The following is a 72,089-nucleotide window of genomic DNA, read 5'->3' as shown; positions in this document are numbered from 1 at the left end:
ATCACTGTCGCATAGATTGACTGCACACAGGCGCTTGCGAATCTATATAGACCACTTGACGTCACAGACTGCTCTCTTCGGATTGGATGCGGGCTGACTGAATTTTGTCACGCGTGTTTGGATTGGTCAATGAACTGAATCCGTTTCAATCCTTCCCCTCCCTATAAATAAGCGCAGTTCAGCGCAATCACTCACCTGTTCTCGGAGCCTCAAGATGTGGACCGACGTTCAATCTTCCACCCTTGTGTCAACAATGATGTTCAGGACGGAGATACCCATGTATATCCGGTCCAAGTGGACTGCTGTCGATAGGACAGATACTAGTCTATGGATGAGAAGAGTTTACATAGAAAGACAAGGATGCCTCAAGAGGGTACTTGTGTATGGACCTGCAGTTAGTAGGAGTTTAAGAAGAAGAAGATGTGACAGATGCCGTCTATGTTAATATTAACATAAAACCAAAGGCCCTTTTCAGAAGCAGAATAACTAATTAGAGAGGTAATGAAAGTAGAAGTGATGAAGATAAAAGAAAAATGGAGCAAAGAGAGAAAGGAAGAAGAGAATAAGAAGAAGAAATTAGAGTTTGAAAGATTGAATAACAACTGGATGAAGATACAGGCCAAGTTCCGAGCCATGGGTCACCCGGACTGGATACCGGAAACAGAAAAGAAGAAGAAGAAAGGAATGATGGAAAAAATAAGAAGACGGCTACAGAAGTGGAGGAAAGAAAAGAAGAAGATGATGAAACCAAAGGCCCTTTTCAGGGCCACGCACATTTCTCGAAAAGAGATTGACTTTCCATTGCCTACCCCTTTTTATTTTTTATTTTTATTTTTATTTTTTAATTTTTTAATTTTAAAAAAAGAAACAAAAAAAAAAATCCCATGTTCAATTGCCTTTGTCCCTAGAATGGATATTATTGTTTTTTCTCCCATTGTTCAATTGCCTTTGTCCCTAGAATCGATAATGTTTTCCATTGTTCGAATGCCTTTGTCCCTAGAATGGATATTTCCTTTCTCCAATGTTAAATTCCCTTGTCCCCAGAGTGGATGTCTTTTTTTGCCCATGTTAAATTTCCATTGTCCCTAGAGTGACCCAGGGTGGTTAATGTTAAATTTCCATTGTCGCTAATCTTACCCAGGGGTGTTTTTAATGCTAATTCCCATTGTCGCTAATCTCACCCAATTCACTACTGTAGTTTTCAAATTCCGTGAGGAGTTCATAGTAATAGTTGTAGAACATGAACGGGTTCATCTCACATTTTTTTAACCGTGTAATGTAAAAAGTACTTTTGGTTGTTTAAGTACCCAAGGAGGTGTTTCGGAGATATACATTTTCTGAATTTTAGAAAGATCAGCTTTGGTACTGTCAAGGATGAGTGATATTCTAATGCCAAAGGACGGTATCTCGTTGGGTGTATTTTCGTATAGGGTTTTGTACATGGGTTGAAAAACAGCCGAGAAAGCAGGGTTCAGAGGGTTTGATCTTATTTGTGCGGAAAGCATTTCTCTACGATGTGATAAAGGTGGCTCATTCGCTTCAGGGAGGAGGCTTTCACACGGTGATGTCTTAAATGCTCCCAGAGCGAGTCGTATTCCTTGATGATGGATTGGATCAAGCATCTTCAAGTAGGGCTTCCTAGCTGAACCGTTAGGAACGCAACCATAGTCAATTTTGGAGCGAATAAACGTTCTATACAAAGTGAGGGTGTCTTTCCTATCGGCACCCAAGTGCGCTACTACTTTAAGTAGATCTAGAGAATTTAAGCATTTAGCTTTCAAGTTCTTTAGGTGTGGAATAAAAGTCAGTTTTCTGTCGAAGATAATAACTAAAACTTATATTTCCTCAACAACTGGAATAGGTGTTCCGTCCGGGGTGTGTTTAGGTTCATCATGATGTTTTCGTAACTAACAGAAAAGCATACACGCCGCTTTGGATTTCGAGAATTTGAAACCGTTAGTACTAGCTCAATTTTGAATCTTTGTTTATATTTTGCTGTAGTTGTCTTTCAATCGTATGCATGTGCTTTGATCGATAACATATTAGAACTTCATCAACGTATAACAAGCAATTCACACCAAGAGCCAAACAATTGGCGATGCCTGGGGCACACCCATCTCTTGCTCGTGCAAATCTGAGAGGATAGACCCCGGTCGTACCTTGAATTCTCTGTCTGAGAGAAAGTTTGATAATACAGAGGGCAGACAGTCTTTTGAACCCAGATCGTGCAGGTCATTTAGTATTCAGTACTTCCATGTCGCGTCATAGGCCTTTTCTAAATCAAAGAAAACCGCCACTAAATGTTCTTTCTTGCTAAATGCGTCGCGAATAAATGTTTCCAGTCTAACCAGATCATCATTGGTGCTCCGGCCGTATCAAAAGCTACTTTAGAAAGCAGATATTAACTTGTTAGTTTCCAAGTACCAAACAAGCCGAGAATTTATCATTCGTTCCATTGTTTTGCGCTATCTTTACCTGGTTTGGGAACTGGTATTACTATTGCTTCTTTCCAAATGTTTGGTACATTACCAGTAATCCATAAATCATTGACAATTTCAGAAGAACTGTTAATGATGGGTCTGGAAGGTGTTTCAAAAACTGGTAATGTATTTTGTCAGGCCCATTGGATGTATCGTGGGCCTTATTCAGAGATTCCATCAGCTCAAACAGTGAAAACGGTTGATTATAACTTTCTGAGTTATTCGATGTGAATTTCAACCGTGTCTTTTATTTTTGAGTTTTTAATCTTCGGAAGGCTTCTCAATAATTAGACGATGAGGAATGTTTAGAGAAATAATCAGCAAGTATATTAACTATGTCATGTTTGGAATTGAAATTCTTATTGTTTAGTTTGAGATGTCGAAAGGAATTGTGTTTTCCCTTTCCACTGATTTTGCAGATAGTGTCCCAAACTTTCTTTATTGAGGAACGAGAATTTAAAGTTGAAACATATTTTGTCCATGATGCTCTTTTACTTTCTTTAATCGTGCGGCGGGCTTTTTTCTGAACAATACGGTACCTAGCTAAATGTTCGGGTCTTGGACGATTATTAAATATATTCAGTGCTTCTCGGCGTTGTATAGTGGTCTCTTTACATTCTTTGGTGAACCACGGCTTTTGGGTTCTTTTACAGTTCGGTGAGGACTTGGGAATGGATTCTTCTGCAATCTCGATTAAAACAGAAGTAAAATATTTAAAAAGATTATTGTCGTTTAAAACGGTATCCCCGTTAAGCCTAGCTGTGCAAAGTGTTTCAAACTTCGGCCCAGTCGGCCTTCCTTAAGTTTCATTGCGGAATTGCTTCGTCAGTTGTAACGTCGGTGTTCTTAAGAGAGATTGGAAAGTGATCACTGCTGTGAAGGTCATCAGCGACTTTCCATTCATAGTCCAAAAGCTTCGATGGGGAACAAATTGTCAAATCGATACACGTGTATGTACCCTTTCCTGGGTTTTAAATATGTCGGTGATTTGGTGTTATATAGACACAAATCGTGTCTAGAAAGGAAGTCTTTTACTTTGTGGCTTCTGTCCCTTATGTGATTTGATCCCCATAAAATGTTATGAGCATTAAAATCCCGGAGTGAAACAAATGGTGCGGGAAGTTGTTGAAGAAAATTGTCTAATTCGTTTGGTACTATGTTGTTGTTTGGTGGTACGTAAATAGAACAAAGGGTAATCACTCGATGTAGAGTGACGCTTAGAGCAATGGCTTGCAGATTTGTGTTTCAAGGGATGACGCAATGAGGGGCCCTATTGTTCAAACAACAGAAACTCCTCCGGAGGCCCTGTCACCATTTTTAAAGTAGGTGTTAAAAAGGGAGTTATTTTTAAGTGTGATGTTGTCCGTATCTTTCAAGAATGTTTCCTGCAGTCATGCTACTGCAGGACCATGTTCATTTAGAAGCAGAAGAATATCATTGTAGTTGGCTTTAAGTCCTCGACAGGTCCAATATATGATGGTTTTCTTCATTATAAATTTAAATTAAAGATTGGGGAGCTAGGTTAGACCTTTCGCAGAGGCAATCTATGTGGTTATTTCTCTGGAGGAAGTACGGGGGTGAGTTATTTGTTGTTAGGTCTGGAGCTACCTTACGCGCATGGAGCAGTTTCTTCTGCATCGACGCTCTCAATGTCTCCAAACCTGTTATAGAGTTTGATAGGGTCATCTGGCCTCTTTTGCTGCCTATTTACTTGAGATTTTTTCTTATTTTTTGGTGATTTCGGTGGTGGGTTATTATTGAAGGTTGTTTGGGGAGTGTTTGAGCTTGATGTTGAATTGGGTAAATCTGTCTGTGTTAGAGCGTCCTTCGTTGTTTTGGGATTGTTCTTCACTACAGTGTACATGTTTTCTGGCTTCTGGATAGAGAGTGTTAGATGTGTATTTTACCCTCTGTATTTCCTTCTCCTGTTTCCAGGTACCACAATCCCTGGAAATGGCGTGGTGCTCATTTCCACAGTTGACACAATGTGAAGTTGCTCTACAATCAGATTCCTGATGAGAATGGTCTCCGCATCGGCTACATATTTGTTTTTTGTTTTCTTGTTTTTGATCTTCGTGATGGCCATATTTCTGACACTTATAGCACCGAAGGGGGTCCGGTATGTAGATCTCGAACTTCACTTGCAAGAAGCCAACCTTGACCACTCTGGGTACTGTTAGTTTGTTTTAGGTGAGTACAATGGTGTTTGTGTCCTGCAGATTGTTATTACGTTTGATACGTATTCTAGGGACTGAAGTGACACATTCGTTTTTCATCCCTTCAGTGATATCTGTGTCGTTGACTCCAGCCAGGTTACGACAGCGAATCACGCCTTTGGACGTATTGAGTGTGGTGTGAGCGAATGAGGTCACTGGGATATCGAAGAAAGTTTTCCTTTCCCTGATATTTTCTGTTTGACCTCGTCGTTCACACCAACAAGAAGGCAACCCGATTTCAACTTCTTGATAAGTTTTGGTGCGCCAGTCGATCCTGTGATTGTTTTTTCGATGACAGACGGATATGGTACGGCAAGCGGTTTTGTGGTATCTTTAGGCTGTATGATCATGAAGCGTGGAAATGACTCCACGCTACATGGTTCGTCATCTGATTCAGATCCAGTTTTGGTACGTTTGTTTTGTTTTTGGTTTTAATTTCCATGTTGGTTTATTTAAACTTCGGTACCCGTTCTCCCCGCCCACCATGGAGCCCAACAAGGGGACACTTTTCAAGTGCCAGGAATACACAGATGATATATTCAGTTGGTAAAATTACCTATGTTTGGCCCATGAAGCCACCACCTTCTAGGGTCGGTAAAATTACCTCCTGATTGACCCGTTAAGCCAACGCCTTCTAAGAATTCTTCTAAGACTTGGGAAAAGGGAAGTTAAAGGAACAGACTATAGGGGCAACAGTTGTATCAATAGAGATACAAAAGATACAAGGAGAAAGATAAAGAAGGTGAGCGAGTAAATAAAGACTTCTTAGGGCTCGGCGTGACCAGCCGATATGTCGGACCGGGCTCATCCCGACCACCCGTCTAGAAGAAGTAGAGACGAAAGTAGTGTATTGCATCGGAAAGCCTCTGCTCAACTACCAGGATCGTTTCCACCCCCGACACTGGACGCAACCCACGGCAAACAGGTTGTCCCTACTTAGTCGCCTATTACGACACGTAACGAGGCACGTCGGGCCAATTCTACAACCCCGGACCCACAGGGATCTCTTCGGCATGATGCCTCAGCGCTACACATCACTATAAACTGCCAAACTGCCACACTGTATACATTGTATCTATATGACTGATTTTTTAAAAGCAAGCTACGTTAGAATAACAATCACATACACACACACGCACACACGCACACACACACACACTATCAAGTTGGGGAAAATGATATCGGACTTTCCACTCCAGAGGCAGTTGTACGCCAAAGTGTGGAATTGTGCAATCAGATTTTGCAGATAAGATATCTGCGGTTTGTTTTTTATCAATGTTTCTCATGAGTAAGCCTCGATATACGAGCCCACGTCAGTACAGTCTCGCTGCTAGACGAGTAAATTGCAGGTTATCTCAAGAGTTAAACAGGCTTCCTTTTGTCAACTTTTTCTCTCATTAGGGAGTTCGTTGAATCTACTTGGGTCGTGACGCCCTTCGATTATACTTGCGTCGTGATGCCCCTCGATTCTACATGGGTCGTGACGCCCCTCGATTATATTTGGGTCGTGATGGAGTCCATCTTAATTACCAGGGAAAGCGGTGGATGTATACGGGGATTTTATCATCAGTTGGACGCAGTTTTGACGTGTTCCAGGTGTCACCTTAAAAGTTGGAGTCTAGAAGTTAAGGAAGACGAAAGAGTAGCAGTTTTTGTAATTTGTGTTCTTTTATTGTACGTGCTCGAAAATAAAGTGAGGACAATCGAAACCAAGAGACAAGACGCTTGTATTTATAGCTTAAGATCAGCACAGAGTCTCCCGTCCGATCAGAAGAGAGCGGTGCGTGACGTCGCATGCAGTGTATATTGGCTCGGAAATGAATTGATGCGGCATGGCTGAAACGAAGAAGACTCTGGATTGGGGTGCGCCTGCGGAGGAGACGAGAAGTGATGGCATGATAGCTACTAAAACAGTCACGGTCATGCTTTCAGTAAGGAATGCTTTTAGTTGGGATTTAGTCGATTTTTATCCTTTTTGCAGGAATATGTACCTGCAGCAGTACCATCACTGCCTTCTCATTCCCTACCTTTGGTAGAGGATTTTATACAGAGATACAACAAAGAATTAGAGAAATTTTTACAACAGATAAAAGAAGCAGAACAAGACTTTGTCATTCAACAACAGCAGCAAGTAGAGGAAAGAAGAAAACGAGAAGAAAAGAGATAGTGCGTAGGACAGCAGAATGACAGTGAAAGTCAAACATTGACTTCTTTGGACCATCACACAACCATTCGTATTATGCTTATTCATCAATTCGACAGTCGACCCTTGGAAAGAGCATAATAGACTGTCTGCAAAAATATAAAAATACGTTACCTTAATAATTCGCTTATCTTCAGTATAAAGAGAAAAGATTTCCACGATAGAATAAACTTCGACCAGAAACTCTGACTGATAATGATGAATTCAGCATATCTTCCGTGTCATGGACCCACTGCGGAGTCCATCATGTTCAGTGAATTCTGATACGATGCTGTGCGTTATGATCAGAGTTTTGCCGTACTGTGACATGGTGCAGCAGACCTTACCGCTCTACTATCGAGAGCGATGCCGTTCCTTTATCTTTCTGTGGATCTCACCCATAGACTCACAATTCCAGAGTACGCAGACTTTCCGTTGACGGACTTACCTGACAGACATTTTCAAAACGAAAGTCAAATGTAAACCGATTGCTTATCGTTAGCTATGGAAAAAATATTAATACCTGTTAACTTTGTTACCTATTTTCTAATTCACAATTCTTATACTGCTTCTTGAAATCTAGTGGGGCGTGCAAAATGTTAATTTCCTCATCGAAAACATAACAACGTTCAAGCCTATGTCATCAACACAAATGTCATTCTTTGCCCAGGAACCTTTTGAGTAGCCGTCACTTTTCCCAGAACCACATTGTGAAATTTGATGCTTATGGATTTTCTCCCCTGGAAGATACCATCATCGACTTCATGGGAAGTTATGCATCCATTCAATAATGTGAGATAACAAGAATCAGATTCTATTGTAAGTAGGCACTATTGATTTTTTGTTCTGCAGCCTAGCATTGAATTCTTCATCGGCGATTCGGCCTAGCGTGTTTCGGTTGGTTGATTTGTTTGGGTGGCTAGCATTGCTTCCAGGTTATATTTGCTCTCGATAATCTGCTCCTGCCTTAGCAGGGCATTCATTCGCTATATGCTAGGCATTTTGAGCGTTAGGGTGGTGCGTGGGCTATGGTGGTCTATGATACACTACCTATCTGTAAATGGAAAATTGCTGCTGATAGTTATTGCATGGAACAGCCATTTCTGGCTACCATGTTGTGTGCTACTATGTATGATATGGTACCTAGCCTTTTACCAATTGTACGTTTATGACAGTCGTTGTTGATCTCTCTATCTCTCTCTCTCTCTCTCTCTCTCTCTCTCTCTCTCTCAGCGCTATGATATAGATGAGTTTGTGACATTGCGTCATCAGGTACTAGGAGGGATTTTGATAGGCAGCTCTCTAAACATCTCCCTAAATAGCTTTGTAACCTTTGGGTCTATGCGTCGCAGCTTATCTGTCTGATGTCCTCTTCCACAGTGATTTCATATGCTGTGAGTTACGATAGTGCCTGCCACGCACTTTGTGTGATATCAAAAACCCATTGGAGACTCTGTAGTTGGACGTGTACCGACCAATATGTACTGAAGCATTTCTCATATATAGTTATATCAGTCTCCATTACTCATTTTGGCTTTGCTTGTCAATGCGGCTGCCTTTCACCTGTATGAGGATTTGTTTCACTTTCATTAAATTCAAGAAAAGTTTTGTATTACGCTAGTGCAATTTTTGGTTTCTCTGTTTCATCTCTCACTGTAAATATCTGTATTTTGTAGTCACATTTGGTTAGTGAGGGTTCTTGAAATGTGCCATCCAATATGTCCATTTTCGGCAAGAAGGTTTTTCTCAGACTTAGGGTTTCAACGCATTTTATTTACTATATTCCCCTTTTCCTTTTGTCCCTTATGCTTCTATGCCAAAATTGTCATAGAGGTACTAAAGTGCAGATCAATAACGATACTGTATTGTAATGTATATCTATATCACGTGTCTTAATTTTCATGATGATCGATTTGTAAAAGTCATTAAATAAATAGCATATAAAATATTAATTTTCTTTACGATCAAAGGTTAGTACTTTAAGATGAGGTAAGTTTTAAATAGTGCGTGTTTTTAAGGTAGTGCAGCTATACTAATCATAGTAAAAATATTGATATGATCTGACTTCAGATCAATGGTTATCTGGAAAACCCAGGATAAACTTGTTTCTGGTTGGCTGGCTTTTAAAATACGTATCCTTGTTGACAAGATTTGATAGTTCTAGAATGAATATTTCAATCCTCGTCCGTTTTAGTTAATGCATATTAGTTTTCTATATAAGAGATGATATGCTGAAAATTTGCTCTTCCTAGCATTAACATTAATCTTAGAAGACATTTAGTTGTGTTCAATTGAGAGGATTTATTTATTTATTTCAACTATTTATTAGAATTTGTAAGTGCTTTGACTTTATGGATCTGGTGGCCGTATTGGAATTACTACGAATTCGTTAAATACATTTGGATTCTATCAATGACATAAATCAAGACTATTGGAATATCAGTACAATATGGTGAACCTTATTCGGATTATCACTGGATACTTTTGGACTGGCGATTTAGGATTTCATTATATTTAAATTTTCAATTTATGTTGTAGGGAAATAAACTATATTTTGAATTTTACAAAACGTTTTTGTTTTCGCTTTCTGTGTTCAAGTTAAAGACTATATAGTTGTTACAGCATGGATACTCCTTCTCACGCGGGTACCTGCCAATTTGCCTGAGAGCATCAGGCTCTTAGTTGCTCCCCTCAGACTATATGATAGTACAAAGCCCAAAAACAACATGGTTATCAAGTTCTGTTGTTTCACTCATTTCTCGAAATTCGCACCGTGGAGGACGCTGTGTGAAATTGCATCACAGCACGTTCAATTATTTTTCACAGAGGTTTTGAGTTTTTATAATGTTCATGCGTTCGGCCTTTTCTCTGTGTGATAGCTCAAAAAGACTGGGGCCTTGTTTACTTTCGGTGCCGTCCCTGCAACGGTGTTTTCCGGAAATTAATTCAGTGTTCATGGCAAAGACGTATATTCGTCCATAATCTTGACGTTAAACTCATCACTAAACATACCTTGAATATTTGTACAATCAAATTTCTTCCATTATGCTGGAAACCTAGCAACGTTACCAGTCATGAACTTCATTCAATGCGCTTTTCTTTACAGTAATATTTTGGCAGACATTGACCGACTGTACTCTTTTATCAGACGACCTTTCTGCTATATTTACTACTTCAGTGAAACAAAATACATATTTCTTTTTGTTGTAGTGGCAAAAATGTAGTTTTGACTTCTCAGATTTTTTAAATATAAAAGAAGGTTTCTTAAATAACTTCATTGTGAGCGTTTTATTTATAGTTAGTGTCAGAGTTCCATCGCAAGGAGCGCTGCTATTGTTACCAAGAAACCTCTAGGAGCTAATGTTGTTGCCTTGTTTGGGAGTCTGGTGATACGAAATCGAGAAACGAAACTATCATGTTCCGACTTTTAGGAAATGACACTAAAATTCTGGTTCTTTTTTAAATTATAAATTTATAGGCGTATGATAACACAAATGAGAAACAATACTAATAGCATATTTTCTGAAACTTTTGGCATACTGTTACATATACGGACACTTTCACAAACACACGAACCCTATTTTTATTCCCTTGAGAGTTCAGGCATCTAGCAGTTTTTCGTCAATCTAATTCTGTTGTTACCAAGATATGCATTAAATATTTTGCGTTTGAGTAATAATGATAATCGGCCTAAATAATGATTATTACTGTATGATCAGTCAGTGTAACTCTACATTATGGCCACCAAGTAAGCGCCGCTGCTTTCCGGCGAGTTGTTGTCCAATTTTGGATATTATCCCTACGGTTACCAACTCAAGAGGTCATGTTTGAATGTTATGAATAACGTTAATTTGTTATGTATATTTAATGTATTTTGCGTGCCTGACCCGTGTCTGTTATTGATGGTAGAATAAACATGGACAACCTGACTTGTGTTATTTATAAAAAGTTGTTTACTGATATATTAATTCATTGTCTAGCCCTATTAGCAAACTTTGAATGTTCTGGAATCGACGTTTGACCCACATCCTGGTCATTTTATTGTATCCTAGGTTTTTATATTAGGTAAATATAGAATTTTTTTAAAAAATCTCATTTCTCCTTTAAGTTCAGAATATATATTTATTTACTGTTGTGTTCAGTTATATAAATTGAGAGGAATCATTTATCTAAAATATTCAATGGATTTATAAAGTGTTCGTTGATATTTTGGGCTAAATCTCAATTTCGAGATTACTTGTGAATTCATTCAGACACATTCTATTGAAGACTACTGGTACCTCAGCACATTCAATATTATAATTCATTTAGAACACTCTCTTCCTTCAGACTTGTGATAGAACGTTTAGGATTATCTGGGATTTAATTCGCAATACTGTAAGTTTCTCTTCACAGTTCAGTGTAATTAAGAGAAATAAATTTACACTTTAAAAAAAGTTGGTGTTTTCGCTTTTTTTTTTGGTTATTTAGTTTAAAACCATATAATTGTAACTAATTCCAAACATGAGTAATTTTCATGACTTCCTAAGCTCAATCTAATATTTCTCTTGATTATAATTTAAAACGAATTTTTTTTTCTCGTAAAATGGTGTGTTTACATACGTTTTTGCAGAGCGTACATTTGATTATGCATATTGGAAGACTTCTGTTGTCAAATCTTCAGTTCTGGAGATGTGTAGTTTTGAACGTTATTAATCTCTTTGTTTTCGGAGGCAAGTAAATCTTGCATGTACTCCTCAATCCCAAAATACATAAATACAAGTGATCGGTTTTGAAAAGCAGCGGAACGTATAACACTTAAATTACACAAAATTTTAGAAACTAGAGACTTTGATTATGCTGTAATTCTTGGTCATTCACATTCTGTACACGAGGTGGATCCGACTGCAATTAACTGGTAAGGGTTCGGTTATAATTGTTCAAACTTTCGATAGACTTAGAAGAGTACGTAAACTCTCTGTCTAAACCTTCAATAAAATCACTAAAATCGAAAAACACTTACTCGACACCAGAATAGGTGATGTGTTTATAGAAACCAACACAAAGGCGGAAGGTCAAGATGAAAAAAAAAAGCATGACATAATGTTTCGCATGGCAATATTGCTTCTAATTGCAAATATGACCGATACATTGCCAGGGAAGAAGGACGTCAATTTTATTGAGAAGTAAAATCAGTACAATATGGTTAGAAGCATGAAGTAGCTCAGAAAAGGAATGCTTAAAAGGAAAGTCAGACTAAGAAAGACATGGGTTGCTGAGCCGCAATGTTTTACCTGCAAACAAAGTCATCAGCATAGGCGAATCAAGTAAAACGATCTTTTAAACCTCGAACAAAAGATTCTGAAAGTGTTCACGCCACCTCTTCTAGAGAGTCCAGGTTTTTTTTAGACGTATCATTAATGCAGAAATAGCAATAAACGTATATTGTTTTGTTGTGGAGATGAATCACATATTTGCATCTGCTCCAGTTTCATTAGCGGATTAATCTAGGATTTATTACCCTCAACAAGTATCTGTATTTTTATTTTGTACTGCAAACTATCATTTTACTATTCTTTTTAAGTTCTATCTTCTTACCCATTCAACGTATTACCCAACCAGCTACCTTCCTACATATCACATCTGTCTACGTGGTCCGAGTCTCGGGTTCTTGCTTATGTGAGAAATCTTGCTAGCAATGTCCTATAGGTCTGTGGTTTTTACCAGGGTTTTTCCCGGTTTGTCCTCCAACATTTCATCCTCCACCAGTTATGAATAGTCTATTTTGTGCTAAATAATGGCGTTAAGCCCACGACAACAACAACAACAACAGCCTTCCACAACGAAGCCGTAGATGAAGTGCTAGAAACCAAAACAAACAAACAAACAAACAAGCAAAGAAACACATGTACCTACCTACCTACCTTATTAACTAGTGTGGTAGGAGATACTGATCAGCTAAGTATTAAGTTCGTTTGACGAGTAACTAGTTGCCATTAAATAGGTAGGCCTGAACAGATATACTGTAAAAGAGATGGGCTGATATCGTTATATTAAAATAATCAGTTTGGATATGCAAATATATTGAAAGGAAGTGCTGAGAAATAAATTCTGAATCAGTTACACATTTATTTTTATGTGTGTGTCGGACCTCCGATTACATTAATAAAACTGCTGCTTGGGTCAAACAGCACGGAGTTGACGTCATTAGCCAGGGAGATACAGAGGTTGTATTCGGTAGGCTACCTCCCCCATGTAAACCAACATTTCTGGTGCCTGAAATAAAATCACCACCTCAGAGTGATGGAAACTCGTGCAGACCTCTTTTGGGCTGTCACCTGAAACATAATAGGCTCATTATCACTGCAACATCTCAGTAGAAAGTTAAAAATGTTCATGATGCTTTTGACGAATAACTTTATCAAATTATTACTTGCAAGTAAAGGATTTCTTCATGTTCACCACTAACCACGAGACAAAAATAATTTAGGCACGATATTTCTCTCTCTCTCTCTCTCTCTCTCTCTCTCTCTCTCTTACGCCTGATTGATAGCAACCCATCCTTACTGTCATAAATGTATTATAGAATCCGCTGATTATAAATGAGTTTTCGATAGCGTAAAAAGCAAACCTCACTTTCGTTCAATGAAAATCCGGACAGATGATTCAATCAGGTTAGATAGATAGATAGATAGATAGATAGATAGATATAGGCTAAGGACTGCTCAGATAAAGTCAGCTAAGGCAGGGTAAGGTCAGTGGTGAGTAAAATCATTAAATCTTTTTTTTTTTCTTCTAAATACATCAATTTCGATATCAATAATATTTCAGACAATTTATATTATAATTTTAAGGAAAATAACTTGGCATATCTTCTACAGTGCTACTGGATACGTACGTGTAACTGTCAAAGCATGTTGAGCATTGTAGGTGACATCATAGATATCGAAAACATCTCCTCCAAGACCATCCTTCAAGCATACCTTGAACATGGGCAGACCTTTATAGTGAAAATGGACGCGGACTCCTCCTCGTGGATAGCTCCAATAAAATGATCCATTATGGCATCCGGCGGTAGCATTCACATCAATTGTTGTTTGTTCATCATGTCCTCTGGGTAGAGATGACGACAAAATGTAATAAACGTTTGTCACGTTTGCGTACATCAGAGTTAAACTGCACGAATACTTGAAAAGTAAATAGCAATAAAGCTAGCATGATGTTTAATTCATCTGCCTGTCTTAAACATGGCTCAAAATCAGTTGGAAGGATCATAACCGGTTTTGGTAATTATTAGGGTATTATTTTATGTATTTAGCCCTGTTTGAGCCGCATTGAACATACTGTGATGTACTTCCAATGAATTCGAGAGGTAGATCAGTCAGAAAATTATGTTTAATAAATCTCTACTCCTTTTACTTAGGACATTTCTTTTATCAGTTATGTTTTCCATAGGAAGCAAATTATTTTGACATTACGACATATTCAACGACAATGCCCATATGAAGCTCTACATGAACGTCCACTTAACGGCCATCTTGAAAATGGTACATGAGGGCTACACTAACTTTACGTTAAAAATGTCCATAGGATTAACATTAGATAGCACATTTGAGTGTGTGTGTGTGTGTGTGGGGGGGAGTAACACTGTGGGGATCTAATACGCACACCTATTGATCAACACATTCTTGTTGGCTAGCACCCATACCTACTGAGTAGCTCTCTCACCTACTGATAATCAAAAACAAATACTTACCAACGCAGTTGTACTAATTATCGCATACACATACTGACCAACACAGTCTTACTGACCAACACTCACACCATTTGACCAAATCCCACACACACGAACCAGCACACATCCTTACTGGCCAGCACATATGCTTACTGACCAAACATGACGACCTTTGACCAAAACTAATAGCCCTACTAACAATGCGAAACTGACCGGGAATTTAGTTGAGACAATCCATAACATTATATTAAAAAGGGTAGAACTAGAAGTAATGCAAAAATTACGGCACTATAAGGAATTTATCAGAGTCTATCAGCACCCCCACAAATAAACCATTATCTGAAAATGAGGGAAACTAAATGATTTACTAAACTGTCACCAACTTCAGCAGAAGCAATAAAACCCTTAAATACTACATGATGGGCCTGAAATAAAAGTAACGATTAAAAAGATGAAACTGTAACGGAATTACCAACGACTACATGATGCCAAAACAATATATGAAAATGGCAAAGACTGGAAGTCGTAATATATTTCCTAACCTGATAAAGACCGTAGCAAGGACTAAAACACGATTCGAGAAAAAAAGATATTGTTAAAGAAATGTAAGAAATAAAAGAAACAAATTAAAACTAATTCAAAGAAGAGCAAATATGCATTTTAAAAAAAATAGAAAAATTAAAACTTTCGTCATATAAAAAGTACAAAAATAAAATGACAATGATGATGATGATGAAGGTGATGATTATTTGCTGCGGGTATAGTTTTTGGTTGGTCATGAAAATATTTATTATTCCGAATTCCGAATTCTAATTACAAATAATTACAAACAAGTCATCAAATTACACTGCAGTTATTTTAATAAAACGGTAATTGGTCCAAGTGCATTGTGCGTTTAGTTTTCTCTTACACGGTTCAAAATTTACTTTTACTGAATCGTGCATTAAGTGGTGCAATAATAATAATAATAATAATAAGAAGAAGAAGAAGAAGAAGAAGAAGCGACTGCTGACACAGTTTGAACATTACGCCAGAAACGGACGGTATCGTACAATAACTGTTAGAACCAAGCATTTATATGTGAAACTATTTGATAAAACTAATCAGTTAAGTGATAGATACTTTATAAATGAAAGCAATATATGAATTAGTAATGTGACTGATATGACAGCTTTGGTCCACATCTTGGATCAAAAATTTGAGTTTTAATATATTTTTCATTTGATTATTTTGACGACAGTTTGTATATAAAATTGCGACCTCATATTGAGGGCAGCAATTATATGAAGCTAATCAAGAAAATAATGAGGAGTATTGGCGATTACGGTTTTTTTCTTTCTTTTAAAATATATAAACCTTGTTTTGGTTATCATTATGGTTCTTTATATACCTTATTTTTAGTTTTTGTAAAATTCAAGTTTATTATTCTTTAAAAGAAGGAATAAATCGAATTTCATAAACTATGTTTTCTGACATTAAAGACTAACTACTCAGAAGATGGGTAATAAATCATTTGATTCAGATATCTAGAAAAAAATATAACAAAATACAAGCAGTGTTTTGTGTATCAAACTTAATTAGGTACATACTTTTGAGGTAATCCTAATGAAGTGGACAGGTGCTCGCTGTGGCGCTCTCTACTTGGGAGATAAGCAGCCATTGAAAGCAATGTGCTCTCCTCTCTGCAAATCTTACTAATCACGATTAGCACTAAACACATCCAAACATATCACTATTACTTACCCGTTTGGAATAATTCGGCAAGGGTTATCAAACAAATCACACCCTACCCATCCAAGGAGTACGGCTAATAAACAAGTCAGGTGTAATAGAGTATGCATCTTCGAATGTCGATTCTACAGCCAAATGTACATATAATCTCCAGTCCTGTTCTTTGTTCTGGTTATTACCCCACGATTATCTTATCTTGACCTTGTGTACAGTATGCATACCATTTGTAGACCACAATATCTCTACAACCCCAAAAAAGCAAGCGATGATTCTTAGTCAGTAAAACGCAGTATCACAAGAAACAATGAACACTACACAAGTCTTCATATGACAGCGGCAAAAGTAAAACCTCTGTAGCATTCATTTTGTTTCATTGTAAAAATGTGAGTTTTGAATTTAGATGTGTTAGGTACGTCAAAAATGGTAATTTCTTACCACATGCAATTTTAATGGATACATTATTTGTAAGTTCATGAAGACGAACAATAAAATAACAATTTTAATGGATACATTATTTGTAAGTCCATGAAGACGAACAATAAAATAACAATTTTAATGGATACATTATTTGTAACTTCATGAAGACGAACCATAAAATAACAATTTTAATGGATACATTATTTGTAAGTCCATGAAGACGAACAATAAAATAACATACTGAAGCCTATCAATTTTAACTAACAAATGCGTGACAAAACTAGTCGAATTTTATGTTGATAAATTGTTATAATTTAATGCATATTTCGAAATCACCAATTTCATGTAAACAAAGAGGGATAGAGGTGTTGATTAAATATTTTAATCTGATTAAAGATTCACGGTGTAAAACATGCTAAATTATTCGACCTCGAAAATTTACTCTCTCTCTCTCTCTCTCTCTCTCTCTCTCTCTCTCCGACAGAGATACATCTTCCATACGACCGTGTACAGTAGGCAGCGTCTGACGTCATTAATCAATATAGCACTTCTTAACGCCCATCCGTGGTATACCAGTTAAACTTAAATGAAGGCGCAGCAGTAGGTTACCATAATTTGGAATACAATAAAGCAATGAAAACAACTCTTACTTTTTCTACTTCACTGGGGGTACCCGAGTGGCCGAATGGTCTAAAGCTCTCACCGTTACGGATCACTGACATATTTGTCTGCTGGGGTTCGAGTCTCAGGCTCGACTAAAATGGGTACGTGAGAAAGCTTGCCAGTAGCTTCTCGTGGGTCGGTGGTTCTTCCCGAGGTTTTCCAGGGTTCTTCATCCACCATTTATACTGGCCGCCATGTATAGCCTCCTTTGTGCTGACAAAATGGCGTTAAACACGCCAACAACTACAAGTACAACCTGCTTCACTATTGTCAATACATTTTGTTATGCTCTGTCTACTTTACTATTCACCTACTCAGCTGCCTATGCACCGTACCTTTATAATCTCATGTAGTTATAGCCATGTAGGTAACTTACGTACCTTACCTTTATAATCTCACGTGGTTAGTGCCATGTAGGTAACCTATGTACCTTTATAATCTAAAGTAGTTAGAGCCATTTAGGTAAACCTACGTACCTTACTTTTATAATCTCCCGTAATTAGAGCAATGTAGTTAACCTATGTACCTTACCTTTATAATCTCACGTAGTTAGAGCCATGTAGGTAAACTATGTACCTTTATAATCTCACGTAGTTAGAGACATGTAGTTAACCTATATACCTTTATAATCTCAGGTAGTTTGAGCCATGTAGGTACCCTATGCACCTTTATAATCTCACGTAGTTAGAGCCATGTAGGTAACCTATGTACTTTACCTTTATAATCTCACGTAGTTAGAGCCATGTAGGTACCCTATGTACCTTTATAATCTCACGTAGTTAGAGTCATGTAGGTAACCTATGTACCTTACCTTTAAGATCTCACGTAGTTAGAGCCATGTAGGTATCCTATGTACCTTACCTTTGTAATCTCACGTAGTTTGAGCCATGTAGGTACCCTATGTACCTTTATAATCTCACGTAGTTAGAGCCATGTAGATAAGCGATGTACCTGACCTTTATAATCTCACGTAGTTATAGCCATGTAGGTACCCTATGTACCTTTATAAGCTCACGTAGTTAGAGCCATGTAGATAAGCGATGTACCTGACCTTTATAATCTCAGGTAGTTATAGCCATGTAGGTACCCTATGTACCTTTATAATTTCACATAGAGCCATGCAGGTAAACATTTATAATCTCACTTAGAAAGAGCCTTGTAGGTAACCTATGTACCTTTATAATTTCACGTAGTTAGAGCCATGCAGGTAACGAGCTCATTAATGAACTGTCTGCTGATCGATCGACTGATCGAGAGAGAGAGAGAGAGAGAGTTTAAATGAGAACTTAACAAATATGAAATCCTTCCGCGTGAAACATGAAACCATGTCGCCTTTCAATATATTTGTTTTTATTTATGCGTCTATTCTATGCAGGGAGCCCCGAGTGGCCGAGTGGTCTAAAACGCTCTCCGTTACGGATCACTGCCATCTCACCTCTGTCTGCGTGGGTTCGAGTCTCGGATTCGGCCAATGTGGGTATGTGGAAAAGCTTGCCAGTAGCTTCTCGTGGGTCGGTGGTTCTTTCCGTGGATTTCCCGGGTTCTTCCTCCACCATTAATACTGGCCGCCATGTATAGCCTATCGTGTGCTGAAAAATGGCGTTAAACCCTACAACGATAACAACAAGAACTATTCTATGCAGTCAACTTCTGTTGTAAGGTACGGGTTAGACGCAATATTTCTCATTGTTACGAAGGAGACACAATGGTATGAATACGATAGGATACCTCACCCATATAATGCAAAATATTTGGTGCTTCAAATAAAATTACCTCCTCGGCATTGTACAATATTGTGCTGAGCTCCTTTTGACTGTCACTTAAAAGAAACGGTAATATTAGCTAGAGCAATTTGCTTGATGATTACCTATGCAGCTCGTGTGATAACATACTTGTAATTTTGATCACAGACACTGGGCCCTTCTTTGCAATACAATTGTGCACTGAAAAGTCACGAATGTTTAATAATATAAGCCGTGCGAGTTTTGTAAAAGAAACTTAAATAGCCTGGCTAGATTAGATCAATTCTTTTTACTTGACAAGATTAGAAACCTACGGTGTGATGAGGTGTATCTGTAGGAGAAGAGCGACGGCCGAAGCTATCACGTAACTTTTGACCCCCGCAGGTTTATCTGCAAGGTAATGAAATCAAACCAGTTTGTTTTGTTGTTTTATATTTGTGGTTAGCGGTGGTTAGGAGTGATCATTTACAGTCAATAAACATATCGGCAAATAGGATCCGACTTGCTATTTTACTGTTAATGTTTCAGGTATTGTAGTGCCTGTAAGGATTCAATTCTTAATAGACAATAGTCACACTGATGTCAGATGGTCTCAAAGAAAATTAGTGGAAGATTTTCATCCTGATTATATTGTTAATCTATCGGGATCGTGTCCAGAGTAAACCAGTAAAAGCGTGCAAAGTAAAGCAAAACCCTGTATCGGTTGGTTGTTGAAGGCTGATTGTAACATGATTAAAACATGTTGTAATGCAGGGTGCTCTTGAGTAAAAAACCTCTCGTTTAAATTAGATGCATCAGAATTAAAATATCCTCCCTAATACGCACATTTATTTTGTCTCTCCGTTCTTCTTTGAAGACAAAAATGGCGTATGTAGCCTACAATGAGCCATATACAGTGAGCAGGTGAATCCAAAACCAGCATGAAGTGAAGTTATACTTCTTGTTTCTGTAATTGGCTACGACCACGGTATATATTTCAAAGGGAAAGAGATAACTAGTACAGCTGAATATATATTTCAATTCAGCATTTTGTACTTGCAAGTGCATAACGGTCATACCATCCTTTCCAAACCTATAGTGTCAAAATTCACTTTCTTTGTATTGTAAATCACCTGTTTGGCAAGTATTTGTGAAAATAATACAGAGAGAAATATAAAAGAGCAAATATAAAATAAAAATTTTCATTTTGCTTATCAAGCAGTGGCATAAAACAAAGCACGAAAATGGTGTCCTTGCTCCCATCACACATTATCCACACCTTAAGTAATCAGAGCTGTGCACAAAACTAAAAGAAACTGAGTGTCCAAAATTAGAAATTATAATATATGTACAAAAATTAGTCTGTCAACTATATCTGTTTTACTAACCCATCTGGGCTCATTTTACGTGCATTTTTAAACAACACACACCCTGTCCTTCCTAGAACTGCAGCAAACAAAAAAGATTAGATCTGTTGAATAATACAACTCCCATTCTTCGTTATGGTCAAGAATGTGTTTAAAAGATCTGTGTCATTAACCTTGGTATTGTCTTGTTGCTGTCTTATCGTGTCCTCGTTTAGTACATAATCTATGACACTTGTCCGCTAGATAACCTCTCACCATGTGTAATTGAGAGAACATGTATAACGGAGAAAGGAGAAAAATTTGCTTCACTGACTCTTGAATGGGTTCCATTGTTTGAACTTTATTCTAACATATCCATTGGAATTGGCTTTTAAAAATATAACACATAAAAGTGGTGAAGTTTCCACATAATTTTATTTTCTTGCTGGTTAGTTTAACTAAAAACAATTACAATATTCACGACGCCTTGAGCATGCTAATTTGTGCAATACCTCTAAATATAAACTCTTATTCGAATTGATAGATATAGCAAATATCCCCAAACAACTACATGCAATTTACATACTAGAGAGACTGCTCAGCATTTGGACATTTGTCTATTGAGTATCCAACATCTATATGAAACATTTACGGGGTCTCTTTGCAGCAGAACAAATACATTTCCAAATGTCTATATTAACAGTACAAAGCAAGATGCAATTTCTTTGATTAAACGTTGTTTGCCACTCTCGTGGAACTTTCAGGCGAGAAAGTGTTATCAACATATTAACAAACAGAACTTATGACATCATGTTTATTTCTGTTTGATTCAAGGTAATTATGGACAAATTTCATGCTTATTTATTCTGGGTATATGAATTCTACACGATAGGCGACCTCCCCCATCTCGTACATGTATCGTGAAGCCTCAAAAAAGATGACGACCTTGTAATGGGGGACTCTTGTGCATATCTCAGTTGAGCTGTCACCTGAAAAAGGCTGTATTTTATTATTATATTAATCTATAAATTATGCTTGTAACTTTAACTTTGGCTGTTTCAAAAATCTAAATGATTTCTCATACTTAGTTGTTCGCTGAGGAAAATGGACATAAAATATAGCTCAGAGAGTTTGTGAAGTCGAACGAGCCACTGTGCACTAATTTTGTATATACCGACATCGGATTGTGTATCTACCGACATCTGATGTGTATCTACCAACATCTGATTGTGTATCTACCAACATCTGATGTGTATATACCGACATTTGATGTGTATATACCGATATTTGATGTGTACCTACCGACATCTGATTGTGTATCTATCAACATCTGATGTGTATCTACCGACATCTGATCGCGTATCTGATCTGATCGACATCTGATAGGCAAGAATAAACAATTTCGGTGCAGTCAGAAACAACACACCTAATGCATACGACAATAATGTAACCGCATTTTCCTCTAAACTTCTCAGTTGACTGATTACAGTATGCATCTCCAGAATAAAATATCATTTCAGAAAGTAATATATCTACAGTGAAATAGTTTCAAACACGACCGATTAAGCTCATTTTGGACAGTTCCTGTCAGCTTCTCTGTTAAGGTGGAGATGAAGAAACTGCAACATGATAAATGAATTAGTAGCGACTTCTTACTTTTAGAATAAATACCGCTCGAATTAGCCGACACATCGTTCTGATCATTATTAAAGGCTGTCTGGCTGTATTAATTTTAGTAAAATAGGTAAAGACAATATAAAAGAAATAACTAAACATACAAATATGTTGTTTAGCACCTCTGAATAGTTGCAACGTTATTTTAAAATACGCACGTATAAAGGTATGGTATGACAATCGACATGTCAGAGGTTACGTTGTACAGTGTAAATAGATGCCCTCCAACATAGTCCGTTAAGCACGCCCGAAAGAAGGGTGTGTCTTTGTGCCTAAAATGGAATCGAATATTCCCCTGTGGGTAGTTCCACCAGAATGAGATATATGGACTGAATTTGGGTTTTACCAGATTTCTCCAATTCCAGAGCTCAATAGGAGAATACGTGTATTAAAATCACATCTTTTATAATTCCATTTTCGCAATCGATAAGAATTAATTGGTAAAATTGTTATGAACATAATTACAATTTGAACCAGTACTTAACGATACTCACATATCTATGTAAAGAAAATGGATATTGACACACCTTTCTATGTATCAAAACATATTGTTGGTAGAAAGTTCAACATCTAGTAACCACCTGCAAAGTTTCTATGTACCCGTACTCTCTCGTCTACAGATTTTACAGCCATCGTTTCCGTGTGATTTACGATAAGATCATGGACCACCAGAACTATCGATGCTTTTAACTAAGAAAACATTTCAGCATCTACAACATGCATATGATGTAATGTAGTACACACCATGAAGACAGTACAAGATGAGTACACGGCGAAAGAAGACCACCGAAACAAAAAAAAAGATGAATAAATGATTACAAAGCAATGTCATTTAACCTGGAAAATGTTAAGTATAAATATTATTCCTGAAAATACAAGTTTTTACATAAATGTCGACAGAAGTTAAAAGTTACGAACATCTAACAAGCACAAATTCTACAAAGGACATGAATCCATCTCACCGGAACAACAGCAACAACGATATAATAATAATAATAATAATAATAATAATAATAATAGCTGGTTATAAGACTGATTGTTTGACTGATATTATTGTATTCCTCTATTTTCTGAAGATTTTAAGACAAAGTATTGAATTGGCATTGTAATACATAGAATCACAATTAATAGTGGATTCGTTACTTATGAAGTCCTTTGAATTACTTCTAATAGGAAACTAATAAATAAATTAGTGTCATTCCTAAACTAGAGAGATTAAAATATGTTTCTGCTTTTAAAATATGACGTCAGAGAATATATATATATATATATATATATATATATATATATATATATATATATATATATATATATATATATATATATATATATATATATATATATATATATATATATATATATATATATATATATATATATAAGTGTGTGTGTGTGTGCGTGTTTCAACATTTGGAAATATAACTGCAAAATAAAAATATTATCCTAATCGCTTTGCAGTCCAGTACAAGTATTTCTTTCCTTTTATTATGTGTAAGTTCTCTATTCAATCGAATATAAAATATCCATTATCGTAATGAAATACTTAGTAGATAGTCCCATCACATTAATCCATGCCTCAGGTTCCAAACGTTCTGAGATGTCATTTAAACCACCAAAGAGCATAACCAGTATACCATTATCGATCTGATCACATAAATCACGGTAAATCACTGGAGGCATATACGAAAATAGACTTTTCATCAAGTGATTTCTGTCGTCTAAGGTTAAGGCACAATTCAGCGAAAAGTGCAAAATACGGTCATGACTCATTTTGCCACATAGGGGACACAGTCCAGGTCTTGTTTGCATTCCTCCAATACGAATTAATGTCCCATATTCTAGTTTTCTGCTTGCGTCTGTGCAAACGACTTTTCCATAGATGTGCATTTTAAGTCCATGATTAATTTATAAAAATCTACGTAATCCCCCTGATTGATTTCTGATATTCATTGAATGTTGTCTCTCTTAAAATACCCGTATTCGTGTCCCAATTAAGTTGTACCATGTTATTTCGTCTGGACATTTTCCAGTGAAAATAAAGTCGTTGAGATAGTTTTAGAAATCATACTTTCTGAGTACAGTATTTATATCCCATGTAAAATAATTGTAGCCATGTTTTGGGTCAAAAATGAAATTTCCAACAGCACAGAGGAAAAACATTTTAGCAGTTAAGTTTGCGATGTTCTACACATGAGACCAAAAATACGAATTTTTGCTTATCTATGTGAGCTTCCATTGAAATCACCCGCAAGCATGATGTCATAGATCCAACTGACGATCTTTGAGTGAAACCTTGTACTCTCCTGGCGAAATATCGTGGCATTTTCTCTGATGATTCAATGCTTTGATATGACATATTAATCCAGAGTTCGGAGCCATACAAAGCAGACGGCAATATAAATCTTTCCCAGACTTTCACAGAAACTGCAGGTTTCATTCCATTTGCATTTAATTCATTAGAGTATAGTATGTTAACACCACCATTCTTCCTAAGTGCAATCCACTCACCCCAAACTTCCGTGTTATCACAATTCTCATCTTAGGTCAACTTATATTTTTCGCTGAAAATGTCACATATCCTTGCGACTCTCATTCAAATTATTTGCTTTATTAACATGTACACATTTACTAATTTAAGCTTTATTGCAGCGAAATAGAAATTAATAATACGAGTTAATATGTTCTAAAGTAAATCTTTACACGTTGCGCATATTTCCTAACCAGCGTTCGTCAATCGACTTCGTTCCACATAGACCCTTGGTTATGTTAGACTAGCCGGTATATTCTCTATTGCTGTGCTACCTGGTCTGATGCCGTTCACAAAAACTGATCCAATCGGAATTCTTGCTATAGATACATATGATGACTAAGGTAATAATCGCAGCAGCATTTGCAGGCAACGACACATGTCGCATGCAAGTTGATCCGTTAATATCTTTGCAGACAAGTATTTCTTGTAAGTGTGGTCTAAGGTTGACATTGCCCGGGGTGGGAGTGGGAGACAAGCGCCCCAATCCTCCAAAAAATGCTCCATATGGCTTGCGTCTCTGACTGCCTCTGTCAACTAAAATCCAGCTCCAGGCCTTCGCGAGTGGCTTAGATTTGAAACCCGGCAGACCATGTTTTCTACTAACAGGAGAAGGGGTGAAGGCGGCCCACTGGCGCCTTAAAACCAGTTACTTCGGGTAGATGGGACTCGTAAACCTTGGATGGTAGCTCATCTAGGAGAAGAAAAACTCCGATTCCAAACCTCTGCTGCCTTGTGGCTATACCCACTCATGGGAAAGGCTAAGGGAGTAAACCCCGACAGAAAATCCGGAGATGGAGTCCCTAAGGTGGTCTGACATTGACTTCAATGTCATTCCGGCAACTCCTGCGACGCCGTTGGTGCCAAGCTGTATCGGCATTCGTCGTTCCCTTGGGCACACCAGCTGCGTGGACAGGGGGGATCTGCTGCATGGACAACAGCTGATTCTCCATACCACCCTGCCCAGGCTTCATAGCTCCACTGGAGACGACACTCCAGCGTCGTCGTACGGCGTCGGCACAACACGAGAAGTAGCAGTTTACCGGTTCTAAATCAAAGCTCGATTGGCGTAGAGCTTGGTGCCAGGGGTTACTTCTGACGGTGGGAGAGATCACCAGGTCTCACTGGACAGCTACCGCCTGCCTCAAGCTGGGCAGCTCCCAGTCAGTAAGGTGCTGCCCGCCATGGCCTGCCTGCTTCACTGGGTGCGTGGAGCTTAGAGAACCATCTCGACAAGTGGGCCACAAAACTCCGCACCAGGAAAGACTAAAAGAAGAAATAAGAAGACTCCAACTCTTCGTTTTGCAACCTGGAACATCAGGACCATGTGTCCTGGATTGACCGCTGACCTACAGCAGATCGACGATGCACGGAAGACTGTCGTCATTGACAGAGAACTCTCCCGACTGAACATTGACATTGCCTGCCTCCAGGAGACCCGACTGGTTGACAGCGGCACCATCAGGGAAGCCAATTACACGTTCTTTTGGCAGGGGAAGCCCTCGGATGAACCTAGGCATCATGGTGTAGGCTTTGCCGTAAAGAACACGCTAATCGCCTTCATTGAACCTCCATCATCAGGTACTGAGAGAATCCTTGCCCTCCGGCTGTCAACATCCTTAGGCCCGGTCAACATCTTCAGCGTGTACGCCCCAACCCTCTGCTCCACCTACGAGGAGAAAGACAAGTTTTATGAGGCTCTGGATCAGGCAATATCCAGTATCCCCAACAATGAAAGCCTTTACTTACTAGGAGACTTCAATGCTAGAGTGGGAACTGACCATGAGGCCTGGTCCACCTGTCTCGGCTTTTACGGAAAGGGCAAGATCAACGAGAATGGTCAGCGACTGCTGAAGATGTGCTGCTCCCACAGCCTATGTGTGACCAACACTTTCTTCAAATGCAAGGAGATCCACCAGGTGTCGTGGAGACACCCATGTTCACGCCACTGGCACCAGCTAGACCTCGTCATCACCAGGCGTGCAGAACTGGCCAGTGTCCTCCTCACCCGCAGCTACCACAATGCCGATTGTGACAGGGACCATTCCCTCGTGGCCAGCAAGGTGCGAATATTACCCAAAAAGCTGCACCACGCCAAGAAGAAGGCTCACCCACGCATCAACACCTGCTGTGCAAGCAGCCCAGAGAAAACACAGCAGTACATCAGCAAACTGAAGGAAGCCCTCACCAAAGTGACACCTGATGACACCATTGACTCCAAGTGGTCCCATATCCGTGTACAATTCAGCCATCACAGCTTACGAGAAGAGGGAACGAAAGAATGTCGACTGGTATGAGGCAAACTGGGAGGAGATGGAGCCCGTGACTGAGGCAAAGAGGAAAGCCCTCCTGGCATACAAGGCTGCACCTAGCCCCAGAACGCTACAATCCCTCAGTATTGCAAGGAACAACGCCCAGAAGACTGCCCGCCGCTGTGCCAACACCTACTGGCTGAACCTTTGCAACAGTATACAGACAGCTGCTGACACCGGGGATACAAGAGGAATGTATGAGGGTATCAAAAAGGCGACAGGCCCCCATAGCTACAAGACCGCCCCCCTCAAGTCCAAGATGGGCGAAGTCATCACAGACAAGGGGAAACAACTGCAGCGATGGGTTGAGCACTATCTCGAGCTATATGCAACCCAGAACAATGTCACTGAAACTGCCCTGGACGCCATTCCAGACCTGCCTGTCATGGAGGAGCTAGACACGCAGCCCACCCTGGAAGAGCTCGGAAAAGCCATCGATTGCCTTGCCCGTGGGAAGGCTCCTGGAAGCGACGACATTCCGCCTGAAGTCCTCAAGAGCTGAAAACCAGCACCGCTCCAGCCCCTACAAACACTCCTCTGCCTTTGCTGGGAACAGGGATACATCCCACAGGACATGCGTGACGCCAACATCGTCACTTTGTACTAAAACAAAGGAGACCGTAGCGACTGCAACAACTATCGGGGCATCTCCCTTCTCAGCATCGTTGGAAAGGCTTTCGCCCATGTTGCCTTGGCGCGCTTGCAAATCCTAGCCTCCCGCGTCTACCCAGAGTCTCAGTGTGGATTTCGAGCCGGCAGGTCAACTGTAGACATGATCTTCTCACTACGTCAGCTGCAGGAGAAGTGTCGCGAGCAGCAGATGCCCCTCTACATTGCCTTCATAGACCTGACGAAGGCGTTTGACCTGGTTAGTCGGAGTGGACTCTTCAGACTCCTGCAGAAGATCGGCAACCCCCCACGTCTGCTTGCTGTCATCATGTCGTTCCACGAGAACATGCACAGCACAGTGTTCTTCAATGGCGCAACATCTGAAGCATTCCCAGTCATCAGCGGAGTCAAACAAGGCTGTGTCCTTGCACCGACGCTCTTTGCCATCTTCTTCTCCATGCTTCTCCAGTACGCATTCAAGGACTGCAGCGAGGGAGTGTACATCCATACCAGGGCTGACGGCAAGCTGTTCATCGCCCGTCTCCGTGCTAAGACTAAAGTCACAGAGGTACTCATCCGTGAATTGCTCTTCGCCGACGGAGCAGCCTTGACATCACACACGGAAGATGGACTTCAGCAGCTGGTATGCTGCCTCTCCCATGCTTGTAAGGAATTTGGACTGACCATCAGTTTGAAGAAAACGAACGTCATGGCGCAGGACGCAGACTCCCCTCCCTCTGCCACCATCGATGGGTACAACTCAGAAGTTGTTGAGAACTTCACATACCTCGGGTCTAACATCTCCAGCTCACTCTCCATTGATTCTGAGGTGAACGGCAGGATTGCCAAGGCAACTGCAGTGATGGCCAGACTTAACCAGAGAGTCTGGAACAACCCCAACCTCACAGAGAAGACCAAACCGCGTGTCTACCAAGCCTGCGTACTCAGCTCACTTCTCTACAGCAGCGAAACATGGACAACCTATGCAAGACACGAGAGGAAACTCAACAGCTTCCAACAGCGGCGCATTCTGCACATCCAGTGGCAGGACAAAGTACTCAACACAGAGGTTCTAGAACGCGCCAACATGAACAGCATGTTCTCCATTCTCAGCGAGAGGCGCCTTCGCTGGCTTGGCCATGTCAAAAGAATGGACCCAGGTCGCATTCCCAAGGACCTGTTATATGGGGAGTTAGCAGAAGGTGCACGACCAACTGGACGACCACATCTGCGCTACAAAGATGTTTGCAAGAAGGATATGAAGACGGCAAACATCAATGTCAACGACTGGGAGAGCTGTGCAAACAGCCGTTCCAGTGGCGCCTAGCTGTCAGGCAGGGAGTTCAAAACGCAGAGGAAGAGAGAAGAATAAAACAAGCTGAATAAAGAGCTAGAAAGAAGGATAGACAAAAGCTTACTTTGGAGCTACGACATCGTCTCCCGTAGACGGACGGATGCCAAGATTTCTTGTAAGTCAAAGTCGCCATGTGTAATATCTAAACGAGCTTTTTCATGACGCAGTTGATATAATTTGTCTCCAACTAAATGCATCATCAGTAAGAGTGATTTATAGTGCATATTTTGTTTGTTGTCTTCTCTGCAAACTTTTGTTATGTATACTGTAAATCTGTGCTTACCTGTGATATGTTATACTTTTGGTGAATTCGGGTCACAGTCGCATGAGTGTTCCTGTAGTTCAGAAGTCCCTATTAAAACCTAATTGTGTGAATTGATTGTGTGACTCCTGATGCAGTATTTATGATTGGAGACGGGTAAATTTAACAATGGAATAAACGAGTGGGGACTGTTCCGTCATTGGCAGGCGCCGTTTAATGTTGCTACGGTGGTAAATATGGTGTAGAGTTACAGGCGAAATGTGGCTTCAAATCATGATACGACTGGTCTAAGGTGGCGTAGTAAAATAGTTCCCTGTATTAGGTGGTTGAGTTGTATAGTTTTATTGCGTGCAATACTGGCGGTACGTTACGGAAAGTTAATGAGAAACAATGCCGTTGTGCGGTTGACAGGAGTTGGGAAGTTGCGAGATCTGTGGTCATGTATTAATTAGAGTTAAATTATTTATACTTTGGAGGCGTTTTTATTTCCAGTTTACAACAGTAGTTGTATGGAAGTCTTTGGAATGAGGGGATACTTATGACTTCTAGCGCGATTCGCACCAGAGTTCGACATCGCTCGGTCAAGAAACCCCGTTGGCTTGGTACAATATATAGGTCAAGAATCTCTTATTTACTCTACTTTATTTGTAGCAATTTCATCCTGTGAAAAACATTTACACGCAATGTGTGTTGAGGTAGCATTGCATAGAAGGAACAAAAAAAACCTAATTTCCTTTTTTTCTTTGAACTTATAGCTTAGTGATACATTCCTACTCTGCGTGGCTAGAACTTATTTCCTAATCAAATATTTGATCTTGAATTATAAAGAATGTTTCGTAAAATCGCAATACTACTGCAAACTAATATGTGTTATCTCAACATTGAATAAGTGTACTAGGATGAAATTACAAACAGTTTAATGGCTACGTAGCTACATTGTGACCTGTAGTACCACGATGTATGAATCTAGATAAACTAGCTCCTTGATACACCTTGCATTTATTTGTTGGTTTTTATTTAGTCAATGTTCTAGTTCCTTAGTTTTCGTTTCATTATCTTTCATATCTCGCTGTTCTTTCGTTTTGAACTTTTTATTCTATGTCTAATATAATAGATGTGACTTTACAGCCCTTTTTCATCATGTTTTTTTTTTTTAAAATAAAAATATGTCAATTAATTCCCTTACCAATTAGCACTGAAACAGTTTTGGTATGTTTGGTACAAGATTTAAACTTGAAATATTCGGTGTTGCAAGGTTTTGAATGACAAACTATTTGACAGAGAATGAAAGTCGGTAAGCATGAGGTGTATTGTAGCCAAGGTCGACTCAAGCCATTCAGACTAGTGTTCCGCCAAAGCTATATTACTCTGCCGTTGAAATAGTAACACCGCATTTTCGTTCTCAATTCGTAATCCTTTGACTCGTCTTAAAATAATGCGTCATGTAACGCATACAAGTTTTTGTTTCCTTCCGTTTGTTTTAGTAATTTTAATGAAACAGAAAATAAATAACGTGTTTAAGCACATGTCTAAGTAAATTTTTATTATTGTAATTGACATTAAATTTAGGCATCACGTCATTGTTGCAACAATAAACTTATGCTATGAAAATCCTGAACTTAAAGATGATTAATTGTTTTATGAATTGGTCTCTCTCTTCACCTAATGTATACCTCATTGTATGGACGCTTTTGAATGAGAGTTTCTTTGTACGAACTGGTTCAGATCGGTACCTTTAGAGCAGCAGTAGAGGGGGCGAACAGACCACTTGTCTGAAACCTAATTTGCTTAAAGTATAAGCTTCTTCCGAAATAAAAAAAATAAGGTCACTACTAACCTGACCGAGAGTTGTGTTTACATACCAGAGGTCCCGCCCCCTCTGCTGCTATCAATTAAAAAATTATCATATTAATAATGCCGCCAGCCAAGGAATCTCACACTGCTAGATTAGCTCGAGAAAGACTAGAAGCAATCAAAACATTTCTTCCTGTTCGTGATTCTGTTAGACAAAAATTGCAAGAACGTCAAGAAGCCCAAGTCGAATTTGCAGAAGGCACAGAACAGTTATTTAAACCGGTTACAAAAATTACTGAAAGAGTTGCAGAGGCTACTGAAGGTTTACTTCCATCAGTAAAACAAACCGCTGCGCAAACTGAAAAAATAGCGGCGAGAACTAAGAAAACAAAAAAGATTTTACGAGATCTTCCAACTGATATAGCTACAGCTCAACCTCCACCCGATGAAGAAATACTTGAAGGTATTGACAAAATTCGTACTGAAATAGGTGATATGAAAGATCGTGTATCAGAAACGGAGCAAAGGGCTTGGGCTGACATGACCGATAAATTTAACTACAGCAGTATTGATCAGATAAGAGGAGCTAAAAACGTAAGTGAACTAGCTAGTTTTGCTGTGAGAAGTTATGATAAGCGTGATAGCGTTTTAAAATCCGAGTATGCCAATGATCCGGTGAGCCGTGAGAATTGGTACAAGTGGATATATCGTATACATTATGGAGTTGATCGAGTTAGAAGTAATGATACTAAATATATTGAATTTATTGACACAATAAATGAATATTTTGCACTAATACAACAACGACGATCTTCACCGCGGCGACTAACTCCTCAGCGACAATCTCCACCGCAGCGACGATCTGCTCAGCCACAATCTCCACCACAGCAGCAAACTACTCAACCGCAATCTCCAGAAGAAGAGTTTCATGATGATGCACCTGGAGTAACGGGAAGTGGTCTTATTGCCTGTCCTAACAGTGTTCTTTCTGACGTAGAACGACTAGAAATACTGATTGGAGGAAAACGTGCAGGAAACAATTCTTCAAAAATTGTTAATGAAATATCTGATATTTGTCGAAGATTATTTCAAGGCGGTATTATGGATCGCAGCATTTATCGCTCACTTATTGATGAAATCGCTGATGATTATCACAGCGACTAAACAATTGATTAATCAGTATATAAAAATGATTATACACACTGCTCAACGTGGACCGATCATGGTCAGGGTAGTAAACTCACGACGGCCAAATTACAAAACAATTTAAGGAGATGGACTTGGTGATGTTGTTCAGGGTCTATTTAGAAGGATGGCTCCAAAAGCAATACAGATTGCAAAACAATTAGGAATGAAGGCTATTAAGGCTGTTCGTGATAAAATTCCTGGCGCTATTGGTGATCTTGCCAGTAAAGCGTTCTCGACTGTCAAGGACAGACTAGCTCGATTAGTACGAAGAAAACAGCAGCAACCAATGAAACTGGTCAGCACTGAAGTTATGCCCGCAAATGTCAGTAAAATAATAAATCAAGCCGCAAATCAAAAACTAGCGGAATTATCTGAAGAAGCAGAAAAAATGTAGCTTCAAGTTTAGTAGCAAGAAGCGGTCTTCGTGTCCTTGGCAAGTCAAGGCGACCATGATTTAGATCATGGCAATTATAATAAAATGTTCAAACGTGTATCCGATCCAGCGTTTGATATAGACGCACCCGTTCTCAAAGACGAATCAATACGCGATTATCAATTTTATTCTTATGACGCACGACAACCAAATCAACGTGGTCGAATCGAATTACAAGTTAAGGATACAAGTAGATATTTCTTACCCGCCGAAGCGTTTATTGAAGTAGAAGGTGAAATTATAAAAGCATATGATACTGAGTACGGAGGTGATGTTAGAATCGGTTTTGTTAACAACGGTATTATAGCGTTGTTTGACAGTGCCATATACATGACTGATGGAAGAAATATTGAATCGATTCAAAAAGACGTTGATGTTGCCACAGCGATAATAGGTCTAGCAAGATATTCAGATGATTATACAAGATCAGCAGGTCCGACAATGATGTTCGCCAAAGACACTTCTGATCACTCAGATCACAGAGAGTATAGTATAAGACGACCAAGAAATTTTGCCAATAACGCTGATGCTGATGTGTGGCCAGTTGTTCATGATTCTAATCCAGAGTTCAACTTAGGATTTTCATCACGGCGATCGATGTTAAAAGGTAATCGTAGAAATTTCTCATGCGCAATTCCATTATCCCATATCTTTGGATTTTGCAGAAATGTTAGAAAAGTTATCTTCGGGGCTAGACATACAATTACACTGGTAAGAAAGGGTGATGATAACGATGTACTCTGGAGACCTGCTGGTGATGCTGGTAAAATAATATTGACAACACTTTAATTGTGGATGCCAGTAATGACTCCATCAATTGCTGAGGAACAAAAATTACTCTCTTTTATGGATTCAGGCGGTAAATCATTATTATCATGGCTGACAGTGACCACAGACAGTATCCAAAGTTCTGTTAATGGCTTATTTACATGGCATATAGCTTCACAGCAAGGTGTTTCCGCACCACGATATATATTTGTTGCTTTTCACGATTTTACGAATGAGTTTACAAACACGTAGCCACGTGATATTTGATAAACTTGGGGTTAATGAGGTTTCTTTGCGGATAAATGGACATCAAGAACCAGCTGAAGATATATTGTTAAATTTTGATCAAAATCACGTAGCGCGTGCATATCATTGTTTGATGTCTTTTATGGGACGTGATCAAATATAGATACTGGTCTGCGAATATCACAACTAGATTTTACAACATTATATCCGATTTATTATTTTTCGTTGGAACATCTTGATTTATCTAGACAATCTGTCGTTGATATTCACTTTCGAGCTCAGGTAACGCAACTTCCTGTTGCCGTAGCTGGTCCACCACTTGTTCATGGTGCTTACAGAGCAGTTGTTGTTATATTTAGCGACAAATCAATGTTGCTTGAAGGTATTAGTGGACGAATGAGGGTTATTGATGCACCAGTGGAAAATCTTTAATCATGTTATTTAAAAACACGAGTATTATCATAAAATGCCATATTATCACGTTAATGTCAGTCCGACTCCTGGTCAGATTAAAAACCTTCAATCAAATTCAGCAAAAAACTGCGGAATGAAATTATCACTAAAGCGAGATCAGATCACGGGTGGTCAAAATAAATTATCATTATCAGAACGTCAACTTAAACATTTCAACGGCGCAAAACAATCAAAAACAGGAGTCAAACTTAATCTCTCTGCGGGTGCGGTTAAAGACTCAATTAAAACAGGCGGTATTTTTCCACTTCTCGCGGCTATTCCAGCATTAATTGCCGCAGCGGCACCTGCCGTAGCAAAAGCAGCCACATTAGGTGCTGTTGGAACCGCTGCTGGAATGGCTCTAAAGAAAGCAACAGGGCGAGGATTAAAAAAAAAGAGGGACCGGATTAAGATTGCCGGGATCTCGCTGAGGAAGAGGTCTGAGGCTTCCAGGATCACTTCGTTAATTATTCCAGCATCAAATTTTGATTTACTTGATGCTGCTAAACAACTAAAAATAAAAAACTTCAGAGGTGTTTTTATGCGAGATCAATTTCCGGACCGACCAAAAAGTGCTGAAACAGGTATTATTAATCTCGATGATAATTCAGGACCTGGCACTCATTGGACCGCATACGCAATTGATCCACGTGGAATCGTTTATTTTGATTCGTACGGGTTAGCTCCACCTCGTGAGTTTATCAAGTATGTCGCACCACTTCACGCAGCGGTTTGGTATTCAACGCTACCAACACAAACAATGACGGATCCACCAATATGCGGAAGTGAAGTAATTAATGTACTCGACGCTATATCAAAGTCCTTCTCGGAACCTCATAAAGTCGTGCATGATTATACAAGTAACCGCTTCGTTTTGAACAGATCTTAAATTATAATGGTTGATATTTACGGAAGATCTTCTTCTACCAGTAAGAAAAAAAAATCCGACATTGATTTGTCATAGTACGCGACTAAAGATGAACTCGCCGATATTATGAACCTGGCTGGAGTTGAACCAGATGAGGTTGTTATTTTTCAGGACCGATACGGAAAACTAAAAACTAGCAATATCAAATGGAATGATATAATTCGACGAGTACTCGGTGCGGTCACGGATAACATTCCTGTGTTTACTGACGGCGGTAGAATCAGGGATTCAAGTTTATCGCTTAAAACCATCAGAGATGAATTGCAAAAAGTGTTGCTAATCGTGTAAGAATCACCGGCGACAAAATGACAGGTGAACTCAGTATGAACGGAAACAAAATAGTAGTTTTAAGGGATCCAACATCCGACGAAGATGCCTCGACGAAAAAATACGTCGACGTCAACTACAATACCGTTGACGGTAAAATATCCACGTTGCGGGCCGAGCACAGAACCGTAGATGGTAAATTATCCACGTTGCGGGCAGAGCATGATGTGCACGTAGGCGCTTTTGGAAGATTTCGAAGAAAATTTCAAAAAACCGATGAATCCATAGATAAATTCTTCGGCACTCCGCACGCCGTTGACATAAAACTTTCTGATATCAAAACTAACCTAGACACAACTATAAAAACATTAGAAGATGTCGTAAGTGGAATTCCTGATATCTTTAACAAAATTAGTCTGATTAAAATTTCAGACGGAATAACTCCCGGGCATATTACCAATATCGTATGCACGGTGTCATCTGGATTCGCAACATGGTCACACCAAAATAAAACTATCAAATATACCGCAACAGTCACTGGCGTGCACAGGCTGTCTGTGTTTAGTGCTGCAAAATTCGAGATTTTCACAACGTACCCATGGCGTCATTCCACCGACAAGTTTTCTGGAGTTGTGTCTATCATATTAAATAGCGGAAACGAAGAAATATTTATTCTCGAAGCAGCTGATAAGAAATTAACCGCAGCATCTTTCTGGTGGTGTCTAGAATTTGTAGCTGAAACACCTCAATTGGTTACTGTATAAAATATAATGAGTACCTCAGCATCGTACAGGTACAATCAAGCACGTGAATGGCAAACGAACTTAAAAAATCGAGTCGAACAATATACGGTAAAAATAAAGAAATATCGACGACGACTAGTTATCGTTGACGTAATCGTTTATTCAGTATCCGATGCTGTTGTGTCCACCGGCGTATTATTATCAACGATAACAATGATGGCGCCAGTAGCCGTAACAATCTGTATTTCAGCTACAACATTAATTGCAGGTGTGCTAAATATCATTGCAAAAAAGATAAATACTTGCACGAATAAAAAATTATCCGCTTACATGATAAAGTTGCACACGGCGACGGTAGCATACTCAAAGTTATCTTCGTTGTTATCAACAGGTCTTAATGATGGAATTATATCTGATTTTGAGTTTACAGAAATGATTAAAATATACAACTGTGCTGGTATTAAAACACAAATATATTAAATAATGACATCACTAGAGCTACTCCAGCAGATCGTGACAAACACAACTCCGCTGAAAACAGCGATGATCTCAGTAAGTTCGATTAATCCTGAATTTAACGTCAGTTTTCCAACTGCAATTCCAGTAAAAGAAATCGCACTTGCACAATTACGAGTATATCACAGTTGGCCAAATATCAGATCGAAATCATTTAATGGTACACCAGCAAATAATTCGCTTGTATTTGCTAATAAAAATAAAGATGATGGAACACCTGACTGGAACGTTGTTGGAATATGAACTGGCAGTTATGAGATTGAAGAGATCAATGAAGAATTTGCGCGTAGAATAAAATCAATAACGGGGAAAGAAGCAAAAATATCAATTAACGTTCATGAGCCAACTTTATCAGCAACGATTGAGATACATTCACCTGATTACGCCGTTGATATTTATCAATCATCGATAAGATCAGTACTAGGTTGGCCTGAAATCCCGCCAAAATATAATGGACCACCAGAACCACGTCGGGATGATTTATAATAAATGAAAAGAAATTTATGACAACTCTTAAATACCGAAATTTGTATCCGTGGAATGGAACCAGTGAATATAAAGTTTATACTTTCAGTGGTGAAATAAGATATTTGGAGGTTTATGAAATGTATTCCGGCCCTATCAATTCTGAGGTCAAACAATCAATCGATAATATACAAAATTTGTTTTTGTCGTTATCGCAACATTATAATGATGATATAAAACAACAGATCATTGAGTCAACAAAACATCTAAATCAGTTGGAATCAGATTATAATTATGTTAATGAAACTTTCATTAGGGAAGTACTTAATCATGCAGGATTAGAGAGAGCTGCTCGTGTTCTTCCTTTCCCCCGCACTAGAAAGCCATTTATCAATTATTACAGAATAACAGAAAAAGAATATGAAGAAAAAGCTTTTAAAAAAATGAACTAAAAAAATTATTGATACATCATCATCATCATCATCATCATCATCAGTCTCATGACCTAATGTGGTCGTTGAGGCACTGTGCTGCTGAACATCTGACCAGTTCCCTCCACTTGTCTCGATCATGTGCCAATACCTGTGTCTCCGCAAAACTTTTCCTGGTCCATTCTGTGATGTTGTCAGTCCACTTTTTTCTCTGTCTACCTCTCCTTCTGGCACCCTGGACGCTGCCCTGCAGGACTGTTGTGGATAGACTGTTGGCTCTAGTGACATGGCCATACCATTTCAGTTTTCTCTTTTTGACGGTGGTGAGGAGGTCCTCATATTGGCCCACTTCGCGCCTGATGGTGTTACGCACTTCTTCATTTGTGATGTGGTCCATGTAAGAGATGCCAAGGATGGTTCTGTAGCATCTCATTTCAAGTGACTGGATTCTTCGTTGTAATTCTGCTGTCAGGGTCCATGCCTCACATGAGTACAAAAAGACTGAGATGACTAGAGCTCGCAATAATCTGATTTTAGTTTTCAGACAGATATTCTTGTCTCTCCAGATGGGTCTTAGCTTTGACATAGCTGCCATTGTTTGTGCTGCTCTTGACAAAATTTCTGCTCTTGATCCCTCCTCAGTGATTATGGAACCAAGATATTTGAACTGGCTCACTGTTTCCAATTCATGTCCTCTGACTTCAATCTTGGCTGAGATTTTTTTGCCACTATTTGTCATCAGTTTTGTCTTCTCAGCCCTTATCTCCATGTCAAATCTGGAAGATGTTTCATCCAGGTTCCTCACTAAGGTGGCTCGCTCGTTTTCACTGCCTGCCAGTCCATCATTGTCGTCTGCAAAGCGGAGGTTGGTGATGTTTCGCCCTCCAATGCTGACTGTCCCACAGTGGTTTTCCAGGGCTTCGCTCATGATGCGCTCTAAGTTTATGTTGAAAAGCGTGGGTGACAGGAAACAGCCTTGACGCACTCCCACTGTTGTCTGGAACCAGTCCCCCACAGCACCTTGGGCAATTACTGTACTGGTAGCTTTGGCGTATTGCTGCTTGATGGTATTGATTAACTTTTGACCCATGTTATACTTCTTCATTATGGCCCACAATGCCTCATGCCACACTCTGTCAAAGGCCTTTTTGAAATCGAGGAACACATGATAGATGTCTTGTTGGTGTTGCGAGTACTTTTCGCACAGAACCCTGAGATTGAATATTTGTTCTGTTGTGCTTCTTCCACTCCGGAACCCGGCCTGTTCTTCTGCGATTATTTCTTCTGCTTGTGGTTTCAGTCTGTTCAAGATGATCTTCAGCATTACCTTACTAGCATGGCTGGTCAAACTGATAGTTCCGTAATTTTGGCATAGCTGGACATTGCCTTTTTTGGGAAGTGTTATAATCAGTGACTGGGTCCATTGTGTTGGCCATTCACCTGTCTGCCAGATCTTGTTGCAGATTTTTGTTAGTAGCTCTTTCACTGATTCTCCCCCATTCTTGATAAGTTCAGCTGGGATGTTGTCTACTCCAGCTGCCTTCCCATTCTTCAGTGCTCTTATTGCTGACTCACCTCTTCTTTGAGAATGGGGAAGTCATCATCATTTGTGGAATTTGGAACTTCAAGCACCTCTGGGTCTCCTGTGGACTGATGGTTGTAGAGTTCTTTGCAATGCTCAGTCCATCTTTCTGCAATGTCACTCGCTTCTGTGAGGCATTTTCCATTTTTGCCTTGAATGCTACTGACTATTGGTTGTTTCTATCTGGTGAGGTCTTTCACAATTTGGAATGCCTTTTTGCTGTTATTCTTCATCAGACTGTTCTCCATTTCTGTGCACTTTTGTCCAATCCAATTTTCTTTTGCTTTGCTCAAGTTTTTTTCTGATATTCCTGTTTATTTCTCGGTACTTCAATGCCCCTGTTGTGTGTCTGGTGTTTTTTAGTTGTCTTCGGGCATCACACAACTTCAGAATCTCTTCTGTAACCCAGGGTTTCTTCGTCGGTCGATGGAGGCCAATGATGTCCTTGGCAGTTGCTGTCATGACTGTGCTGAAGGTGTTTGTCATCTCATTGACATCACCATCCATCACAAGGAGTGGAGCAAATTATCCTCAAATTGTGGCTTGGAATGACTTGCATATGTTAGGGTCCTTCAGTTGTTCAAGGTTGAATTTGAGCCTGATGTTCTTTGGCTTGTTAATTTTCTTCAGCCTCACTCGGAAGTTCATAATCACGAGGTATAACTAATTTTTCAGTTCTGCACACAGATAAAACGTATTTCTGCTTAATAAGTCAGATTTAGAAAGTTAGTTATTTTTCGGGATAACATATGTACCTGAAAAACGTTCTGGCTACTTGCTATTTGTTTTACTATATCAGAAGACATATGCCACACTGCAGACATCGTAGCGAACCAGGAAAACAGAAATAAATATATTATTTGTGCTAAATACAGTCACTCTGATATAAGGGAGATAATTGATACTATTCCTGTAAGACTTTTCAGTTCTGAATACAGATAAAACGCACAGGTCAGATTTAAAAAGTTAGTTATTTTTCGGGATAATATATGTACCGGAAAAACGTTCTGGCTACTTGTTATTAACGCAGCACTATAACACGACTATCGATACATGGACCAAACTGCCACACTGTAGACATCGTAGCGAAACAGGAAAACCGAACGAATTTATTAAAAAAAATATATTGTTTGTCACTGATATAAGGGAGATAACTGATACTATTTCTGTAAGACAACGGAAAATGACCGATACTCTTCCTGTAAGACAACGGAAAATAACTGATATTCTTCCCGTTAGCTAGCTCTGGACAAATCAAAATTAAATAAGTGCGGTTTACATCCAAATAACTCCCAAGTACATTGAAATCAATGGTTAATTGACATACATGAATACATCGCAAATTGGAAACAGATGTACTGTCCATTTCATTTAAAGTTGGAGGGTATAACAACTTTCCGCTTACCATCTTAAACACGGTCAAAGGGAAGTAACTCAATTACATGAGTATGCTCAACGGAGTTATCCCCCTTTTTCAGGTAAGTAGTCTGTTCATATACTATAGACCCAAATATTAAATAAATATAATTCGAGGTAATTTGACGATTTATCTCCATCATTGACTTTTACACAATTGCGGCAGAGTTATCTGTATGTAACACCAATGGAATATAAGAGAACGAAATCCAGTTTCCAAACCGGTATGAAAATGATGATTTCGTTCTCTTATCTGCAACATATTTTACCATATGCGAGTTAATATCAAAATATTTTCCAACCGCGTTCATTGACTGAAATATCATCTCGTCGCCGGTCTCTACATTGACAGATTTAATAGCTCTCTTTGCAACTGTTTTTTCATATTTACCTGTCCCTCCCCGTGCAGAGTTCTCGCTTTGTGTGATAGGCTGAAGATTGATAAATTATTATTAAGTTTGATTCCGTTAATATGATCGATCACAAGACCGTCTTTAATCACCCCAAAGAAACATTCGAATACGAAACGATGACAATAATATCTTTTATTCCCAGCATTAAACTGGAGATAACCAGTATTACTAATAATACCAACTGGTCTCTTCAACCTGCAATTTCTGATCACACCATTACGATTTGATTCATATTTCGTTATTACAGGATGTTTCACAAACTCCGTCATATTTTGCTCCATTTATATAATAATAGTATTTGTTTAAATCATAATTTGCCTGAAAACTTATTTTTTTTATCATAATATCTTTTAAGTTCCCTGTATCGCTTACCACCACAACGAGCACATAATTGTGTTTTTTTCCTCGCACTCCAGCACCACATCGCAGACACGGTATTGGTCCTAAACTACCATTACGAACAGATTGTGAATGTTGTCCGCAGAATTCGTTTTTACAGGATTTATTACAGCGAGTCAATGAACCGATCATCAACCATTTGCATTGAGATATTATATATAATAATTTTCATTTAAATACTTGTTTGAAATATAATATGAGAGACTTCGATAGATCGTCCCGAATCAAGCCCTGGAGCACAGATAAATTTAATCTCGACAGAATATCTCCCGACCTACCGATGCGAGATCTGGTTGATCCAAAAAATAAAAGCTTGATTAATAAAATTCACGGCGCCAAGAAAGAATTTCACACAGATGGTGCATCTCATGTATGGTCAACGTTCAAGATTATACGCAACGGTGTCATCGACGCTACGATGAATGACGAACGAGCAGCAACTGTCATTAACTACATTGATAATCACAAATATCTTTTCAGAATAAAATTTGTCGTGTTAACAGAAACAGGTAATTGGATTATCCGTGACAAATATGATCCTGTACACAAGGGTGAAAAAACTGTCGTACTAAGTAAAGATTCCAAACCAGGTCTATTGACTGTTATTGACAAACCTTATTATGAGCGAGCGTATCCTGTGACCGCGGTTATTTATGGAATCTATCTGATAAATGAAAAACCCAACGTTGATAAACTGGCGCCGATGACATTTTCAAAAATAAACTGTGTGGCTGAACGAGTAATAGAACATTTTACAGTTTCGACTCGTGGAAACGGCTTAACGGATAAAAGACGTAAAATAATAAAATATGTGGGGAGAAATGGTTAATGATAACGGGGCGTCAATCAAAGATGTGGTTGAGTTAGGGAAAAAGCTAAAGTTCCCAATAACCGTAGCGACGATAACAGGAGAAATATTATTTGAATCAAAATATAAATCAAAAGGTACTTCGATCGAAATTATTGATCATAACGCACACGCGTGGACCAGCGCAGTAGCAGTGTTTCCACAAAATCGAACTGTTAAAATTTACCGCGGAGATATGTTTGATTTTATTAACGAAATGAGTAAGACGATCTTGTGTCAGTATGGTTATTTCAGAGTTCTAACGACGAATCAGATGGAAGTATTTGTACCGAAGAAAAAATCAAGTTCGATCAGTTTGTACGACCTAATGGCGTTATTTATCGAAAAGATCTTCTCCACGAGAAAATGAAAAATCTTGCACTGCAATATACTGATGATACTGACGAACTATTGAACATCTGTTTTACTGTTCCGTCAGTTGCGGCTCATTTTGCTAGAAAGAAAAATTCGTGGAAACCAACTAGATTTGATTTTCTCAATGACATAATATCCAGTTGTGCCGAATACGGACACGGTGGATTATGGAATACGAAATACGATCACAGAGATGTTATTTCGGTTGATATGGTCGCGTGTTATCCCGGAAGTTTTCTCGGGTACGGAGATTATTCTGTGTACTTTGAGCGATTCGGTCATATGACGCACGAGATGACACGAGTATGAATAAATGGACCATTACCGGATTTTGACCTGACTGGATTCGCTCGTATCGAGTCATTCGAGTTTGCTATGGGACTTCATCCAATTTGTTATGTTTGGTTTGGAAAACATTTTTCAGAAAAAATGTGGGTACCAATAGTACTGTTACGGTATGTGCTTGATTGTGCGATGTTAATATCGTTGACGATCAGCGAAACAATTATATCATATCGGAAACAAACTGAAGTTTGGTTACCACAACAAAAACAGTATTCTGATGATGAAAACCCGGATAAAACAGATTACGAGAATAAAATTACGAAAGATCTTGGCAGAAAAATAATTGGCAAGTTCACTCAAGGAGGATCATACGATCATAAACGACATTGTACAAGATTGATCATGGACGATGCTGCGTTAGATTTTATAATCGCTGATACAACGAAGAAAAACACGTTTATAAGTCGAGAAATTGCTTTCTTGTCAAATGGAACTAAACTAGGCACAATCGTGAGCTACATGGACGGTGAGACACCTCAGTACACTCATTTAAGATCATCGATGCTCGCGTACGTTTCGATAAATCTGTTATCGATGATAAACAAGGTTTCTACACTCGCTGTCAGAGTTGCCACGGACCCGTTTTATATCAACAAAAGTATTCAGGAATGTTAGAACAACTACATATCGATACTTGTGCACAGTGGGGTTCGTGGAGAATAAAAAAAGAAAACATACTCGATTATTCCGAATCCGCTGATGTTACGATTAAAGATATTTATTGTAAAAAATATCAAACATTAAAGCTATCTTCTGCACCATCGGTGTACGGTCCAATAACCAGAAATAAAACGGTTTATCTGAACGGACCGGGAGGGTCTGGTAAGACGACTCGAGCAATCGAATTATTTCAGAACTCAGATATGATTGTTTTAACTCCTACACATAGACTCGCGCGAGAGATGAAACAACGAGGAGTACAATCGTGTACTTATCACAGCTTCTTCGATGGAAGGGTGATGCTTGGACTTCTTCAAGAATGGGTGATAAATATATTCCGAGGATAATCGTTTGGGATAAAATATGTATAGTACCGTTGATTGGCTATTAACAAAAAATACTGCTGTGATAATGTGTGGCGATCACGGTCAACCACCACCTTTTGTTGGACCATCTCCACATGATTGGCTGAAAGATTTTGTTGACCACTTCGAAGAAGTGACTGATGATCATAGGGCACTTGATCCAGAATTAAGGGAGTTTAAAAAATGAATCAGACTACGACCAAATAAAATTCAATGTGAAGTAATGCGTGAAGTGATTTCAGAAACACCCATGAAAGACTTTCTGCAAGCGTGGAGACCAAACGATTTGATAGTTGCAAGTAGAAAGATAGTCAGAGACACACTTCAGCAGCGGTTGTTTCAGTTGCAACGAGAAAAGTTTCCAACGTTGCCAGTTCCGTTATGTTATCGACCAGCAGATACACGACGACAAAATATTGACGTTGATATACCAGGACAGATCGAGAAACAGAATTTAGTGTTGAATGATATTGTCGCAGTCGATGTCAATGTTGTTGAAGATGCGCTAAAAACAAATAAATCGCCGTGGACTCTAGGATACGCGATGACGATTCATTCATCTCAAGGATTAACTATCTCTGATACAGTTGTTTGGATCGTCGATGATCGTATCGAGTGGTCAAATTTGGTTTATCTCGCAGTATCTAGAGTTAGAAGAATATCTCAACTACGAAGGATTGTCCTGGACGAGTCAGTGATCAATGATGATGATGTTGACGGTGACATAATAAGAAAAAAATTAGCTGGTTATAAACAATGTGATAAAAAAAATAAACGTGATTTTTATCTTGACGTTGAATTTATTAATACGCTGAAACAGCAGCAGAATAATCACTGTGCGAGTTGTAATTGTATAATGTTATGGCGGTATCTGAAAAATGACCCAAGACAATTTACCGTAGATAGGAAAAATAACCATCTTGACCATACACGAGAAAACACGATGTTGACCTGTCTTGAATGTAATCGACGTAGGGTTGCTAGTTAAGTGATTGCGGTGGTAAATGAGTGTCCTCGGGAATTATTTGTAGTTGTTCACGTACAAATGCACGTTGAGGAGCAGTTGAATCGAGCCTGTAGATTGCTGGTCTACCAGTAGATCTTGCTACGCTAGATATCTTGTGTGTCGTAATACTCCAAATAGGATCAGTCGCTCCTTTTTTACCACCTTCAAGTTCACCTAGTTCATATAAATATCTTACAGTCATATTACCTAATACTGGCTGTGTTGAAAAATCACGTCGTTGTACAGGTATATTTTTTTGGTAATTGCGTTCATAGGTTTCATGTTGGTTGTTCGAGTAATCTCATTATTTAACGCGGCTATCACACTTGGTAATCTTGCAACCCATTTGCGAGATCTTTTATCTTGAATAAATTCATTCGCGTATTGATATCCAAATAAACGCTCAGCAAGTGTTCGATTAAATCGTTCAACAATTGCCTGATCACGATGAATTGCAGTGTGTCCTCGTCTGATTTTGACATTATGTTGCTTCATTAACGATGATACTGGACCAAGAAATTCTTTGCCAGGATCAACCTGTAATAGTTGTGGCCATCGTAATGGTCCTCGTTGATAAATTCGCTCAAACGCATCGGCTACTTCAGATGATGTTTCCGTTGATAATGGTTCTGCCTCTTTATATCTACTTGCAACGTCAATGACAGTTAACGCTTATTTATATGTTATTTGACGTCTACGTACTTTAATCGTATCATAAGGTAAAAGCAGAATATCTGCTTGATGAACTTCATTAGGAACACTAACATCGAAATACGCGTACTGAATTCGTTTCGGTGATGGTAGGTAAATTTGCCATATTGCTTGTCTGTATAACCACGCTTTAGCAGTAGAATGTTTAACCGCTGCTGCATCAGCGAGTTTACTAATTGCTGCTTTACCCCTCCAATATCCCCTTGGACTATAATAAATTGATTCCATTTATAATTAATTACCAGCCCCTAATACGAGTTTACCTTTCGTTGCAGATTTTACTAACCAATTAGCTAATGATTCTCTGATATTTTTATTTTTTATGGAATCTAGCAAATGAATCAACTTCACATCTGCAATATGTCTATGTTGTAGATCTTTATTTTTATAAGCCACATCATGAACGTAACATGCTTTATCAGTATCATTTATGGGATACTCATTTGGTTTTGGTTGATCCTGATTGTCAAGCCTGATATCAAGTCGACTACCAGGACCACAATAATTATATCCTGGTAAATGTTTTTCTCAAAGGTATTTAGCCCATGGCGTTCCTGGGAAATTTGACATTAATTTAGCAATATCACCACCATCTTTTCTGGGTAAAAAAGAAAACTTTTTTCTGTTACATACTGCACATCTTCCACCGTATGCTATTCTCGCATTTTTTGTTGTAACCGTAGATAGATCATTAGTTGGAGTTTTAACTCTACAACGTAAACAATATAGATTCATATTATTTATATATGGATATAATTGATTTCTCAGCGACACGAAAACAAGAGCCAGTTAAACACCATCCTGCATTGCCAAATTCGATCAGAATGATAATAATAGGTCCATCTGGATCGGGTAAGACGCAATTATTACTTAATCTGATAATGAGATGGCTAAAATGGGATAAGTTATATTTGGTAGCACCATCAGTTGATGATCAATGATGTTATGATGTACTTAAAGATTTTAATGAAAACGCAAGATTACTGGACGAAGATAATGATGTTATAGAGTTTATAACCGATATTGATGAAGCGCCGAGCGTTGATGTTTTAGACGGATTTATTAATAATTTAGTTGTATACGATGATGTGATGCTGGACAAACAATCAAACCCTTCCAGAATTTTTTCACGTGGCAGACATAAAAACACTGATGTGATTTATGTTACTCAGCGATACACACAAATACCAAAAGTAATCAGAGATAACTGTAATGTTTTAGTTATGTTTAATGGAGTTGATACGCACACGTTGCGAAATATTCATCAAACTTGGTGTAGCGGTGACATGGATATAATTAAATTCAGAAATTTCTTTTCACAAGCACAATCAACCCAGCACGGGTTTATAACAATAAATTTACATGATCCTAGAACAAGATATCGTATTGGACTTGATAAACTTTTTGGATAAATTGATAGCAGCAGAGGGGGCGGGACCTCTGGTATGTAAACACAACTCTCGGTCAGGTTAGTAGTGACCTTATTTTTTTATTATTTCGGAAGAAGCTTATACTTAAGCAAATTAGGTTTCAGACAAGTGGTCTGTTCGCCCCCTCTGCTGCTAGAGCCCATCCCTTTTAAATATAAGTTTTCTTAAACGTGGCTGAGAATGATCATTGAAAAAAAAACATATCCATACCATAAATGTTTGAGATATTGCGGGAGGTCTAAGCAATGAGAGTGATGGCTAGAAGAGAGGAACGAGATAAGTTGGTCATTGAAGATTCATGACATACATGTAGGAGTAATTATACATTTAGTCTAAAACGCTTAAGATCTTCTCGTTGTTCTCTTGACTTTGTTTGATGCCATCATTAATTTACATTCCTTCATTGCTGCATGCTACTGATGACCGATATTCTTATTGAGAAAGATAGAGACATAGTAAGAGAATAGCACTGTGATAATATGTTTTTATCTTTCACATGTTGAACAATCATTTATGAATACTTAACCTTTACTTCGGTCTATATTGGGCACAACAAAGATGAGCAACAAAGCTGAAGTAGAACACAAAAGGTCTTTTAATATCTATGACTAGAATTTGGTTGCCATAAGATTTTTTTTTATCCTGAAATATTTAGTTAGTATGGTATCGTTAATTTCATGGAAACCCCTACACACATATACACACACAGATATATAGTTTATAGTTATATAGTTTATTACTGATAAAGCTTCTCTACGTATGTGTGTGGAGGGAGTGTGTTTGTGTGAGAGATATTCTGATGAGATTTGTAATACAGATTATATCTTGTTTAACAGTCAAATCATATTCTCTCAGAAAGAGAGAGAGAGAGAGAGAGAGAGAGAGAGAGAGATTCTGAAGACCGTTTTTAATACAAATTGTATATGGTTATTTATTTGATCAAAGTTAAATCCTCGTTTGTCTTTGTTTGGAAAATCTATGAGGATTGTTATCAATTTGTGTGTGTGTGTGTGTGTGTGTGTGTGTGTTAGGGAGATTCTGAGGACGGTTTTACAACAAATTTTATCTAGTTTATCACAGCTAAATCTTCTCTGCTTGTGTGTGTGTGTGGGAGTGTGTTTGTGTGAGAGATATTCCGATGAGAGTTGTAATACAGATTATATCTTGTTTATCAGTCAAATCCTAATCTCTCCGAGAGAGAGAGAGAGAGAGAGAGAGAGAGAGAGAGAGAGAGAGAGAAATTCTGAGGCCGGTTTTTAAATCTAGTTTATCACACTTAAATCTTCTCTGCGTGTGTGTGTGTGTGCGCGCGTGTGTCTGTGTGTGTGTGTGTGTGTGAGATATATTCTGATGAGAGCTGTAATACAGATTATATCTTGTTTATCAGTCAGATCCTCTTCTCTCCAAGAGAGAGAGAGAGAGAGAGAGAGAGAGAGAGCATAGTCTATTACAACTTTCACGCACAAGCATCTTTGCTAGCCAAGGTTCCCATATATTAATCATATCTACAACTTGGCGGATCTAGCAGCTATTTTAGTGCTTTGTCCTCGCGACAGCTATTTGATTTCATGAGTTGTCTCCCTTTATATATAATGCCAACTAACAAATAGCGTATAACAGCAGTACATCGGTCGAAAATGGTGGTAAGAATTGACTTCAAAAGGATACTTTGCAAGTTTCACATCGAAAGTATGACTACGTGCCAGAGAGAAGCCATTTCAGGTATACCTGAGTGAAAGGTATTTGTACAAATACGGGCCGGCAGAGAAAATTGCTTCTTTATGAGTCCATTCAAGTTGTGTGCTCATCTTGTTTCGATCATGAAGGAATTTTTGGATGCGGTGACTTGCTTTTAGTTGTTATTTTAGGTGGCGAATAGAAAAAGATACATAATGGAGCTTACGTATATTGGTATATGTATTCCCCATACCTTGTATGTAATGTGTACATCTAAATTTGGTTTCACGGTTCCAAGAAGCCTTAATAAAATTGCAGTTTGTATGATAAGACCGATATTGGCATATTTCTTAAATGCAAGGTTCACTCTGAGGAGTAATGACTTATCTCTTCTAGCATGCATTATATATATATATATATATATATATATATATATATATATATATATATATATATATATATATATATATATATATATATATATATATATATATATATATATATATGTATATATATATGAATGGTACGCAAAGTCTGCTACGAAAAATAAGGATTGTTCCATGTAAGTCATAAGTCATCCACGTTAGATATCCTTTACTTAGCCATCCCATTTACGCTAAAATTTATAGACCGTTCTCTCCAAGTTTGCGTCTTATAATGTCACTGATTTAAACATTTGTCTGCTGATGTCTTTCAATATCAGTGATTTGAGCACTAAGGTTTCCAGAAAGCTATCCCGATGAAAGAAAAATGTTTGCTTCCCATTTTATTACACAATTTGATGCCAATGAATCGCGTAAAATATATGGGAAAAACTTAGGAGTACTCCCGCATGGTTTGGTAGAGGACACCGGCCACATAGACAAGAGTTTCTGGAGCTTGTATGCGGACAATGACTTCCTTCTGGTGAGGCATTGTGCAGGTCTTGGAATGGCCTTTCTCTGCAATCAATTGGTTATGAGTTTTAAAAAGTCATGACATTTGCTGATGTATCAACATGCCAACTTCTGTTCATTTGTACAGACTTAAATTAGGACCCTTAGTACATGTTACAATTGATGCCTTTCTTCCCTTTCATCGAGATAAAATGACAAACAATATACTGAATACAAAATGACAATACAGACACCATAACTTGCACGATTTCTTTACTTATATCTCGTTCCTTTAATTCCAAATATGAGGTGTTACACAATTTACTAAAAACGACATGCATTCTTCATCTGTGGGGAAACTATATTTATTTTCGGTGATGTTATTCCACCCATGTCATGTAAATAATTTTTCCTACACAATATTCATTAAAGTACATACTTTCATACAATCAAGTCAAATTGGTGTATAATCTGCACGGAATGATACACTTTTTAATTAAATTACTCTCCCACATGATAACGATTATCTTGACAAGAATATGACATATGGGGAGAGTCGTGGCAGGTACTGTTACTCATAAAAATTGCTTTGATGACAAAATTTTGGTAAGAAGAGAGAACATTTTGCCAAAACCAAACACTAGTGCACTTTTATTGGATCTTTTTGAGTTAATATGCCTTTAATTTTGCGGAATTGCAATCTTGATGTATATGTCTCCTACTTCTTCCGTTTACCGCAATTATTCTCATTGCCATATTTATTTTTCTAATTTGGCCTAATCTCCCTCTATCTGATTTTCATCCTCAGTTTTCTCTTTCCGTTTTCTTGAAATTAGTTTAAATAAAGGTTAAATTTTCACGTTTCTCAGTCGATGAATCTTTACGTTTTTAAAACCAGGTTGTGAAGAGAGACCGATGAACACTAAACCTGCAGTGGGTACAGAATGGTTTTGCTTTATTATTACGTCAGCAATACAATAAATAATAAACAATAAGCATTATTGTATTTTATGTTTCAGAAAGTATAGTTTTCCTTTACTTATGTCTAGAAAATGAAATGTATCTGGACCAAGGGGAAAAATCTTCTTGTGAAGTATTTTCTCCTATCCGTCTGGGCAGTATATCTTAATAATTACGTTATTCATCAAAATGACAGCAGTGGCTTATTACACTTACCTCCTAAATGCGGCATCTTGTGTTCTATTCCAGTTGATGTATCAAAGAAAGTTAAGACACTTCCTATCAGCCAGTCGGAAAAGCAGATAGAAAATACTTTTGAATCCTTCGATATGAAATGTACCCTAAGACTTTCTCTTGGATAAGCCCAATATACACTCCCATTTATACAGCTACAGTTTGCAAAAATGTCAGTTGTTTCATTCTGTATGCTGTAACATAACAATTCATATATAATTATAAATATCTTTCATTTGTCTATACAGTCTGTCCATACGTGCATTCATCCATCCATCCGTCCACTGTTAATCTATTCGTAAGCGTCTCGTGCTATCGAAAGAAATAATAATCTGTAAGAAAGTTCAGTTTATTTGTAGTCTGTAGCTAAGCAATATTTTGTTGTTTTTCTGTTTTCTTATAAACCTTAGCTGCAAGAAGCAAATGGTTTAAACTATTCTCTGGTTTCCCAACGTTTGCCTTGGAATATTAGTTTTCATTACTTGAACTCGTTTGTTGCTTTGTAAAGATCAATTTATTAGCAAAACAGAAAAGATGGAATTGCGAACGTAATAGGTTGCTACAGACATGGATATATAACAGTTCCTATTGCCCAAAAAGATTGAATTGTTTAGTGTATCCAATCTTGATACAAATAGACAATTTCTAAAACAATCGTGACCTAGATATTTATTTGTTGCATCGTGTATATACAAAATGATAATGATGTCTTCTACGTAAGAAGAAGCTGTGTCACAGTTTCATTCTCTGTGCATACATTTTGTTGCAGCTGATTAAAACTAAGCACTCATTAAAATCGTACTACTGTGAATGATAATAAGTAAGCCTAACCAATATGCAAATGTCACGCAAGTTCTTCTTGATAGCAGCTGAGTCTCTTTGCAATGCATAAGAAAGGAGAGATCAGTTTTAGACAATTTCGGGGTTAAAGGTCTATGCGGAAAAACTTGAGCTTTATGGATCAGATCCTTGTCAAAATAAAATATTAGACTTTGCACAAATGTTAAATTAGACTGGGACCAAAATGCTTTTCAAATGTGAGCATAATTGTTCAAAACGGATTTATTTTATACATGGGAAATTAATTTAAATCATATAATAGAAAAACACTGAGAAGTTACTAAGAATTTGGGTAAAGGAAAAAGTACTATCTATGGTAAATTACACATTGTTAAATAACTGGCAATTTCTAAATTTACGCATTGATTTATATCCTCACGTAATTAATCTTCTAACTCAACTTCAGCTCTGGAAAAATGTTTTTAAATTAATACGTCATTCAGAACGTGATAACATAAAAGGGTGTGATTGTTAATAACACAACAAAAATTATGCTTGGTTTATATTTTGAAATAAGAAATTATTTTTACCTTTGAGAAATGATATCCAACGCACAATTATTAAAACGTATGTATCTAACTTATCGAGATGAAATAATATGGTATTAAATATGGTAATGATCACAAACTAATTCATAGATGTCATGATTAATAGATTGCGACTATCTTATTTGACTCAGAATGAATCCCCATTTTCCCAAATTCTGCTTTGTTTCATAACAATACGGTATTTTAATGTTTTGTAACCGTTTTCTTTGTTCAAGTATTTTTCACGGAATTAGACCTGTAACGACTTATCTTCCCTTGTTCGAGGTGCCACCGAAACCCACTTATTTGTGTATAAAATTATAAATAGTTGACTTTTAATGTATCGATAAAACCTGGAATACATGAGAAAAACTATTTAGCGTGTTTCTATTAGAATTTAGTTTCCAAAACGTAATACGAATTCTTACGGAGTGTGTCTATTTTAGACATTTATCACACTAATGAACCATAGAGCTGCATGGCCTATTGGGGTACATTTAAGAATGGAGTGAAACTTTATTGCAGGTTGAAAGAGTTCCAAAGCTATGGTTAGGTAGACTCTCTCAGGAGTGAAAAACACCGCTTTAAGTATACTCCAATTTTATTTCATTTTATGTGGAACTCCTCCAAATGTCAAATAAATAGCATCCAGAAAGCAATGTGAATTTGATCTTGCAATTGCCATTTGGAACTCTAATATAGGCAAAATCATGTCAAAAATAGCACTTTATTGTATTTGTCACGCAACTAAACTGTTAAAAATTATGATACAACCTCAATACTAGCATTTTATATATACTCAGCTTGAAAGAGTAACGATTTGGTCATCATGTGCCCCATAATTCATTGTATTTATCGACTTATATACACATAGCTAACTTCTCATGTTAAGATGTATATTTCGGAAGAAATGCCGAAATCAATTAACCTCTTGAAGTTAGAGTAATTTCTGCATAAGCAGTCTAGTATGTCGAAAACTTCACTCTGAGTCAGTTATTACTTAACAAAGTTATGTACTTACCCGACGGTAAATATTTGACATGGATCATCAAAACGCATTGCGGTCAATACTGGCCACATCGACACGACAATCAAAATACAATAGAAGAGATGCCTCATTGTTTTGGAAAAGGCTGACAAAGAAAATGTGAAGTGTGCCGATATCAAGAAACCTTTCTTCTACTGATTTATAGCAGATTCTCGTTTCTTATCTTACTTTGAAAGTCAATCCCACACATATTGTTAGTAACTGGAATCAGCTGGATATTCACATAGGCCTGCTTAGGCGTGATATGGGAAAGGACACTCGTTATTTCATTACACGAGCTTCAGTAAGCATCAGTATTTCCTTATGCGGCCACGAGTGCAAAGGGTTCTCATTAATTCCACTTTCACAACTCAATCCATGGATAAAATGATGGTAAAAAGAAACTAACAAGAAACTAGACAAGTCGCTCTATTTGTAGGTCTTTCGGCTAGAATGTGAAAATGTAACTCAATACCTTGAGGTATGAAAGTGGACCTGTTCGACCATTGCGAGAAAACGTTAGGTGGTATTATGTTTGTTAAGATCTTGACCTGGTTTGGAACGAAATCTTTCGACAGGTGAAGAATGGTGAATGAAAGCAAGAGTTGACCGCAAAAAATTCAAATATGATAGTTCTGTATCTCAAAACATAATATTATTCTTAGAGTCTCTTGCATAAAGGGGCATAACTTCGAGCAATAGTGATGGTTTAATCATTCGACTTTTCAAAGATAATTATAGCACATTTGTCTAGAAGCAAACGACAAAAATATTAATCCATATTCTGTTTTTAAATGTATCGATGGGACAAGGAAGGATTGTACAAGTAAATAAAATGCATTATTCTGCATAATGTGGCATTGGACCTACGGAGGAAGAAAAACGAGAAAGCATGAAGACAAAACACTAGAACAATGGCAACATTTGAATTTATGAAACACATTATAAGTAAGAAGATTTATATAAAACCTATCCAGGTTAAATTTGTCTGTTCAGTCTCTTTGAAATTATGTTTCTGGATATCTACAATCGAACTAATTCAAAATTTCATGACTTTGCAGGTTCATTTTTAAATTTGATTGGAATGTGGCTTTTGGAAGAAGATGGTTTAGTTGAAAATGAAATGATAATGTGGATACGTTTTAATAAATTATGCTCTGGAACTTCAATAATTGAAAAGAATTCAAGCTTCTTGCGTTCGAAACTTTGCCAAATTTAATCGGATTCAAGTATTAAAGATTAATGAAGTTTGAAAGAAAACGTCAGTTTCTCTGTCATTTAACTGTAGAGACTTACCTTTACGAAGATATATATATATATATATATATATATATATATATATATATATATATATATATATATATATATATATATATATATAGATAGATAGATAGATAGATAGATAGATAGAATGTTTCATTGGTGGATGGGTGGGTAGTAATATAAATAAGCAGCTAGGCAGATATCACTTATGCGTAAATAAATACATATATTCATGAGTGAATAATTACTAACTTGCGATAGTACTTATTTTGCTGCTTACGTACCGGTTTCATGTCTTTTCAATCCTCATGGTGATGTTTCTCATTTTATTGATAGATTCATATTCTTTAGCATGATATTCGTTAATGCTACACTGAGACAGAAAAATAGTGAAGTTATCATACATTTAATAAAGGACATACTTTGCTTTATATCGATAACCACGAATAAGTTTACCACCTCAGAAATGTGATAGAGATGGCAGACCTAAGAATGAATCGATTGTCCCGAACAAAATATGTTATTATAAATAATATGTACCTCAAAACTTTTTCAAACACATATAATGAAATCTTGTCTTGTTTGAATGTAAAACGCATTCTTTGTTATCACAAAGTTATATCGGATCTGATTCTCTTCGGCTGTTTTCAGATGCAGCGTCCCCAGGTAGCTACGTTACAGCTTTTGTGGCAGTCCTAGTTTTATGGTATTGACCTGAATTGTTTAGATCCATGCATATTAATAGCACGAAACCATTGCCTACAATACTGGCTTTTGCAATATGAAGTGCCATTATGGTTAATCACAGAATACTATTTCCTACAGATAATGTTGTCTCTAAACTGTCATTTTATTTTCTGACAAATTATCATGTGTCTATTTGCAGACAGCATATACATACCTTTCAGTATCGCACAAGAGTTTCGTATGGAACTGACTCTTCCGATTGCTAATTATACGTACCTTCCATAGCACACGATCGGCTATGTAGTCTAGATGCCACGACACACTTTTTCGTCAAACATTTCTGCTGTAACTCGGGTCCTCTTTGCCATTTTCATGATCGTATTTCATGCCTCTGTTTTCACTAAGTTTAATCAAATTGTGAGACTGATTTGAAACTGGACCCCAAGTTCTATAAACCTCATTCTTTCCAGATTAGAGCAGTTACCAAGCTGTTTAGTGAAGTTATTCGGAAGAGGCCTTTACAAAATGGGCCAGATGGCGTTTAAACATAATCCGTTTTCAAACTTGATGGGCACCAGTCTCATCACATCAGAGCAAGTTCAACATTTAGACCTCGTATTTTTCCGAGATGTCCATCTTTCATGAGACATTACAAATTTGTGGAATTTTGGCCTTCCCCCTTCCGGTATTGCTGGTATTTTGTGCTTTAACTTTTACTTGCTTTGTATGCTTGCATTCGATTGATTCCCATATTTACAAGAAACAAAATCACTTCTTCACCAGCATCGGCGTCACCAATATCATCATATTTATTATTACTATTATTATTATTATTGTTACCTGTATTATTATTATTATTATTATAAATATGTTCTTGCTGCTGTGTTGGTATTTTATTGTTTTTGTCTTCAAATATAGAAGACAATGACATGACTTGTGCTACTACAATTGTGTTATTCTTCCTTTCGAGTGTAGCGTTACCATAATCCAAACAAAGCATCTTGAAGCACGCATCATTGAGCGATTTCCTCCAAGATTTCCACAACTTCTTTTAGTTCTTTTGCCAACACACGTATACTTGTTTTTATTGATTTGTCCATGTTCATAACTATTCGTTTAATTTATGGAAATGTTATGGCTATATATCTAACCAAATCCAGTCATTTATTTCTGTAGCATGGATACAATTTGTGTAATAGAATTGTCTCTTGAAAGTCGTGAATTATTTATCTTCAGAATATTTAGTGATTTAGATGATCAAGGTAAATGGTCCTATAAAGTAGCTGTAACTTAAATCAATAAAGCTTTTCTACAGCTTAAATATCACTATGCGTTCCTTTTAATAAAATATGGCGAGATTCTCATCGGGCAACAAAATGTTATAGGTATCTTTTGCCTGATGGAAAGAAAAAACACCATTGTATTAAAATCATTACAAAATGTATATTGCTGATCCTGAAGTACCCATATCCTTGAGTATTACTATCTGTTATATTTATATGAGAACATTTCAAACTAATATTATTGGAATTTGCGATGATCTGATAGTCATACCAATCACAAGACCAGTTAGAATTGGGATACCAGTTCGTAACTTAAACGTGTACTATACCTCATTTTTGTGCATCAAGATTTTGTATAGGGATGCGCTAAATCTAAACGCAAAATGACCACTCACTAGAGTAGTCACACGCTTTGTATTGTCTTTACATATACGGATTAAAAAAAAAAAATATCAAACTACCCATACATAAGAATATGACACCCACAAGTATTAGTGGTCTAGTGATTTTTTTATTTTAAAGTAACATCATCAAGTCTGAACGGGTTAGTAAAGTTTACAGTAATTTATAATGTTCCTTTATGACATGCTGGTACACAAAATTATTAATCGTCCTAAAAAAAGCTGTATCTAAACTACGCATTTGTAGTAAATTCATTACGTTCACAAACATTTCCATGCAACCCATATTAACGTGGGAACTGAGAGAAAGAAAAGCTTTATTCCAATTTTGCATTTTTTGTCGAGGTTAAGAGAACTTCTTTACCAAAATCATCTGACTTTGTATTATATTATGTATATTTAATTTGGATTTGTTACTTTTTTCTCCATCATCATATGAAATATATAATTGTATTTTAGACTTGACATTCTATAAAATCATCTTCACGGTGTGACTGACTAGGAAAACTTATACTTATTTTGTAAACAAATAATAGGTAATTAATAATTTTCTATGATAGTGGTTTAAATATTAGGATATTTTCATTAGAGATACACATGCTTTTCTTCGGCCTGGGTCCAGGATATTGGTATTCGCCCATGAAAAATCTTGTCTACCTGATGTTTACCACATTCTTCATTATAATTTTAGTAACAGATTTTATCCTGTTAAAAACTTCGAATGTTATATAATTGAACATTCCATTCATTGACAGAGTATAACCAGAAAATTGTGATTGTGACCGAGGTCAAGTAAAAGGTTTGTAATCTTGTTTACTTTACAAATTTCGCATCTTGCTTTAACATCTTCAACATAATCGTTCATATTGTTGTGTATTGTATTTGATTTGGGTTAAATTATTTAGTAAAATTATTATTCACTGGAAATAAAAAGTAAAAAGAGAAATATTAATTTGGAATTGTAGTGAATTCACACAAGAACATATTGTATTATATTATTGTGATCATTTGTAAGATTGTTAGTACATCGTCACACTTCAGGCCACTGGTACGTTAGTTTATTCAGATAACAAGCTCAGCAACACTCTCAGCGCTGGATCTTACTTCAAACACCACCGGATTTGAATTAGAACTTTATTCATTATGACTGGTGATAGAACCTTTTGGACTATTTGTGATTTAATTTACTACGCTGTAAGTTCTTCGTACATTTTAACTTTGTATTCTCGAGAAATAAGTCAGTTATTGAATTTTTACTAAATTTGTTGTTTTTTCTCTTTCCTATTACTTAGTTTAAGACCATAGAGTAGCAATGATTGTTAAGACTGGATTGTAAAATACAACTTTAGTCGCAAAATTTCGTTCTTACTGTAATTGAATTTTACAAAAGATTTTGTCTTGCATATCCCAGTTTAATCCGAGAGAGAGAGAGAGAGAGAGAGAGGAGCACTACTTAAAATATCAAGATTATGCTATTATACACTATTACATCTTGAGCATGCATGACGCTTACAAATATTAGCAAGTTTGTTGAAACAAAATGTTATGCCTGGTAGCGTAATTATGTTCTATTTGGTACATTTATTTTAATCTACTTTGCATTAAACCATTTGAGATAATTTATTATAGTTGATAATATGACCTTGATGCGTATAGTGTTCTGCTAAGATGGGTTGTGTGTTTATAGAGGTGCTGCCATTACTTCTACGTTTGATGCAATATTCGCTTCATTTAGAAGAGTTTTGAATGCAGCATATTTTCACGACAAGGCTGAACAGCTATCGACTCTCTGATTCCAAAATGTGGCACAATAAAAATGTAATTTGTATCACAATGACACTGAAATTGACATTTTTTAAAGAAAAAGCAAGTACTTTGTAGAGTAATGAACGTTTTTCTTTTACAAAGCACATATTCTAGTGTGCATAAGTTCTGGTATGAGAATAAATAATTTTTGATTCTACGTTATTTAATCCACATACTATATTGTTTATTTCCATTTTAACTAACGATCCAATTTACATTAAATATCAAAGGGTTTCTCGAATTTTAGATTCCACTGTCAATATTCTTAAAGTGATTAACAGTTTATTGGTCAAACGGATGACAATAAATCACACGCATTATATCGAGAAAAAAAACTTAGGAATATTACTGCTACATTTGGTAGAGGACACCGACAACGTAGTAGAGAGTATCTGGAGCTTCAATATGGACAATAATTTCCTTTGTGTGAAGCATGGTACAGGTCATGGAATGACGTTTGTCTGGAATAAATGGATCTAAAGTTAGTCGTTCATGGAATATGCTGGTGCATAAGCATGTCATTTGACTAGATTATCAATTAATTTACCGTGAACATCCTGTAATTCGTAAATATGCACCCTATTAAAATTTCAACAAATACGCATTATGGTATAAAGAGAGCTCATCCACCGCAATTTGTAGAATTTCTTCAGATGAATGTTAATTTATTCAATACTAAACATGTGGTTTAACACACTTTACCAAAAAATATTGTAGTGGGGCTTTTTCAAATGCGAAGTGTAATCACCCATCTTTGTGAAGCAATTACACTTTCTTACCCGACATTCCTTAAACGACTGACGTTCTTACCATTAAATCAAATTCATTAGCAATCTGCTGGAATGGATACACTTCATATGAAAATTATGATACAATTTATGGTCCAACTTGAAAAGACTTGTCTCGTGCCTAGGTTGACAGGAATTTTGACTGGAGCCATACCCATATATGCTGAATAGATGATAAAAATATGCCAAGAAGAGTCAAAATTTGGACAAAACAATCACATGTGTTATATGGTTTAATCTTTCGTTTTACCAGTAAAGATTTCAGTCCTATGAAGAAATCTACCTTTTAATTTGGCAGAATAGTTAACTTTGAGGCACAAAACTGTTTCCGCGTCAATGTTTCAAATGACAATTCAAGACGTCATTAAACTGGGTTGAGAAAACTAGCCAATGAGCACAGGTCTGGTGTTGATACATAATGGCTCTCAGTTTTTAATTTTACGTCAGCAAACGACAAACTAACTAATGGTAAGCATCGTTGTATTTTATACTTAAGAAAGTATTGCTTCCCTTCAGCTATGTCTAGAAGAGAAACGGTTAAATGATAAATTGAAAATACTGTTTTATGTGAAGTATTTTCTGTTGCCAGTCTGAGCAGTATATTGGAAGTAATATTTTTTTCAGCAAAGCGGCATCAACTTGCTTCATATACTTGCCTTCTAAAGGCGCCATTTTATGTTCCACTCCAGTCGAAGCATCAAAGAAAGTTAGGACACTTCCCATAAGCCAGTCATAGAAGCAGACAGAAAACACGTCAGAGTTGATCGATATGAAATGTATCCTAAGACTTTCTCTTGGATAAACCCAATGTATACGTCCATTTATACAGCTACGGTTTGCAAAAATGTCAGTTGTTTTGTTTTCGTTCGGTACGCTGTAACATAAGAATTCATATATTATTATTATGTTTCATTTGCCTGCATCCAATGAAACCATATCATGCAGAGATAAGACATTTGCGAATCAATAGCCTATTAAAGGAAATCCTGACGTCACTATCGACACACTTTTTAAACTCCCTAACTTGTCTAAGACTATTATAACCTGTATCATTCTTATTAGATGTCCACCACCTATCAGATAGTTGTATTTTATCCTTAGCAAAATCGACATGGGTTTAGCCAGTTTCGATCTTACTGCTCCTTAACCCGTGTCAATATGCCTCGGTACCGATCTATAACCCTTCAAGATACTTTCCTTAATCACATCATAACTAGCACTTTCTTCTACCACAAGTGAAGTGTAAACTTTACGAGTATTGCCAAAAAGAGCATTTTCCAACCACAGAGTATAATACTAACTTGGGAGTTTCAACATTTTCTGCATTTCTTTTATCTTGACAATAATATTTTACGTTTTACGCTTGCTAGTCCTAATTCTTTAAGTCTAAGTTGCATTTCCCTTTCTTCTTTTCCTCTTTGATTTTGCATTTGCCATTTCGCTCTTTCTTCTTTGTGCATTTCTCGTTTGCATTTACCCCCCTTTCTCGCAATGCGTTTGCATCATATTTATCTGAAAATGAAGCTTTTTTAACTCTAGTTCCATCGTTTTTTATACGTGCTTCCATTTGCAAAGATTCTAGCCCTTCCTGGGTTGGATTAAAAACAGAACTCTCCACTCTAGACCCCATTTTGTTCTATCGTTGTTTTCATTTTGTCAAATCAAAATAGCAGAGACTAAGAACATGACTAAGGAAAATATATTTAAATTTCAAAAGCGGGTTTAATTTCTCTGAAATATTTTCAGAAATTCGTTTCCCGGACTAGCCCCCAATTTCTTACAAGATCTCTGTCGCAATGCCTCACGTATTGCAATATGTTACCTCGCAACAGAACCCACCTGACTCAGTCACACAAACGGCAACTGCCCCAAGCTTGTCAACAGGTTTTTTTTATTAAGACTGATTTTAAAATTGTGTCAACACCAATTTATGGCACATCTGCAATCTAGTAATGCACTGCACGTAAAAGACGTAATGGATATACATAACACTTGGACCTAATTAAATTCATTTCTTGGTGACTTATATTTGGTTTAATATATATGTGATTGTTTTAGCAACATATTTCTTAATACCCTTTAATTTTCCTTATATCCTTCTCTGTCAGTTCTAAATCATATAATCTAATTTCAAGGCCACAAAATTATCGTATTGGCACATTATTCAACTCTTATTTAAACAGTCATTCAACTTTCTTGTCAATTATTGGCATACCATACATGTTCTTTTTGTTAGGGCTAATCTCGTAACAATATACTGTGTTTCATATCACTGTAAAAGTTGATTGTGTCAACACTAGTGTGGCATCGATAATCCGTATTGGTCATTAATAACTTCGTTTTTTCATCACATTGCAGTTCTATGTATTATTTTTAGATTTATCGGTAATTATACATATATTTTCAAGTATTGATAATGGATAATATATTTTTCTTTGTTTTCGTCGTTCATAATTGTTTATATGCCTAAGGTGTTGTAGCCTTTTTTATTTCATGGATTTGTCCAGATAGAATAAATCATTCTCAATGGGAAGTGTTTGTGGTTCAAAAGGCTAATTTTAAATTTTTTGTGCCAACCTTTGAGTCTTCTAAATCTACGTCTAAAAGTCCGCCAGATGAATTATTATTACTTTAAGGTTATACATTGTTTCGTATATTTTTATTTGGTCTTTGCTTGCTCAGCGGAAATTTTTAACAGGCAAATGCTGCCACGGGGTCCAACCATACAAAGTATTAATATCTAAGTCAATAATGAGCTATTTCGAAAAAGTTTGGTTATAATAGCCATGCTGTCTTATTTTGTTGTTGTTATGATCATAAAATATTAACGAATTACTTTACAGGATCTATCAAGTATCATAAATAATCCTCCGCTAATTTAAGAATTAATCAAACAAAACGTTTAGCAATTCTAGGTCTTTCGTATGTATTTTCAAACTTGTGTCATGAGCTACTCCTGGTGCAATAATACATGTAATGGTCTGGTTTATAATTATTCATATACTACAGGTCTAATTTCTCAACATATATCACATGACACTAAAGTAGTTACATCGTCGTTTTGAAGATCGCCAAAACAGTTTATTTAAATATTTTCATAGCTCGGTTTATATATTGGTAATTTACTGCGCTAATTCCCGATCCGGTGATTTTTTACAAATTAAATTTGTAGATGGATCTTAGTTCAGTCATTAAATCTTGCCAATTGATTTTTTATTCATGTGGATAAATATCCTTTCTCAAAAATCTAGGTTCCAGGTCCTGAAAATCTTGTTCAGCTTCTTTGTCCTTTAAAAGCTTAGGATGAAAATTTACTTAACGAAATACAGTTTTCATTATTATCTGTTGTCTGATACTTTTTGCCTTAGATAGCTTTTACTATGCTATTGATGATAAAATAATGATAGTTTCGAGAAAAACTACGAATAAATAGTGGAATGTATTTTGAATATTTATAATTTTTTTAATTTTATATGCGCCAGCTACATATATTACCGTTACGTGATCTCTTTGTCGTTACGGTTTAGTCAACTTCATCAGTTCTTCAAATTCGTTTTCTTCAGAGATCTCCTTTTGACATATATGAATGTATTGGTGCATTTTATAATTATTTATTCAATATAATTTCAGCTACATTTCTAGGTCTTATGTTTCTCATAAACACTTATTTTGTTCTTATGATTGTAATTATTTGAACATTTTTTGATAAAGTCTGTTTCTCTGAAACGTATAAGATTATAGTTATTGCCAATTGATTTAAGATAAAGATACAATCCTGATGGTGGGTTTTTTGATTGTTTTCATTATCTATTACGCATGTTAATTTGAGTCCTCATTAATAGAAATTATTGGCTCAATATTAATTGATTTCGATATTTTACAAATTTAATAACCTAGGCATCTTCTGGCATTATGTCCGTTTTTCGTTTTCTGTTTGTTTGCATCATTTTTAAGTGTTCTTAAAATTCAAACATTTCTTGTAAAGGTGGTTGTATTGTGTTTTTGTTTACTTGCGATGAAACCATATTTGATACATCCGTTATTTCCTGATAGTGATAATTATTTTAATTGTGTATTTTTAGCATATGTTAGTAAACGTCTTTTCTCTTTCTGGACTAATAATCTTGTCTATTTTTATGAACATTGACATGTATATTATTTTCATTTTCAAATGTTTCTAAATCTTGTACATGCACTGTTACTGAATACGCTAATCATTATATTTATAAGGGTTATCTTTTGTGGCCTTTACAGATGAAGTCATGGTGTGTTTATGATTATTTTATAGCACAAAGAAATATATATGGTCTTTATATTTATAGCTTATTTGCCTTTTGTCCAGCTTGGTAAATCTTGGTATGAATTTCCTACTACTGATCTAATTCTGTAAACAGGTTCCCCTGATAAAATTGTGTATTTGGTATATCATACAGTTCTTCATCTTTATTTCATATCTCATTTTATTCTTTTTGTTTTTGCTAGTATTCTACATCAATATGATGATTACCTACTCGATCTCCTTCTATTTCCATTCCAACGGGATCAATCTATCAATCTACCCGGACTATTACTGAAGATAATGTTGATGTTTTTGTCAGTTATTTTCTATAAATATGGTTCAACTTCTTTTAAAATCTAAAAAATTCAATTCTTTCTAGATTTTTCACGATATAGATTTTCATTTAAAGTTTCATTAATTGAGACGCTTAGCTTTCTTGCGACCACTCTACCGTTATATTGGCTAATAATTCTTCTTATTTCTCTTCTCGTGTGAAGACGAATTAAATGAGTTTGATAATTCCAGGTTTCACATTTTTGTATTTTAATGTCAACAAATGCTGTGCCATTTACATAGTAGTATATATGTCGTTTAAAACTCGACGGCCTGGAGTTTTTCATTTAATTGTTGAGGACAGTGGAATAGGGTGAAGGTCACTGACCAAGGTTTATTCTTTACAATTTTATAGGTCAGATGGATATGGTATTCCATTAAATAACGGAGGATAGGAAGCAGAGGGTCTTCAAGTTCTAATGACAAAAGTGACAGATGGTCACATGTTTGTTGATAAATGTTGAAAACCGGTTTAAATTAGATGCAAACTGCCTAACCTGTTTAACGTTATAGTTATAGATATCGTCATTTATACTGTCCCGTTGGTAGGGGTACATAGAACATGTCTATTGATGCGGGTATTGTTGTAGGTAAATACCTTTTTTGCTTTCAAATTTGCTTAAATATTGTTTCTACTGCAACTTACCTTAACTTCCGCTAAACCAACAAGGAGTCTCTAAAGTACCTTGCTTCAGTGGTTCACAAGAAACTTTGTCTCATTTTGCTAGTTGCGAATATATTACATAACACAAAAGTGGTTGAAAAAATTCAAATCTACAAGGTACATAAACCATAATTTACGGCTGTTCAAGTTAATTAAGGCTGCTCCAGTTATTGATCAAACCAATTCGCATCTGTACGGATTTTACTGTTAGTGGTAAAACATTTATTCATAGACTTTCACTGCAGTAGCAGAAACAATATACATTTAGCAATGTCCTCATTTTTAAATATATATTTCGAAAGCACTTGTCTATCTAATTAGCCTCCTTTATGCCGAATAATTTATCTGTTTGTGTACAATCCTTCACATCTGAGACAGTGATTACTCAACAAAGTTAACAACATACCCAAATGTCGAAATTTCGCACGGAGCATCAAGAAGCAAGGCATTCAATACTGGCCACATGGAAACGACGATTACAGCGCTATAGAAGAGGCACCGCATTGTTGTTGGCATGAATATGTATAGTGTGGTGATATCAGGACACCTTTCTCATTCTAATTTATAGTAGATTCTCAGTCTTATCTTATTATGAAAGACAATCCCACACATAATGTCATTAACCGGAATCAGGTTGACATTCATATGGACTTGTGTTGGATGACTCGGTTTGCATTTATTGTTTGTGTAAAGGAAACATATGATAAAATAAACGATTCTTTCTGATCAGGCTGATTAGAGCAATTTGTTTAGTGTTACATTGCACGACTAGATTGTTGTGTCGCAACATATTTTCAAGTCTTTGCAATTAGCTAATTGTGACTGCAAATTAATTATTAAAAATAACAAAGAAACAAATGCGGCTTGTCCACACGTTGTGGTCAAGGTGGGTGAAAGCGCCATATATAAGAATGAATGTTATTTCTGTGTTTAGGACCATCATGCGGTCTTTTCTTGTTATTTTGTTTTCGTTTTGTTTTGCTTTTCTTAGTTCTACCTCTTTGACTAGAACAATGTAATAATTAACTCTGATGAATATAATGTTAATAGTGATGCATTTTGATTTATACATACATATACCAAGCCTTATACAGAGTACACGTCATCTTTGTTGCAGAAATAATAATAATAATAATAATAATAATAATAATAATAATAATAATAATTCTTGGCTATTATTTCCTGCAAATCTTTCCAATGTATTCTTCAGTGGTTGATTTGGGCCAGATATTATACAGATAAACACAATCTTGTTTGATGAGTTTATCTTTTATCAACGCTGTCTTGTTTTAATACCGTTTGTTACATCAATGAAAGTTAGGGCTCATCCTATCATTCAGTAATAAAAGCAGACAAAAATCAATGCGAAGTCTCTGGATAAGAGATGAATCTGAAGGTGTCTGTTTATTTGCTGTCATTATTCATGTTTTAAGCTCATTCCTCATTATAATACTATTCTGTCGGTTTTATCCGTCAATCTAATCACAGTATATCTATTTTATCCCTCAACTAGATATTGCCAATCCTAGGACGAGATGTAAAAAAATAAAATAAAAAAAATACTGGGATGCGTGATTTTAAAAGAAAGTTGGAACTTAAAAATACAAACATGTGTAAACAAAGTTTGGGATACCGCCGCAAGTTTCGAGCTTTTGACCTCTTATTTGGCAGCCGTGACACAGATAAAAACAAATGTGGGTGTTTGCATTTAAGAATAGGTGATTTATCTGTCCTAGGACAGGAAAGTAGTTATATGGGGCACCCAAGCGTCAATGAGAATTATCATTACAGAACCCCCTGGGCAACTCTAGCGTCAAGGGAAATTTAACATGGAGAAAAATCGTGGGCAACTCTAGCGTCAAGGGGAATTGAACATGGGGGAATAAAGTGTGGGTCTATCTAGGGACAATGGGGAATTGAACATGGGATTTTTTTTTTTTTTTAAAAATAAAAAATAAAAATAAAAGATAAAAATAAAAAAAGGGGTAGGCAATTGAAAGTCATTCTCTTTTCGAGAAATGTGGGTGGCCCTGAAAAGGGCCTTTGGGTTTCTTCTGCTTTCTTCTGCTTCTAATTTCTTCTTTTTCTCCACCAACTTCTTATTTTCTCTCCTACACTCTTTCTCTTCTTTTTTTTGTCCTCCTCTTCTTTCTTTTCCTCCTCTTCTTTCTTCCTCTTCTCATTTTCTTCTTCGTTTTCAATTTTTTCATTCCATTCAATTATCCTTATCATTTCCTCTTCATCCTCCTTCTCCTCCTTTATTTCTTTCATGACACCACTTATTATGTCCTTTACTTTTCTTAAGTTATTAATTTCCATCTTTACTCGATGGGGACTATAAGAATAATGGTCTCCATTGAGTCTTACTAACATCTGCTCCATTATTCCTAAATTGTCCAAAACGTCTTGCAATTTTTTCATTTTGTCAAGGAGGTTCGAAGCCATCTTCTTTTTTATTCTTTGTAGAATGGTGCGAACGACGAACCTTGTGGGTTCTTATATAAAAAGCGCAGACGTGAAGGAAAACATCCCCCTAAGACATAAAATTGATATTACCTAGATCATGACCAAACAACGCGCGGACGTGAAGGAAAACATCCCCCTACTTTCTCATTTCGTATAATAAAACCCAAACTATACTCTCCACATACGCTAAGAAACAATAAACTAACCCATAATCTACTATTCACACAAACTTACGTGAGCAGTTACAAACACAAACACAAACACACATACACTCACACTATGAAAAAAGAGTCAGTGTTTATATTCACACTACTCTACCTACACACATTGGCAAATTGATGGTTATTTCTTTTCTAGAGTATTGGGTAGCCCTGAAAAGGGCTGTTTTTTTTTTGAACTTCATGGACACCTGGTTAATGATGGCACCTTCCAGGCCTGGCGCCACATACACATCTTGTTCCCCAGTTGCTTTTTACTTTTTTGGGGGAGAGAGCAGAGGGAGGATAAATAGCTTCAGAATCCCAATTTTCTGTCTCTGGGATTCTGAAATTTCTTCTTCTTATCTCCTTTTCCTCCTCTTCTTTGTTTCTTCTCTCCTCCTCTTCCTCCTCTTCTTTGTATCTTCTCTCCGCCTCTTCTTTGTATCTTCTCTCCTCCTCTTCTTTGTTTCTTCTTTCCTCCTCCTCTCTCATTCTTCCCTCTTCTACAATGGCCTCCGCGGCCAGTTCGTTCAACAGGCACCTGGCATATTCCAGATGCACATGAAGTTCCAACAGTTTCGCTACTCTGGTGTTCATTCTGGTGTTGATCAATCAACAAGGGTAGCTAGACTGCCCAGCGAGTTTCAATTTATAGTGAAAGCGCGGACGTGAAGGAAAACATCCCCCTAAAACATAAAATTGATCTTACCTAGATATGACCAAACAACGCGCGGACCTAAAAGAAACACTCACTTTTTTATACTACCCATCACTATTCTAAAAATTTTTTTCACTAATCACTTCAATATACTATCCACATACGCAAAGCAATCCAATCAAACCCCCAAATCTACTCTCCCCACACCTCAAACACCAAAAAAACCATGGTTTTAATCTACTATCCACACCAACGTACGCGAGCGGTTACAAACACAAACACACAAACACATACACTCGCACTATTAAAAAAAAAAGTTAGTGTTTATATTCACACTACTCTACCTACACACATTGGCAAATCGATGGTTATTTCTTTTCTGGAGTATTGGGGTAGCCCTGAAAAGGGCTGTTTTTTTGTTTGCTATGGCAATCTTTTAGTTTCTAAGAATGCGTCGTCCTCTGAGGATAGACTTTCTGACGATAGGTCTGCTTCTTCGGAAAGAGAAGAAGAACTCTTTGGTGTCGATACGACAATCGACAAAGCCTCTGTCAGGTTCAGGTTCCTGCTGCTGCTGCTGCTGATGTTGTTGTTGTTGTTGCTGTTGCTGCTGCTGTCTCTGAAGTCTGTACTTCTCTGTTCATTCTTCTTTCTCCCTGTTCACTTCTTCTCTGAAGAGCTCTTCTATCAGGTCTTCAGTGATTTTTAACATTCTCAAATTTTCTATCTCTTCAGCTTTCGGTATCAGACTGTGTCTGACCCTATGCAAATTCACGTAGGCTTCGTTTAGCTTAGCTAGTTTGGAGCACATCTTCGTAGGAGGATGAGTCGACAATGGATGGTTAGACTGGAAACTACCCCGGTTCTTAAAGTCAAAGCGCGGACGTGAAGGAAAACATCCCTCCACGGTTTTTTTCGAGTCGCAACGTTCAATGAGTGTCATAAGAGGGATAGTAAGAAGTCAAAGAGCATGAATCAAACATTCTTATAGCCAAACAAACGACAAAGGCATTTTTTTCAAAACACAACATTTTTTATTCAAAAATCACTTAACACTAACCATCAACTCTAACATTTTTAACAATAATCCAACATTATAACATCAAACATTTTTTCTAATCACAAACAATTTTTTTCAATTTACAGTCTACTTTAAACAGGGCTGACAACGTTGTGAATGAAATTGTGATTTTCACTGTTGGAAGTCATTAGGCCATTGATGGACACTACGTTTTCTAGCTTGAGACAAAAGATAAGCATAATGGTCACAAAACCATCGATCTACTTTCACATCGTTTCTAGAAGAAGAACGAGGATCAAAATGAGTCACTAAATGTTCTAAGGAATAGCCCAGTCTGCGATGATGCAGAAAATACACACAGTACTGTCCACACACCAAGGAATCTGTGCCTTGTAATTTCACATCATTGAATCGGGTGGTTTGAGCATTTCTTCTCATAAAGTCGATGATATCGTCTTCCAAAGGGGGCAATCCATACGAATCGAAATATTCCACAAATCCTTCCTGAGGAAAGTAAACGGCTACCCAGTGGGTTCCTGGGAGATGACTGTCGTCCGTGTTGATCACGTAAGCTAGATGGTCTTGAGGTTTGCGATGAGGGAGTTCATCTTTAGCACAGACGACGAGATTCCAAGAAGCCGTATACGAACTGTGGTTCAAAAGGTAATAAAGTTCCCAGGTATCCATTGATTTGTGTGTTTTTTCTTCTTCACAGGTAATAATAAGTCATCAATTCGATCCTGACCTTTTGCTTAAAAATATCTGACAAATGACCGTTTCTTCGTTTCGTCTCATCACTCTGATTCAGGAGAGCTTCGATACGATGGATCTCTTGAGTGGTTAATGGTGGACAAGAATGTTCACGCAAGTCTTTATACCACTGATGCAACACGTCTTCGTCCGAGATGAGACTCCAAGCCTCGTCCAGATACTCGTCCAATTTTTCTTCTTGACTCAGCATCAGGCATTTATCGTGTTGAATTTGACTGGGATGATCGTTTTGACATCCATAGCAATTTTTCTTGATCAATTCCGTCATTTTTTCGACCAAGTGTTTGGCAAAACAGGAGACTAAATGGGCTTCTTGTTCTGACCATCTTGACTTCATCATGATCACTTCTTCTTCCACAGTCTCCTCACATTTCATGTCCAAAGTTTCTCCACTTTGTAAAGAGGGATAACAGTCTTCCATGGCTTCTAATAGTCTAGAATGACTTCTCTCAAACTGTTGATTTCTATGGTATTATCGAATTCGGCATACAGGAGGACGTTCACTGTGTGATCTGGAGGTGGATTTGCAAACTGAATTTCCACACGAATCTGGCCGGATTTTATAGGGTGGAAATGTCCCTCGTCGCTGCCTTGGTCTGGAGTGAAATCAAAACCCAGAAAGCATAGCCTCCTGCATAATCCTCGTACGCAATGCCGTGACTGGTGTTGGTTCCTAACTGACCAGTGGCTTCGTACAGGGACAAGTACGATCTCAAATAATTCTTCGCGGCACCAAAGTTAGGTTCGAAAGGTCGGGTACACAAGGTCTTGCCATCGCGACTGACTTCGATCTTGGACACATTGTAATGTTGAAACTCAAAAGGATTTTCCTGGTACAGCCCGTTGAAGGCTGAATTCCTGACCATACCAACGATCAAACGCTTGGGTAACTGTCCTTGGAACAAATGATCTTCGATCATGGATCGCTGTCCAGCAGGAATGGTGAACGTTTTCACTTCCACTCTTCGTATCGGATACTTGGCGGTCGTTCTGCTCAACGTCTGACTGACGTCGTTTCCCACTTTAGGTAACGCTTCCACACGACGCACGTAGAGTCTGGCTTCTTGGATGATGGTTTTGTAAGTGGAACCATCAGCAGCCATCAAATGGAAAGCGGCACTGCTGCGATCCAGTCTCAAGCGGATATCCACCCCGTTCAAAAAATACTTTTCTTGTAACCACATGTCCAAATGCAAGCGATCCATCAGTTCTAAACTACGACTTAGATGAATTTTCTTTCATCGTTCTACAAATCCCGATAAATTTTGAGCATCCCCAGCAACTGTAATGCCGTTGAACCTAGTCTCTTGGTCAGGTTTCCATACCACGCAAGCATCCAGATGAGTATTCTTGGCTTCTTTTCCGTACGTCAAGAGATTTTCCAGGTAGGCACGGTAAGGGTAAGTATCCATGCTGCTGCTGACTAGTTTGTTATTCAAGTACAAGTCGACTTCGCTAAACAAGGAATGCATGAAATTATTGACGGGAGCTACTACATCATCATCGGCTAGGTTAGCGTTGGGTGGTTCGATCACTTTCACTTTCAAGTACAAGTAACTGCTATTCAGATCGATGTAATCTTCGGGCTGTCCTTTGATTTCAAGCTCGATGGGAGCGGAATCGGTCAATGAGGAGACGGGGTGAAATTCCACCCATTGGGATTCTTGCATCGTCATCATCGTGGGGGGGGGGCATGGCAAACAGGTCCAGTTCCGACTTGGAACAAGCGCAAGATTCTCGGTGCATCATTTTTTGTTGCTGTGTCTCAATGATCGAAAACGTCTAAGTCTCGAACGGTTCTTCTTCTCTTGGCCTTTCTAGCTTGAAGTCTGGTGAAAGGGTGTTTTCTTCGTCGTCTCTTTCTGCCTTGTCCTTGCTGAATGCCTGACTCGGTAGCGTGCAGGGCATTTATAGGTGTGTCTCGTCGGCCTAAAATGTCTTTGCCTGTTTGCAGCAAGACATTTTTGCCTGCCCTCATGAAGGCTTCTTTAGGGTTTTGTTTGTCGATGATGACATTTTGGAGAAATTCTTTGCCTTGTGTCAGTGCCGCATCTTTCAAGGCGTGCAATCCGCGTGTCACCATCGGTTTCAACACCGGGGCCACCGAACGAAAGGTCGATTTTAACATATCTCCTAAACCGTGTCCTCGCTGTCGAGCAACCCCTCGGTACACTGGATACATGACTTACGAATCGTGAGAGAACCGTTTTCGAAAATGGAGTTTCATCGTGACTTTTCCTTTGGTGAATGGAATATTTTGTCCCAGATCTCCTTTTATAGTAATGTTGACCGTGTCCAAATACGACTTGCTGACAGGCAAATAGTGAAGATGTACAAATT

At 37.4% G+C, this 72,089-nt stretch overlaps 2 protein-coding genes across 3 annotated transcripts; both read right to left on the bottom strand.

Annotated features, from left to right (window-relative positions):
* Window positions 1-12,966: 12,966 nt before the first annotated feature.
* On the bottom strand, window positions 12,967-16,503 carry LOC149795287 (uncharacterized). 2 transcript variants are annotated; one of them, XM_089964079.1, is made up of 3 exons: window positions 16,336-16,503; window positions 13,756-13,970; window positions 12,967-13,195 (listed from the first exon to the last, which is right to left on the bottom strand). In XM_089964079.1, the coding sequence occupies exons 1-3, from the start codon at window positions 16,431-16,433 to the stop codon at window positions 13,065-13,067; spliced, it is 444 nt and encodes a 147-aa protein (XP_089820205.1). In that variant the 5' UTR covers window positions 16,434-16,503; the 3' UTR covers window positions 12,967-13,064. The 2 variants fall into 2 exon arrangements, with proteins under 2 accessions (XP_089820205.1, XP_089820204.1); XM_089964078.1 differs by lacking the exon at window positions 16,336-16,503 and adding an exon at window positions 16,182-16,319.
* A 32,840-nt stretch (window positions 16,504-49,343) lies between these two features.
* Window positions 49,344-53,254, bottom strand: LOC149795286 (uncharacterized). Its single transcript, XM_089964077.1, has 3 exons — window positions 53,124-53,254; window positions 50,718-50,929; window positions 49,344-49,607 (listed from the first exon to the last, which is right to left on the bottom strand). The coding sequence occupies exons 1-3, from the start codon at window positions 53,219-53,221 to the stop codon at window positions 49,483-49,485; spliced, it is 435 nt and encodes a 144-aa protein (XP_089820203.1). The 5' UTR covers window positions 53,222-53,254; the 3' UTR covers window positions 49,344-49,482.
* Window positions 53,255-72,089: the final 18,835 nt, after the last annotated feature.

The sequence above is a fragment of the Sinohyriopsis cumingii genome, chromosome 7 (assembly GCF_028554795.1).
Source record: "Sinohyriopsis cumingii isolate HCF-2022 chromosome 7, ASM2855479v2, whole genome shotgun sequence".
Classification (NCBI taxonomy): Eukaryota; Metazoa; Mollusca; class Bivalvia; order Unionida; family Unionidae; genus Sinohyriopsis; species Sinohyriopsis cumingii.
This window is presented reverse-complemented; position numbering and strand designations above follow the sequence as displayed.

Bases quoted from the DNA above. Each gene is read 5' to 3' on its own strand.
- LOC149795287 (XM_089964078.1), bottom strand. From the start codon at position 16,312: ATGTGTTTAGTGCTAATCGTGATTAGTAAGATTTGCAGAGAGGAGAGC. The intron at 13,971-16,181 runs GTATGTACCTAA...ATCTCTACCCAG, and splicing joins TCATTAGGATTACCTCAAAA to AGGACATGATGAACAAACAA. The intron at 13,196-13,755 runs GTACGTATCCAG...ATTATGTTTCAG, and splicing joins ACATGCTTTGACAGTTACAC to GTGACAGCCCAAAAGAGGTC.
- LOC149795286 (XM_089964077.1), bottom strand. From the start codon at position 53,221: ATGAGGCATCTCTTCTATTGTATTTTGATTGTCGTGTCGATGTGGCCA. The intron at 50,930-53,123 runs GTAAGTACATAA...GTTATGTTACAG, and splicing joins TGTCAAATATTTACCGTCGG to CATACAGAATGAAACAACTG. The intron at 49,608-50,717 runs GTAAGTGTAATA...AATTGATTGCAG, and splicing joins CAAGATGCCGCATTTAGGAG to AGAAAGGCCATTCCAAGACC.